This window comes from Carlito syrichta, unplaced genomic scaffold (assembly GCF_000164805.1).
Source record: "Carlito syrichta isolate Samal-C Ts95f unplaced genomic scaffold, Tarsius_syrichta-2.0.1 Scaffold314116, whole genome shotgun sequence".
NCBI lineage: Eukaryota > Metazoa > Chordata > Mammalia > Primates > Tarsiidae > Carlito > Carlito syrichta.
In genome coordinates, this window is record NW_007258212.1 from 170,082 (window position 1) to 240,583 (window position 70,502).

The 70,502-nt window shown below is 37.1% G+C and overlaps 2 protein-coding genes and 1 pseudogene across 2 annotated transcripts; all 3 read right to left on the reverse strand.

Moving 5' to 3' along the window:
• Positions 1-12,919: 12,919 nt before the first annotated feature.
• Positions 12,920-27,534, reverse strand: LOC103273662 (cell surface glycoprotein CD200 receptor 1-like). Its single transcript, XM_008071099.2, has 5 exons — positions 27,468-27,534; positions 21,651-21,968; positions 21,279-21,527; positions 15,122-15,244; positions 12,920-12,972 (listed from the first exon to the last, which is right to left on the reverse strand). Exons 1-5 carry the CDS (start codon positions 27,532-27,534, stop codon positions 12,920-12,922), a joined length of 810 nt encoding a protein of 269 aa, XP_008069290.2.
• Positions 27,535-32,952: 5,418 nt separating this feature from the next.
• On the reverse strand, positions 32,953-44,668 carry LOC103273663 (cell surface glycoprotein CD200 receptor 1-like). The gene is made up of 8 exons (XM_021719084.1): positions 44,603-44,668; positions 42,401-42,461; positions 40,907-40,972; positions 39,071-39,388; positions 38,706-38,954; positions 34,350-34,449; positions 33,753-33,798; positions 32,953-33,099 (listed from the first exon to the last, which is right to left on the reverse strand). The coding sequence occupies exons 1-8, from the start codon at positions 44,666-44,668 to the stop codon at positions 32,953-32,955; spliced, it is 1,053 nt and encodes a 350-aa protein (XP_021574759.1).
• Positions 44,669-64,009: 19,341 nt separating this feature from the next.
• The window catches only part of LOC103273664, an 11,004-nt pseudogene continuing 4,511 nt past the window's right edge, over positions 64,010-70,502 (reverse strand).

The window sequence follows — 70,502 nt, forward strand, 5'->3', positions numbered from 1 at the left end:
ACTAAAGAGGAAGTATAAATTCTTCAAATACTAAAAGAAAAGAAAATATATAAAATGAATTGGTAATTAAAAATCACCCAACCAAAAAAAAAAAAATCTGAAACAAATGTTTTATAAAGATATAACACCAATTCTTCTCAAATTTTTTCAGAAAATAGAATATGAAGGAATATTTCCCAATTCCTTCTGTTAGGTTAGTATTACTAAGACACCAAAGCCACACACAGATATCACAAAAAAAGAAAACTACAGATTAATGTATCTTGTGAACCTAGATATATACATCCTTACTCAGATATTGGCAGACCAAATTCAGCGTCACATGAAAAGTTTCATTTTCAGATGAAAAGCACAATGTGATATTTCCTTCACACCTACTAATTTGGCTAAAGTTTTTTACAGGCAGTCACTAACAAATATGGGTGAAGATATGGAGAATTGGAAACCTTCGTACGCTGTTGATAGAAATGTAAAATGGTGCAGCTGCTTTGGAAATTGGCAGTTCTTCAAAAGATTAAATATAGATTTTCCACATAAACCAGCAATCTCCCTTCGAAGTATAGGTTCAAGAAAAAAAGAACACAAAAATCTACATGAAAACGTGTACACAAATGTTAATAGAGCATTACTTGTAATAGCCAAAAAGTAGAAGCAACCATGTCTGTCAACTGATTAATTTCATACAATAAAATATGACTCAGCAAAAAAAGAGAAATGGAATACAAATATATGCTACCACATTGATGATGCTTTAAAACAAATTAAGTTAAAGATACTGATCGCAAAAGACCACATACTATATGATTCAATTTATATGACATGTCTTTCTGATCTATAGAGACACAAAGTAGATCAGTGGTCACGGGATTGGGGTCACGGGGAGGGAAAGGAATAGGGAGTGACCGTTGATGGGTATAACCTTTCTTTTTGGAATTATGTTAACATTCTAAAATTAGATTCTGGTGGTGGTTGCACAGCTCTGTGGATATACTAAAAATCACTGAATTGTACGCTTTAAATGGGTGAATTTTATGCTATGTGAATTATATCTTAATAAAATCATTTTTACAAAAGTATTATATACTATGACCCAGGGAAATTCATCCCAGGAATGCAAGATTAGTTAACATCTAGTAATATGGTCTTTCCTTGCCTTTTTTTTTCATTTAAAATAATACTGCAATGAATAGATATTGTGATCTTTTTAGAGAGTTTTCAAGAGACAATACATAACACCTCTTTTTTTTTTTTAAGTTTAAAAGTCAAGCTGAAAAATCACACAGGAAATAAACAAATGGAAAACAGAGTATGAGCCTTATTCCTCATAAATCCAACTGAAGAGCATGGCTTTAGCCAGGCAACTAAATTGGCTTTCTAATATCTTCCTCCCAAATTGAGCGCCCTCACAACTAGACTATCAGGTATTCCCATGGGGTCAGTTCTGAAATAAGTAGCAAAGAAGAGACCAAGCAGGTTGGTTCTCCCGTTACCACCTCCACATTGTTGTGCTCCCTCACCCCTAAAAAAGACAAACGCGCTGAGCTTTGGTGCTCCCAAATTTAGCAGTCAAATTTTAGTCCCCCCAAATGTATGCGTAAGGAGTGGAGATAGATACTTCCCTAACAAATAGTTTTGCAGAGCTACTTACACTAAATATATGAAACTCATAACTAAAAGTTTCTATTATAAGTAAATGTTTGTGGAATGAATAAATGATTAAAAATAATATCTTTTAACACTATGATAATGAACTTTTGTATCCCACCTGGGTTAATATATTTTTAAGTGCCTTCCATTTTTATACACTGGGGGAGAATGAGCTCATGGGTGATCAGGACTTGGCATTAGAACCCTGACCCATCCGAGTACTCCTAAGCGATTGCTACTTGCTTCACAGAGTGGCCAAGTTCTGCTTCACTACTCATCTACTCATATAAAAGGATACATTTGAATTACTTAGCAAAGGAAAAAAAAAAGCAACAATAAAACTCCTAGAGGGCCCCCATGGGTGATCCAGGGAGCAGTAGCAGAAGGGCACAAAAAAATAGAATTGGTCTTGTAATTGCATTCTGTCGAACAGCTAGATAAGCAGGCAGCAGTTTTACATTAGAACGTATTTGGTTATCCCATTTACAATGGGCTAGTAATCCCATAAATATTTATTGCTAAACCAAAAAAAAGCAGCATAAGCTTTTGCCCTTTGAGAAAGGTCTGTGACATGCAGGGTGTCAGTGAAGTAGGAAACCCTGATGATTTGGTTACTTCTTAATATGTTATCGTCTGGACTATGCTTGGTACATGTAAACAGTCTGAAAGTTTGCAGGCTGCCGTCAGATGCACATTCCTGGGGGGCGATTGCAAGCTTATGCTTCAGTGGGTGAGCTATCAAACCCACAGCTGCTCTCTACCCCGACCTGAAGCGGGACAATGTGGAACCCACAGATTAGCAGATTTAACCCTGAACGGTTGGGAATAGGGATCGTTCTCTTGCAAATAGAATGAATGCAAGAACAGTAGGGGAAAAAAGAAAAAGACACGCTTTCCTTGAGATGATTCTGTGTCTGTGTACATTATATAATGTTAATTCTTCACTGTGGCTTGTAGGAAATAACTGATGCTGTCTTTGAAAGGCATGGTATCACTCAAATAATAAATATATTCCTTTTCCAATTCTATATGCTGTATATGTCAGATAAACAAACATTAAAAACATATCACTTATGGCTCTGCAGATATTTTCATATTCTGTCCACCCTCCAAACAATTTAAGCAACTAATAATAAAAGCACAAAGATCAAAAGATCAAAACAGCTATTAATAAAACAAAAAAGCAGTCAGAAATAAAGGAAAGGAAGAGAAAGAGATCACAAACTACTGGCCAAAAAATCCATAATAGTTGACCATGATATTTAATTATGAACTTCCTTTGCAACCAGAGCAAAGAGAAAAACTCAGTTAATAAATACTACCGTTCTCCTAGTTTAGACTAATTCTCTATGGGTGTGTGTGAGTGGGTGTGCTTGTGCATGTGTGTATAAGTAGCGCATAAACATTTCGATTAACACTTGAAGGGAAAGTTCAAAGGCTACTTATGATTTTGAACATTGGTATTTTTAAAGCAGGAATCCTAAAAAGGAAATCCTACTTCTCAAATATCTGCTGTATGTCTAGTACTTTTTCAGGCACTTGGAGAACAAGATGGACATGGTCCTGCCCTCATTTCACTTAGACTACTGAGAAAGCCATGCTTTTGATCAAGTAATTATAACAATAAATGTTACCCAGAGTGATGGCTGCATATTCTTCCTGTTACAAATAGCAAAGAAATTCAACTTGGCCCTGGTTAATAGAGCATTTATCTCTGTCCACATGTGGTGGTTAAAAGTATAGGTTCCGAAGTCAGAATGCCTGGGTTTGAATCCTATCTCCGCCAATGACTAGCTCAGTAACTTCAGCCACATTGCTTAGCCTGTCTGTGTTCCATATCCCCCTTCTCTAAAGTAGGTTAATAGTAGTACCTACCTTCTGAGTAATTGTGTTATTGTGAAGATTAAATGGGTCTTTTTCTCATGGCATTCTCGTGACTAAGAGTATATTAGTAGAAGCTTCAAGCCCTCAGAGTCCGCATCTTAGAACTCCTCATCTCACTTTTGCTGCATTTCCTTGGTCAAAGCAAGTCACAAAGCCAACCCAGATTCAAAAGATGGGAAAATAGGTCTTTGCCTCTTAACAGGAGGAGCTGCAAAGTGCTGTAGCCATTTTTGCAATCTTCCCCATGGCAGTAGAAAGAAAAGACTACCGGACACAAAATGAACACATCTGAGTACATGACTGGGTGTGTGGAAGAGGAAGAAAAAGAAAAGAGAGGAGCCATTGCCAACACCACACTTTCTATCCAGAGCAAACTAAGTGGATGTTTTTGAAAATCTCTTGGTGCCAAACTGAGAATAAGCTGACAATTTTACCTAAAATTTTATAATACCATGAGAATCACAATTCTTGATGTCATCTAAATATTATTCAATTTGATTTGGTTTTGTACCTCAAAACTAAAACATTCTTTCATATGCAGACCAAGGCATGAGTACTAGTTCCATTAGAACAAATTCCACATATACTCTGATTTATACCAATTATGTTGTTTACTAGCAAAGCATGATTGTCTGACTTTCTGAGAAATAGATACAACAAAGTTATATCCAATAATGATTCCTGGTATTCCTTATATATCCCCAGTTCCCTAGCAATTGCAGTAGAAAGTGTGTTGACATCTTTCTTAATGGAGTACTCCTAACAACATAAATGCCTATTCCTCACATGTGAAAATTAGTTTATTCTAAGAAAGTGTTTTGACTTTCACTCATAGAACACTTGAAAGCATCTTTGTGACAAAACCATTACCTATATTCATAACACAGATTCCAAAAAAAGTAAAAGCATTACCTTACAAAAAGATCCAAAAGTAAATATTAAATATACTTTTTGCTTTGTCAGTGCTGATTGTTATATTTTTCAGTTCTATTGAGGTATAACTGACAAATAAATATTGCATATATTCAAGATGTACACATGTTGTTTTGCTATATGTATGCATTGTGAGATGATTTCCATAATCAAGTTAATGAATATGTTCATCAGCACACATAGTTCCAGATATCACCACCTACTGAGTTGAATTCATGACCATAGGTATTAATGTAAAAATTGCAATAGTTTGGGAACTCCTAGCCTCAATACTAACCATGTGTGAAAATTTGGTGGCTTCAGCTGTGAATACTAAATATCTCTCCCTGTTCTCCTTGCTCCATCTCCACAGCCACTGCTTAAATGTAGATCCTGAACATTTCCAGAACAGGTCTTCCAGCCTGTATTTCCTCCTTTTTGAATTATTCTAAAATAATGTTTCTAAAATGTAAGTCTAATAATTAACTTCCCTACTTTAAAAAAGTTAATATCTCTACCACAGAGTCTACTCCAAACCAATGATTCCAGAATAAATTAACAGATTCACTTGTTATTTTCAATTTTTTCAATAAAAGAAAGGATGCAGTTAACAAGGAAAATGGATTGTTATTTCAAAGATGGGACATTCATTTTTTGGCTATAATTCAAGTAGTATGCTCAGCAATTATTTTAGTGAAGACATTGGATATACGTTGTGTCTGATGTTTTTAATTTTAAAGTACTGGGATTTATTTTTTTATCCCGGGCTTATTTTACTTCATATGTCAGTGAAATAAACTAATTTAGGCAACTAATAATAAAAGCACAAATATCAAAAGATCAAAACAGCGGTGGAGAATGATAGATGTGATGTTATCACATAATGACTGCTTTTGGAATTTTGACTTTTAAGGATGTTTGGGATCTTCTGAAACTCTGAAGTAGTCTTAGATCAATTAGAAACACATATATAATGAGTACTTATTCATGCCAGAGATGCAGAGAATATAACATGGTCCATATTCTCAAGGACCTCATGGCCCTTTAGGTTACACAGACCTTTAACAGGTAAGATTGCTTCAGTGTGGTACACACTAACATAAAGTTAGAGGACCAGGAACCAGAGAACAGTGGATTGAAGAAGGGATCTATTAAATCTGGTGAAATCAGGGAACATTTCCCAAATAGGCTGGCATGTAAACAAGTCTTGAAAGATGAATAGGAATTTACAGGTTAAAAAAAAAAACAGTTAGGTAATAAAGAAAAGTTATAGGAAATAATTCAGTTAGGTAATGTTCCAGTGAGGAAGAACAGTATAAGCAATTTTATAAAGATGTAAAACAGCATAGTACATTCAAGTACACAAAATAATTTAGCTCAGCTTAATATTCAACAAGAAAAGTGATGGAAGATGAGGGACAAAAAAATAGGCAGTTGCTATATCATGGAGGTCTTCCTCTTCTATGCTTGCCAAAGATGGTACACATAAGGCACAATATTTGGTTGAGCCATATGAAACTGGCATTTATATAGGAGAAAAGAGTCAAATATTGGAATTTCAGAGATTCAAAATACTAAGACTCATCTGTGGATTCTTAAGCTACCTTCAATTTTGGTATTTTGAAGCAAATTTGCCTAACCTGATATATCTGCTTGTGAGAAAAGTAGCCCCACTTAATGTTTCTCAGGTAAGGAGGAGTTTAATGAGGGGAAATAATAATAGCTCTCCCAAAAGTCCAAAAATAAGAGTTGGACTCAATTGACAGTATGACCCCTGCCCGACCTTCCCCATGAAATCTCTGTCGTTCTATTGATCTATTTCACTTTTCTGTCTCTGTCAACTGACTTCCTGGACTTACTAGTAGTGTCTGCTCCCTCATTCCTTCATCTAACTGTAGATGTGGCACCCTTAACCTTTCTCCAAATCCTAATCCTTTGACTTCAACTCTCTCATCAACTGAGAACTTGCAAACGTGTTTTGAAATCTTGAAAGGATGAATCCTGTTGGTCCAGTTCAACTTTTGGTACTGGGCTATAGGTTACTAGTCAGCTTATGAACTTGGTAGTTTAAGTCCACTACCAACCAGTAGGTCCATAGTCCATTATCTGTGACTGTGGGAATTACATGACTGCTCAGTGATAGGTGGGGCCACTTCCTTCAGAAGAGGATGTGGCAAACAGACTTATCAAGCCTGAGCAGCTCTGCTCATTTCCCCCATCAAGGTTGGCATGAAAGTCTCTGAGTTAGTTCTGGAAGCCTAAGAAAACCTAATCTCCAACATTTTGGTTTCAGTTGAAAAAAATCTAAGAGTGTGTCCATAATGCCATTACCCAGAATGTCTCTAATCTTCATCAAACCTGACATTTCTACATTAAGTAACTCCTATTGTTGCTGAAATGAAGCCTAAAGGTGGGGGGAAAATGACTAATTAAGTTGCTACAGCAAGATGCTCTGTTTTATTAGCTAAATCCATCTGAGAATATAAGCAACAGTTTATGTTTAAATATCTGCTTTTTTACCCTTTAAAATAAAAAGCCTCTCTTACAATGCCAGCAACTCCTAGAACAAGTGAGATGTAGTGCTGGCAATAGCTTTGCTCCTTCATATCATCACCAATGCCTTTAGTTTGCCACCATTAGTAGCTTTTGCACATGTAGCATACTAATTTCTCTACAGTAAGTGAAGTGACTTGACTAGTAATGAATGACTTCATAATGAGGTGATTACTTTTAACATGTACAGATTCTAGTCTGGCTTCAATAAATATCAAATAGAGCATGAGACAAATGTCATAGATTACTCCTTTGTCAGTTTCTATGTGGTGTACAAGTACAAAAAATCCACTCAGCTGTCACTAAGCGCTATTAATAAATAAAATGTCATCAGGCAAAAGCAGAGTTCAGTAACAGTACTTACTAAATATTCCTCAACTCTAAAACTTCTTTCAAGAAAATCTATAGTCCCCTCCCCACCAAATCTACCTAAAAATACTGTTCTTTCACCTACTAATGTGCTTCTTGAAGTGAGGAGCTGAGAAGAGAAATGAAAGTGTGGTAAGCAGAAGAAATTGAGGTCTCTTCTAGCTCAATCCTCTTTCTAGTCCCATTTTCTGTCCTCTATCTTCTACATTTTGTATTTATTTGGGAGAGGGTTGCCAATACCATGAGACTTCCCGATAGTTGCCTCCAGCCCTTTGATATGTAAATTACCCTTCAAGCATTAAAGAAGGGGTTAACTTGGTGGAAATGCAGAGTAGCTCCCGGAAATAGGGACTACAAGGGTAAAGAAAATGAAAGGCAGAAGAACACAGCACTTATCTGTCTCTTGGCTACTGCTGCTTCTTTTACTATCTTTTCACCTTCTTGACTTGTTCATTCAAGTATTCAGCCACCTATCCATCCATTCATTTATCCATCACTTTCGGAGCACTCATTGTATATCTTTTATCAGTGTATCATGGTGTCAAAAACCAAGATTTACCTCAAGACCAGCCATATCAAAGTTTCTGGAGAGCAAAGTTCAGGAATTTATATATTTAACCAACTCTAAAGATGTTTTGATTCTCAGACATGTTTGAGTACCACTTATTTAGGGGCTACAAATGTGTATGATCTGAATTACTATCACCAGAAAGGTTGCCTTTGAACTTTTTCTTGTCCACTATTCTTATTCTTAAATATCTTATTTTTGTTCTTCCTCCCTTATGAATGTAAAACGAAACAAAAGCAAGGGCTAAAATGTCTGAGGCTTTTGCTAATGTTTATAATTTAAATAAATGCTAAACTTCAATTAAAGTTTGGGGAAAAGAAAGATGTACTTTTTTCCCATCATGTTTCTAGGTTTCCTAAATTTCATTCACAAATCACTTGAGTATCCATAGACCCCAGGTTGGAAAGTCCTGTAAACAGAGATTTTACTGTAGTGCTCTATGGTGGAAAATGCTTTCACTAACCTTAGAATCAGGCAGTCTTAAGTTTGGATTCCAACTCCGAAATCCACTGGCTATAGAATCTTCAGTTAGAAGTTACTTTACTTCTCTTAGTTTTTTCCAGCACTAAAATAGAATTAAGAGAGAATTAATATATTAATAATGCTTCATGTGTTTTTAAATTTAATTAGACTGCAGAGCTGGTAGCCTGAAACATTATAAATGATCAAAACTATGTTCGGTATATATTCTTCACTCTAACCTATGTTACCCATAGTCTCCTAAAATATCCTCAAGTCCAGAAAATCAGTATTATATGAACTCACTTTAACCACATCAGTAAGTCTTGTTTGGGTTGAAATTGCTATATATTTAGTCACATCTTCAAGTAATGTATATGCAAGTGTGCCCATGTATCAAATGGCCCTTACTCTAAAACTTATGAACCCTTAAAAATCCCCCAAATAAACTGGCAACCAATTCCTGATCAAAACCCTAAGTGCCCAAACCATAAGAAATAAGATAGACAAGTGGGACCTCATCAAACTGATGAGCTTCTGCAAAGCAAAAGAAACGATCAAGAGAGCAGGAAGACAGCCCACAGTGGGAAAAAATATTTGCCAATTGTATAGCTGACAAATGCCTAACATCTAGGATCTACAAGGAACACAAATGCACCAAAAAGAAAAAAAACAAACGGCCCATTAAAAAGTAGGCAAAAGCCATGAACAGACACTTCTCAAAAGAAGATATACAGGCAGCCAACAGACATATGAAAAAGTGTGCAGCCTCACTCATCATCAGAGAAATGCAAATCAAAACCACATTGAGATACCACCTAATCCTAGTAAGAATGGCCATCATTAATGAAACAAACAACAACAGATGCTGGCAAGGATGCAGAGAAAAAGGAACGCTTCTGCACTTCTGGTGGGAAAGCAAACTAGTGCAACCTCTTTGGAAGACAGTGTGGTGATTTCTAAGACAACTAGAAATTGACCACATGACCCAGCAATTCCCCTATTGAGAATATACCAGGAGGAACTCAAATCATTCTACAAAAAAGATACCTGCACACACATGTTTGTTGCAGCTCTATTCACAATAGGAAAAACATGGAACCAACCATGCTGCCCATCAAAGCTGAACTGGATTTTTAAAAATGCAGTTCGTATACCCAATAGAATATTATGCAGCCATAAAGAGGACAAACATATAAACTTCGCAGCAACTTGGATGGATTTAGAGTTGATCATACTCAGTGATCAATCACAGAAACAAAGAACAGAGTACCATATGTTCTCACTTATAAGCAGGCCTTGAACAATTATCATAATACTATAAGAAAGGAATTGACAGTAGTGGGAAACTGCTAGGGAAGGGGGGGTGGGATTGGCAGTTGAGAAAAACTGCCAGGGGAGGGAAGGGCACACCTAATCACAAGGGTACCTGCATAATTAACATTTGTATATCTAACCCTGAATCGTACTCCACATCTTTAAAAAATATTCCACCAACTATCTAGATCCCAGTCAAGATTCTAGCCCTTTCAAAGACCATTTCAAAAAGTGTGTTGATTTTGCCGGCAAAATGACTGTCTTTAATTCTCCACCTTTAGTTTGAAGCTCACCAATTAGATATTACTAATCTATAATGTGATTTTATCTTTATTTTTTCATAATGTGATTTTTAAAGTCAGCAATGGATGACAGACACTGCCTGCTATCTCTGCAAGTGGACAAAGCTGTTCCGTTTGACTAGATGATTATACTATAAGATTGCTCACATGATGCTCAGTGCTTATCTAAGTGCAGACAAAAAATCTGAATTCTTCACATGTAGGCCACTGATAACTAAATGTATCCAGCCAGAATTCTGGATCTGCATAGCATATTTTAACACTTAAAGAATCATTTGATGAAATACCTTGGCATCTTCCTAACCAGAGACGTGAAAGACCTTTACAATGAAAATTACAAAACACTGCTCAAAGAAATCAAAGATGACACAAACAAGTGGAAAAATATCCCATGCTCATGGATTGGAAGAATCAACATTGTGAAGATGTCCATCTTACCTAAGGCAATCTACAAATTCAATGCAATACCCATCAAATTACCAGCAACATTTTTCTCAGACCTAGAAAAGACAACACAGAAATTCATATGGAAACACAAACATCCAAGAATAGCCAGAACAATCCTCAGAAAAAAAGAAAACAAAGCAGGTGGTATCACATTACCAGACTTTAAACTTTACTATAAAGCTACAATCATCAAAACAGCTTGAAATTGGTATAGGAACAGGCATATAGATCAATGGAATAGAATTGAGATTCCAGAGGCAAAACCTCAATTGCTCACCCAACTCATCTTCGACAAGGCCTCCACCACCTACCACTGGGGAGAGGAGAACCTATTCAGTAAATGGTGCTGGGAAAACTGGCTGAACATATGCAGAAGATTGAAACAGGACCCCCATCTATCCCCATGCACAGAGGTTAACTCCGAATGGATCAGAGATCTAAATGTAAAACCTCAAACCATAAGAAACATAAAAAATGAAGGAAATACCCTCATGGAAATCAGAACTGGCATCCAATTCCTGAAAAAAACCCAAAACCCACAGGTCATAAGAGAGAAGATAGACAAGTGGGACCTTATTCAACTGACAAGCTGCTGCAAGGCCAAAGAAACCATCAGGGAGCAGGAGCAGGGAGACAGCCTACAGACTGGGGAAAAGTATTTGCCAGCACCCGGTCTGACAAAGGCTTAACATCCTGGATCTACAAGGAACTCAAATGTGCTGAAAAGAAAAAAACAAACAACCCCATTATAAAGTGGGCCAAAGATATGAACAGACACTTCACAAAAGAAGACATCCGAGCAGCCAACAAACACATGAAGAAATGTTCAACCTCATTAATCATCAGGAAGATGCAATTCAAAACCACACTGAGATACCATCTAACTCCAGTCAGAATGGCAATTATCAACAACTCAAAAAATAACAGCTGCTGGAGAGGGAGTGGCAAAAAGGGAACACTTATACATTGTTGGTGGGAGTGTAAACTAGTGCAACCTCTGTGGAAAGCAGTGTGGTGATTCCTAAAAGCTCTAAATACCAACCTCCCATATGACCCCGCAATCCCCCTACTGGGAATATATCCTGAAGAACTTAAATCACTCTATAAATAAAATACCCGCACACGTATGTTTATCACAGCATTGTTCACAATAGCAAGAACCTGGAAGCAACCATGCTGCCCATCAAAAGAGGACTGGATTAAAAAATGTGGTACATATACACGATGGAATACTATGCAGCCATAAAAAAGAACAAAATCATGAATTTCGCAGCAACCTGGATGGAACTAGAGTCTATAATACTGAGTGACCTCTCACAGAAACAAAGATCCAAGTATCACATATTCTCACTCATATAATGGACCTTGAACATTCAATGTAATACTATAAGAAAATGACTGACAGTAGTGGGAAACTATGGGGAGGTAGAGAGATGGGATTAACAGTAGCAAATATCTGTCTGGGATGGGGAAGCACCTCTTATCAATAGGGTGCCTGAATGAAATGTATTTGTATACCTAACCCTTAACTGTACTCCATAACATCATAATAAAAAATATTGATTATTAAAAAAAAAGAGTTTTTCCTGAAAATATCACACAAGATTTATATTTATATTTCATGTGGGTGGTCATACTCAGTAAGGGAAACTGAGAAATGTTTTTTAGCTAAGTATATCCCCACAGTAAATTAAAATGGAGTTATGTTATTAAGCAAGGTATCCATTATCTAAGGCCACAGTAATGCTTTGTAACACACAACCACAAAACCTCTGTGGCAACAATTGCTCATATGGCAGGGGTCAACTGAAGGTTAGATCTGCTGATCTTGACTGAGCTTCCTCATGTGTTTAGAGGGTGACTGACTATTGGGTCATCTAGACTAGCCTCAACAGAGATGTGGAGGTGGGACTGAGGTGACTCAGTTCCACTCTATGTGATTCTTTTTTTTTTTTTTTTTTTTTTTTTCTTTTTTTGAGTTGGAGTCTGACTCCTTTGCCCAGGCTGAAGTGCAGTGGCATGCACACTCACAGCCACCCCAGTGTCAACCTTCTGGGCTCCAGCAATCCTTATACCTCAGCCCTCCAAGTAGCTGGAACTACAGAGTGCGCTACCATGCCCGGGTGTGTTTAATTTTATTGTAGAGACGCGGTCTCGCCAGGTTGCCTGGGTGGTTCTTGAACCCACGGGCTCAGGCAATCCACTGGCCTCAGTCTCCCAGAGTGCTGGGATTACAGGCTGAGCCACTGAGCCTGGCCTCTATGTGATTCTCATCCTCCATCTGGCTGGTCTAGGCATGTTCTCATGGAGTAGCAAGTAGAGACATGTAGAAGTTCTTGAGATCTGTGCTCAAAACCATTATACTACCACGTCTGTTTTATTTTATTGGCCAAAGCAAATTACAATGGCTGGAGAAGTGTGTATCGTCTGCCTGGAAAGAACTCTACAAGCAACTGAGAAGTTACATGGATAGAGGAGAGGGTAAAGATTCAGAGTCATGAATATAATCATCTTCTACAAGAAGAAAGAGCAAGATAAGCATTGGACCAGGTAACTAGCAATCTCTGTCATAATATTTTTCTAGTTACAGAATCATAATACTAGACTTCTTCCCATCCTATGTCCTATATTAAACATAAGGTAATTAAAATAAAAAAGAAAGACACACAAGGGCTTGTATTATATATACCTGACATTGTTAATTAAATTATTTATTGATTCATGTTCAATTACTAAAAGAGTAAGTGTTAATCTCTCTGTCCTCTTCTTTACTGTGGGCAGAGACTGGTTAGATGTGCACCAAGCCTGAATTCTTTTCTTCCAAGGGAGCTAGATTTTATCTTCCAACCTCCATAGAAGCCATATGACTGAGAATTAGCCAATGGAACAGAAGTGATTGCTACTCCAGGGCTAGCCCCTCTCTCTCTCTCTCTCTCTCTCTCTCTCTCTCTGTTTCCTATTCACCAGCAGAATAGAGAATACTAAGAGAAGGGAAGAGTCATAAGATAAAATGATAGCGTAAAGCAGTGCCCCTCCAGCCCCTTGCCCCAGCCCCAATAACTGCACTGGAGCGTGATACAAGGAAGAATTAAAGTTTTGAGTACAAATACATTGAAATATCAGGACTGTTTATTTCAATAACTAAATTTCCACACACATATAATATCCCCCAATATTATGCACTTGTTTTTTCCTTAGGACTTTGCTAAAAATAAAAGTTATAGTCCAAATCACCTACTACTTTATGTAAGAAATATTTTCCCTTAAATAAAAGAAAATTTTTTACTTGATTATCATCTGTATCAAGTGAAGGTGATCGGAAAACACTTTCCACACAGTGAGGTGATTTTGTCACTGAGTTGATGTAACACTTTTAGCAAGGTATTTTATGTCTTCCTAATTTCCTTTTATTTATCTGTGAAGTGGCCCCAAGAATTGTCAAAAAAGATAAGTGAAACTAAATAGGAACATCATTCTGAAGTCTTTTCTCCTATGAAAATGGCAGTTTGCAATGGCCCTAGAAAATATTCGAGTTTCACTAATATCTTACTCCTTCAATCCATCTCAACTTCTGCAGCTTAGAGTGCAGACAAGCAAGGAAGTTGAGGCATTGGAACTCTAAAACATAAAGAGAAATTCAGCATTATCTCCAATGACCCTTATTGTTCCTTAGTCAGGATCAACTTATAATTTCTGCTAAAATGCAAGCACTGCTAAAAATGACTCCTAGCCATCTACTCAGTGATAGTTCAAGCATGCAATACAACTGTCCAACGAATCACTAGCAAGCAAGAAAGAGATGGAAGGTTGGCCACTAGCTGACTTGTAGGCATGTGTATAGTGGTTCCTGCCATTGCAATGTTGCTTTGCATCTAAAGTGGGCAGAGGAACCAAGAAGTTAGGAGGAAAGCACCAACGAAAGAACACAAAGTGTGTAGAAAACCTGCCCAGTACTGTTATTTGCCTTTTGTTGAGCCATCTTCCTCTCTAGTTTGAGAAGCAGGGTTGTTTTACTTTTGTAAGTAAAAGTTTACTGAGGGAAAGGAAGAAGTTGATAAATCCTTCTAGGCATTTATGATGGCCTGCACTAACCTTCTGCATGTGTATTTATACTGCATGCTAAGAGTTTGAAACAGTCTTGGTAACTATCCATCGATTCTCATAAACACTAAGGTATCAAAAAAGTCACAGGAGCAGTTAAGCTGGACTTTGAACATGAAGGCTGATTGCAAATGGCTGCTTTTTTTGTGATGTCTCATCAAGTCTAAATTGACTTCCAGCTCTTTTTGTTTTCATTCTCTAGAAAAAAAAAACCGTAAAATATATAATTAAGCAGGAATGAACATAAGCCCTTACCAAAGAAATTTGGAAGTAAACACTTCAATAACTCCAGCAACTTCATTTTCCCCACTGAATTCTCAAGGTGTAGGCTAGACCAGGTCCCTCTCAGGTCAAAACCATGACAGAGCAGAAGTGCCGGCCCCACTGCTGCAGGCAGTTTGGGTTCTTGGTTGTTACAAAGTCTTTATGTTACACAAGAGGCTGGAGGGAAAATACAACATACCCAAAAAAGTGTGAAGCTCTTCCCAGTACATTGTAAATTCAAAGTCTTGCAATGATTTTTTTTTTTCTAACTTGTCTTATACTTTACTTTCGTTCCTACCTGCAATCATTATCCTCTGGAAGAAAACAAATCCTGCGATGACCAGAATGACCACAAAAAGAGAGAGTTTCACATACAGAATGATCAGTAAGGGTGACACTGGAGATACTGAAGTTCTGAGACCTTTACATTCAAACAGGGGTAAAAAAAATAATAAAAATTTCAAGGATTCTGCTAATTAATGAATAAGAGTCAATAGTTTAAAAGAACATTTTCAAATATTCCTAAAGTTTCAGAATATCATAATCAAAAACCTTCTAAATTACAATTCAAATGTTACTAATGTGTTATTCTTTTATGGCAGAATTTAGGGACCACTTTTGTATATGGCATGTTTTTAACAAATATTTTCTAAACAAATAAATGCATGCTAAGCATTGCTAATGCTTCCCAATTTGATAAAAGTGTACTTTCTGACTTCCCAAGCAAATATTAGTCTTTTGGAGGGCATTATTCTTACTATTTTGTGCATGATCTGATAACACTTTCCACACAGTGAGGTGATTTTCTCACTGAGTTGATGTATCCCCTTTAGCAGGGTATTTTATGTTTTCCTACTTTTATTTTATTTCTCTGTGAAATGGCCACAAGAGTTGTTGAAAAGATAAAGGAAGCTAGTTAGAAACATCATTCTGAAGCCTTTTCTCCTATGAAAATGGTAACCTAAAAAGGGTGTGAATGCTATACAATTTGACTTTTGGCTCTAAGAGGTAATTTCATCCCATTAAATAACCTACTCAAAGACTAAACTAGAAGAATGTCAGGTAATCTGTTAGGCACTGTGAGGAAACACAGACAATGTGGTTATAGTTCCCAAAAAGCTCACTATCCAAATGGAGAAGTCTAACCCATAAAAAAGAAAAGATAACTTATAAGACAGCAAATAGAGCTAAGTGAGCATTACAGATTGTAAATCATCTAAGACAGGGGTCTCCGGCTTCTCAGTCAAGGACTGGTAGTGGTCCATGGCCTGTTAGAAACTGGGCTGCACAGCAAGAAGGTGAGCGCAGGGTGAGCAAGTGAAGTTTCATCAACAGTATTAACAACTGTTCCCCAATGCTTGCATTACCACCTGAGTCCCACCTCCTGTTAGATCAGCAGTGGTATTAGATTCTCATAGGAGTGTAAGTCCTATTGTGAACTGAACATGAGAGGGATGTAAAAATAAAATGCACAATAAATATAAATCTCTTGAATCATCCTGAAACGATCTCCTTGCCCACTCTGGTCCATGGAAGAATTATTTTCCACAAAACTGGTCCCTGATGCCAAAAGGGTTGGGAACCTCTGATCTAAGAAATAAGAAAGATAGTCAACTGTAACTGGGAGGTCAGGGAGATAGCACCTGAACTGAGCCTTTCTGGTCTACAGGATTAAATAGTTTGAAAGGAGAAGAGATAAATTTTCAAGGTAAAGAAATAACTTGAGAAAAGATTTGAAGATGAGTTAACCTAAGTCATAATTGGAGCACAGAGAGTGGAATATGTAGAGATGAATCTGCAGTTATCTAAACCGAATTCTGCAGTTATTTTTATGTTCCAGGTACTGTGCCAGATCTTAGGGATATAGAAATAAAGAAATGATTCCTACTCTCAAGAAGTTTATTGGGAGTCAGAGAAGTAGGTGATTGCAAGACAATAAGAAATATATATTTAGTCTTTTTTTCCTGTTCCTGGCAGTTCCGAGCACAGTTCTGGGGGTTTCTCCAAAAATGTTTGGGAGTTCCACAGTGATAAGAGTAATTTTCATATGCTAAGGAGATAAATTGTGGCTGGGACCTCCTAGAAAGCCTCAGGATGGAACTGATCACTAGAAAGATCAAGGCATAATTAGAGAGTTGGAACTTTCAGCCCCACACCACCATTCACTCCTTCCACTGACCTCCTGGGAGATCAGAGGGACTTGAGATTCAACTAATCACCAATGGCCAATAAATAAATCAATCATGCTCATGTGATAGAACCTTCATAAAACCCAAGCAACAGGGTCTGGAGAGCTTCTGAGTTGGGAGATCTTCCGAATTGGTGAACACAATGAAGGACTGGGAGAGTAGTTATCTGGGAGGCATCACAGAAGCTGCTTCCTCCATATCTTACCCTATGAGTCTCTTCCATCTGGCTGTTCCTGAGTTGTATCCTTTATAATAAACTGGAAATAGCCGGGCTCGGTGGCTCAACCTGTAATCCCGAGCCTTTGGGAGGCTGAGGTGAGTGGATTGCCTGAGCCCGCGGGTTCGAGACCCCCCTGGGCAACGAGACCTCATCTCTACAATAAGTAAAAAAATCAGCCGGGCGTGGTAGCACACGCCTGTAGTCCCAGAAACTTGGAAGGCTGAAGCGGAAGGATCGCCGGAGTCCAGCAGGTCGAGGCTGCGGTGGCCGGGAGCGGCCACTGCACTCCAGTCTGGGCAACAGAGTGAGACTCCAACTCAAAAAAAAAAAAAAAAAAAACTGTAAATAGTAAATAAAATTCCTTATTCCTCCTTTTGGAGGGCATGTGGAATGTGAAAATAAGTTTAAAATCTAAGCTGTTGAAACTTTAAAATTTTTGAGGGAGCGTGATTGTGGGACCTGAATCGTATAAACAAGCAGCTGTAACCTAGGCACATGTAACCCTGATTATAGATTAGCCTTTTGTCCTCATCTACATTGTTTTGTAAAATGTAAATAACTAAAGGATGCCAGGGAAGACTGCTTCCCTCTTAACTGCTGATCTTCATTATTGATTAACTTTCCTCTCTCTTCTCTCACACAAAGACTTCATGACTATCACATTGTTTAAGATGAAATTTTAAATACACTCCTTTAAAATTAGAAAGAAATTGAAAACTAGCTGTACAGAAAAGAAAACAAACTTTAATTAAATTGTTGTAATTCATAAACCAAACTTTATATTTAAAATGTTATAATTCTCCTAAATTTCTTTGTTTTTTGCCTATATAAGCAAGTCCTTAAATTTTAACTTTGGAGCACTGACCCAATTTCTTTGGAATTTCTTTGGAATTTGTGTTACTCAAATGGCCATTCTCAGCTTTTTGCTTAAATAAGCTCTTTTAAACTGGATTCTGATTCTTTTGATTATTTCAGATTAACATGAGTTCTGTGAGCCTGCTAGCAAATCATTAAACCTGACAAGGGGATTGTGGAAGCTCTCTGAATTTATAGCCAATTGATTAGAAGTACAGGTGGCAGCCTGAGACTTGTGACGGTTTCTGAAGTGGGGAGGTATTGTGGGACTAAGCCTTAACCAGTGGGATCTGTACTAACTCCAGGTAGTTAGTGTCAGAATTGGATTAAATTGTAGAATGCCTGGTTGGTGTCTGGGGAGTTGGATAATTAGTTGGTGTGAGGGGAAAAAAAACTCACACACATTTGGTGCCAGAAGTGTAGTGAAAACAATGTAGAGCAATAAATTACAGAACTACTCTGACAGAGGCAAGCATGAAGCATTCTGTGAGCAAAGTAGAGGAATAGCTAACCAAACTTAAAGGCAAGAGAAAATCATTTCAGAGGATCAATGCCAAACTAAGTCTTAAAACATCAGTAAGAATTGACCAAATGCAATGGAAGAAGAGAGTACAGGAAAAGAAGTGCCTTGAGAAGAGGTAGAAATTGTACTTAAAAAGAAACAGAGGAATACAAAAGCATAACACTTTTGAAAAGCCCACGGAGGCCCACATACATGAGGTGCCCACATGTATGTGAGAGAACAGAGACACAAGGCTGAGGGAGCAGCAGGTCAATGTTGTCAAAGTGTTTAGCATGACACGAAAAGAAGCCATGGGAGTAATGTAAGTAGAAGAGTGACATGCTTCTCATTTTAGAAAGGTCCTTCTGAAACCAGTATAAGGGTTACATTGAAGAAGGTAAGCCAGGGGCCAGAAGACTTGTCACAAGAACATTGCAATAATTCTGGGTGAAAGACATTATGTAATCAATTAAGGCTGTGGGGAGAAAGAGAAACACCCAGATGTAAGAAAGATTTTTAAGGTCAAATCAACAAAATGTAATAACTGGTGTTTAATATAGGGAATAGGAAAGGGAAATATTTAGGATACTTTAAGGTTTCTGGTTTGAATTACTTATCAAGGTATAAGATACAGAACTCGAAGGGATGCAGAAGAAGACCTCTGTTTCAGAAACGTGTAAGTTAAGGTGCCCTTGATATATCCAGTGAAGCTGTTCAGTTGGAAGTTGGTTGTGTAGTCAAGGACAGAAATCTGGGCAAAAATATAGACTTGAGAGTCAAGAATTAAGCAGTGGTTGAAGCCATAGATACGGATGATATTACTCAGGGGTAAAATGAGAAGATGGAAAACATAGAAACAACTTTATTCATGGAATGAATGGAAGAAAAGAATCTATTTAAGAAAGCTAAGAAACTTAAAGTTAAGAAAAGAACCAAGTGAGAGTGGGAGGAAAACACATGAGAGGGGAGGAAAAAACCATATCAAATATTACAAAGAAACAAGTTAATTAAATACTAAAATTTAGCAAGAATTATATAAAATTAAGTATTTAAAAGTAACTAATAATAATGAAAAATATTACAAATAAGTGAATTAAACTAACAAAGAACAAAAATTTATATTTCATTTGGCATCTGGGAGATCTTAAGTGCTTTTTTGTCAGAGCATTTTCTGTGCAAGAGAACAATGAGTTAAAAGACAGATGTGAGGTGACATAGAAGAGACAATGAGTGTAAACTCCTCTTTTTTAAAAATCTTGGATATGAGTAGAAGGCAAAAACTAAAAGTCTGAGGAAATCATAAAATCAAGCTTTTAAACATGGAAGGAAAATAGACACGTTTATATGAGAAGCTTTCGGGAAATGATTCCAGGAACAGAAAAGACTGAACAAAAGAGGATAATTAATAAAACAAAGCTTTCAAGGAGATATAAGTTGAAAAAGACTTAGAGTATAGGTTAAATGTTTGGTTTCCAGAAGGGAAAGCCAGGCAATACTGAAAATAACTGCACAGGTCTAGAGATAAGTATTAAAGTTAGAGCTTAGACTTGACGGGAGATTGATCATGGAAAATATAGCTAAACGGTGCAGGGTTTCTTTGGGGAGTGATAAATATATTCTAGAATTAATTGTAGCAATGGTCACATAAACACTGAATCGTACACTTTAAATGGGTGAATTATATGGTATATAAATTAGATCGCAATAAAATCTGTTGCAAAAAATAAACATAGCATTATGAGGAATAATTAATGTGTAAGATGAGTTTTAATAATAATTATAAAAGTATTATTATAATAGTCAATTTGTATTAATAGCTAACATGCATTCATATAAGGAAATATAGTGGCTAACATTTATTGAGTACCAGTTGTATAGTACCACTTGTGTAGTAGATACTTACAATTGCATACACAGTGGTGTGTGTGTGTGTGTGTGTGTGTGTGTGTGTGTGTGTGTGTGTGTAATACAATAATCCTACGAGGTGGGTACCATCATCTTTATTTAAACAGATAAGGAAACCATGGGACAGAAAAATTAAATACTGCTCCAGTTCACACAACTGGTGAACAAAAAGCCATATTATGCCAAAGTCTTTATTTCTAATTACCAGATTACATATCCTAAAGCAATATAAAGATGTGATGTGGACCTTGTCTTTTCATCTTTTCATCATCATTTTCAAATTTATAAAGAACAATCAGTAAATGTTTAGTAAATTAACTAATTGATTGCTTTCAGATGAGAGGACAGGGTGGGAAGAAAAATTTGTCCTAGAGTAACAAATAAAAGGGTGACTACTACAAGAAAACGAAAAATCGTAAGAGATTAAATGTCATTCTTGGCTATCTACTAAATAAGTATTGTTAAAATTTTATAAAACTACTGATATTTTATTCCAAGAATTAATCTCAAAGTAAAAGCCTATAGTTCATTAAGTTAGTAAATATACTTTTACTGGTGTCCCACTAAAAAATAGTAAAGTACTGGTTAGAAATTATTAAATGAATTTCTTCTATTTGGTAAAGGAGTATACAATTTTTCCAGACTAGTAATGCATTTCTCCATCTTAGAATATTTTCAAATTATGAACACAATTCTTTTAACCTTGTGTTAGGTTATTTATTATCTTCTGTGGAAGGAAAGGATGAGCATAAAGTTCACTCTTCTAAAATAAGTAGATGTTTACCTGAATTCAGCTCTATGGACAGACTCTTGTTGCCAGTCAAATGGGAGACAGAGCAGGTCACAGTAGACACACTGTGGCCTTCCCAGTGGCATGTACTCTCAACAGTCACTGTGCCATTGCCCCAACCTTCTTGCTGAGTGACACAGTCTCCCTCTGGGGTCCAGGAGATCTGTGCAGCTGGCTTTCCAGCAACTGCCTTGCACACCACACTTCTGTTCTCACTTAGAAACAGGGTCGCTTCGGGGGTAACTGCAGAGATGTGAGGGAAAAATGCTTCAGTCATAACATAAAAGATATGGAATTTAGAGACATTTGCTTCAGTCACAAATCTGGTGACGTGAAATACCACAGTCAGTGTATGATGCCCCTTACCTAACACTTGGAGGTGATATCCATGTTGGAAATTCCCATGCATTGTTGCCATCTCACACTTGTAATACCCATCATGAGTAATGGCCACTGGCTCAATCTGGAGGTCAGGATTCTGATCAGGTCTGGAGGCCCAGGTTATTTGCTCATCAGTACAGCCGGTGTCCTTGATCTCATTTGTTTCTCTTTTGTAAGCTTTTGCACAGGAAGGCTTGTCTCTGAGGTTTATTTCCCATCTTATTAGTACCAATGTTGCCAATTGTACAGGAGGACAACTGAGCACAGCCTTTTTATTGATTGATACAAGACATGAAGTGTTAACTGGACACAATAAGAAAAGGAAAATGATAAAAATTTCTGTATGTCAATTTCTTCTTTTGGGTCTCTTTTCAATTCACACAATGAATTTCTTTTAATGAATATTTTACCCAACCTGGATATAAACATATAGTTGAAGATGGTTCAGCTTGCAACTCAAACAATTTATATAATTGATACAAGTGTTTTTCCTTAAGATAACGATCATACTTTCTTGCACAAGATACATTATATGTATTTCTAATTTCTTTTTTATTGTGTTAAGACACAGATACTGAATGTATTTCTAATTTAATTTCACAGACTATTAAAAATATCCTCTATTCAGTGGTTGAAATTTAATAAAATAAGTTATTTTTACTGATTCATCAAGGACATTCCTAAGTGAAACAGACAGTGTGTGTTTATATGTGTATGTGTAGTGAAGAGAACAATGACTATTGGTATAGCTTAATGTCTGTTATGGATTGAAATGTGTATCCCCAAAATATATATATTAAAATCCTAACCCCCAGACCCTCAGATATGTGACCTCATTTAAAAATAGGGTCATTGGCCAGACTTGGTGGCTCCCAGCACTTTGAGAGGCTGAGGCGAGTGGATTGCCTGAGCCCGCGGGTCCGAGACCAGCCCGGGAAACTTGGCAAGACCTTATCTCTACAATAAATCAAAAATTAGCTGGGCATGGTAGCACGCGCCTGTAGTTCCGGCTACTTGGTGGCCGGAAGCGTGCCACTGCCCTCCAACCTGGACAACAGAGTGAGATGCCAACTCAGAAACAAATAAATAAATAGATAAGAAAAAAAATTGTCATTATAAATGTTAATTTGAGGTATAGTTAATTTGAGGTATACTGTAGTAGAGTGAGTCCCTAATAAATGTGACTGGTATCCTCATAAAGGGCAAAAATGTGTACACAGACATGTACACAGGAAAAGCATCATATAAAAACTAAAGATACACTACCACAGACCAAGGAAATACTGAAAGTAGGAGAAAAGCCTGGCACAGATTCTTTCCTAGTGCCTTCAGAGGGAGCATGGCCCTGCTGACACCATCATCTCAGATTTTTAGCCCCTAGAACTGTGACAGTTCATTTCTGTTACCTCAGTCACTCAGTTTGTGGTTCTTTGTTACAGCCATCCTAGCAAACTAATACAGTGCCCTACACTTTATTCATGCTAAGGCATGAATTTTAAACAACCATCCAATTGTACTATCTGTAAAAATACGAGCACAGTTTTTTTAAAAAGACAAATAGCATACATTTTAAATTATTATTATAAAACTCATTTTTACTTTGAGGACTCACTGAAAGGGTCTTGGTGACCCCCAGGCATCTGAAAACCTTATTTGGAGAACTACTGCAATAGTCTTTCTCCTACTTCTTCCCCAAAAGATCTATGACTCTGTATTTGGGTAACCATAACTGGGGGAAGGAGTAATACCAAGATCTTTTGAGAGTTGTTTGAATTCTGATCTGAATGGATCCTGATACTCAAAGATACAAAGCACCTCCTAGACCCCCTGTTAGAATAGGGACATATCAGAGTCAGGTGATAAGATAAATCCTAGGTCTGGTTCCCCTCACAGTGGGCCCTTGAAGTCCACAGACCCATCCAGTAGAGGTTTTTCTAAGTTGAAGATTTAAATGGAATGAACACACTTAGCAGTTGGCAGACCCTCTCGTTGGTTCCTTGATCTGTAAAGTAACAGCTATTGTATAGGAAATACCAAGGGAAACCCCCTGAAACTGCCTATTTTGGCCAAGGCAGAAAATAAATATAAATATTGCAGACTTAAAGATGGGTCTTCACTCAAAGGCTCAAAGGATACTAAAATAGTTGTCCCCATAACATCCCCGTTACATTCACATGCTTGACTAGAAAACACTGAAAGGTGAATTTCAGTGGTCTAATGCAAAATTATCCAAGTCTTATCCCCAACAGCAGCTGCTCTGTAAGATAAGCTACCTTGACTAGAGCACTTTAACCAGCCTCCAGCTGCAGAATGTAGCTATTGACCTGACAAATGAATTATTTTCAACATTCATCAGGAAGGAATATCAAAGCAAGTTTTTATTCACACAGAACAGAAAACAGTACATAATATGGTCTTGCCACGGGTCTACTTTAATTTCAACTCTCATATGCAACATAATCTAAAGAGATCTGGACTGGACTGACTGGGCATTCTGCAGAGCATCACATTGGCCTACTATATTGATTTCAATATACTAATCAGACCCGGTGAGCAAGAAGCAGCAAGTATTATGGATACCTTGGTCAATCACATGCATTTCAGAAGTGGAAGATAAACTCGACGAAGATTCAAGGCCTGACACATCAGTGAAGTTTTTAGCAGCCCAGTGATCTGGGTCCTACCATACATCTCCTTTAAAGAAAAGCACCTGGTATTTAACCTTACTTCCTACCACTAACTAGAAAAGCACTTGGTTTAGGAGGCAGCAGGCTGTACATTTGAGATTACTGTAACCCACTAATATGCTGCTAGTTCCAGTGTGCTCCAGACTAAGAAAGGAATCTCTAACATGTCCACACTCCAGTACACCAACCCTGAAAATAAGTTCATAAAATCAGGCATATCTGTGGTAATAAAGGATTCTGTGATAAATCTGCAACGTGGAGCCTCAGACGAACCCAGTAGGAGAGTCACCATGCAGAATCCTTGGGTTCTGGGGTAAAGCCACGCCATCTGAAATTGGTTAATGTCACATTATGAAGCAGAGAATTAGTCACCTTTTGAAAAACAGTTCATGGCATGCTGTGGGGTCCTGGCGAAGACTGGGTATCTATTCATGGGATATGAAGTGATCCTGCAAATAGAACAACCCATCACACAAGCTGAGGACTGTTAGGCCCACCAAATTGTAAAGAAATCCCTTGTGAAACGGAAGTAGTGCATCTAGAATCAGCCTTCAGACAGTCAAGAGAACACCAGTCAGTCACCTGCCTGAACAAATGATCCAGATCTCCACCTTATATGCCACTGTTGTACTGACATCTCTCTCTCAGCTTACATCCAAGTCCTCATTAGAGTTCCCTTGGACCAAAAGCCCAAGATTACCTTCTAGACGGGTCGACTCAGTCTGTGAACATAAGACAAAAATGGACTGTCGCTGCACTGCAGCCTCACTCAGGTTTGGCCCTGAAAGACAATGGTGAGGAAAAATATTACCAGTAGGCATGGTTTTGTATCTGGTACGCATAGTGTGGAAAAAAGTGGTCAAGTAAGAAAATAGATAAATTCATAAGCAATGACAAATGGCTTTGCAAATTGTGACCATGATTATTACATGAATTATATGAATTAGTGATATTTATTATTCCTATTATTTTAAAAAGTAACGGGTGTGGATTTGATTCTTAGGGCTATTAGCGCCACACAGTCCTAAGTTATTTCATAACTACACATCTACTCCCTAGTCCCAGTCAGGAGTTATCAATGTATGTTAGGCATAGCAAGGGAGAAGAGGCAAAAATATATTGGTGGTTACTACATTTTAATTGCTGTATGGACTAATCCTTCAGATATAACAATATGCCAAATAACAATTGGGTTATTTAATAAACCAGCACCATAAATCGAAATACTCAAGACCTTATGGGGAAGCAATTTATCTTCCCTGAACTCTCTTATGTGTTCCCATCTCCTTAGTGCCACCCCCAACCTATCATCATACTGATATCTAACTTCTCATCTTACTCCTCAATTTCAGAAGAGTGTCCCTCCTCCAATTTAAGGCTAAATATGCAAGTGACAGCCCACATTGTCCCCATTCCCACATCTTCTGCAGTCTTGCTCTCTCTTACAGAGAGAAAACAGATCATTTTAACTCCTGGGACCCAAATCCCAAAACCTTTAGTGCTTATCCTATTATTTTTACCTCTGTGTTTGTTCTCTTTGTGGGATCATCCACTCCATGAATGATTTACAAATCCAGAATTTTTGCTATACTTCCAAGTACCTGCAGAAATTATCCTCCTACATGTCCTTTCTTCCTAAACTGAATCTTCCTCTACAAAGAAAATTTTTCCTCAGCTACCAATGTCTCTCAAAGGCATCATGAAACTTTCTAAAATGGGAATCTCAGGGTAGTAGGGATTTTCTTTTTCCATTTCCAAAAGTAATAATGCAATTTTGAGATAAGCACCTCCTTGCCTATCTTGCTTCTCCCTGCCAGATTGGGTCCTGTACTGGTTTCTAGAAGAACTTTCTACAAGATCTCAACTATTGAAAGATTCAGATTACTTGATAGTTTTAAAAGTAATTGTCTATTAAATTTTAAAATAAGTATTAGCTTAACTTTTATACTAGTGTTGTGCATGCTAGTGCTCTTTAGTGAGAAGCAAAATGATGAAAAAAAACTAAGGAAAATTGGCCACTCAGATTTTTAGTGATGCTTACTGACATACATTATTACTGACTGTGATTCTACCACATATTAGAATCTAACCTTGGCAGGGAGGGACACAACATCAATAAGGGTCCCTGATCTCAAACCAGGAAAAGTGGGGACCAAAGGGAGGCCCAAACTTTACTTGCATGATGACCACTTGTATACCTAATCCTGAACTGTACCCCACATCTTTAAAATAAAATTTTTTAAAAAGAAAAAAAAAAAAGAATCTAACCTTGGACAAATCCTTTTACCTACCTAGGCCTCAATTTCTACCACATGTGGTCGCCAGTAAGATTAACACGTGGAAAACAGATTTTTTTTACTGAAAGGTAAACAACATTTTTAAATGATTCAGAAATGGGAAAAAAGACTTTTCTTTCTATTAATTTTTAAATTATAAAATGTAAAGCTAACTACACTTTTCCTTCATAGCTACTCCATTTACTAAAGTGAAACTTGGGAACTTCCTCCCACACCAACTCCTACCGATCCCACTGTAGTGAAACCAGGACGTTCCCACAAGAGCCCAAGTTCTCTACAGTTCTACAGGAACCTAGATGTTGAGGAGTGTGTTCTCTAACCCATACTGTCTCTTTCAGCTCACACATCTTAAAGATAAATACAGACATAAATCCTAGATGCACCACACAACAGTAAGCATATTATATTACCTAGTAACAGGGAGTGATCAGAAACAATAGTTTCCTAATTTATACTATTAGTAAGGTGGACCTACGTGACTTAGGATTGTTTTCTAAATATTGTTTTAAAGAAAGAAAACAAAGAGAACCCAGGTGACTTTGATTTCTACTAGTACGTATTTAATTTGTCATGCTTTGTTCAAGCAGAGGGGAGAATAAGGAAGTGGGCAGAGAAGCAAATTATAGAGATGCATATTGTAGTCAGATACAAAAATAAATAAGACAGAGGAAAATAGGATGATAAAGTAAGCTAAGCCTAGGAGTCATCCCCTATATCAGCAATTGCAGTTGACTTGCATTGCCACAGAAAGAAGGCAAAGAAAGCTCAGAAGAGTTGAGCCAGGTTTCTCACCATTCTCAAAGGGGACTCCAACTTACCACCCACTAGGAAGACAGTCAAGATCAGTAGTAGCCCTAGGTCAGCAGTTCTCCAAGAGCAGAGCATTTCTGTTTTCTGTTTTTCTGCCCTTCACGCCGTACTTTTCCTCCACACAGATGTAGAAGGAGGTGTCAGCGTGGTGAGGATCTCTCTGTTTGAATTCTCTATGCTGCATCCTTTTAGCCCTTCAACTGTGGGGCACTCCCTTCCTCCTCACCTTTCCTTCAGCTCTGTGGTTTAGCCTGATGAGTAACTTGGATGAGAAGAAACTCTTATCTTAAATTCAACACAGCAATAAGTTTCCTGTATGAGTCGCTGAAGCAAAGATGGAGGAAGCAGAGTGTTTGAGTTATCTCTTAGATCATTGGTTCTCTCACTTCTACTGTACACAGATAAAGTTTATAGTGAGGCATTGAACATGCCCAAGATAAATACATTTGTCTAAACTTGCATGACAAAGTAAAACAGAAAATTTACCTAATTCTGGCCCATCCCTGTAAATTTCTCAATCACAATAACTTTTAGAAGCTTTCTCCAAGTTAAAGAGATACAATCTTAGTATTCAAGTCTGGAATAAAATATTTTCCCTTGAAAATTCTTATGTGAAGTTATTGCCTATAATGGGAGCTAACACACAACTCTGAGCATATCATACATGTGCTAGTATTTCAAAAGTGCTATATATATATATATTTTTTTTTAAAAGTTCTTGCCAGAAAAGTAAGTTACCGAAGTGACGGATATGTTAATTAACTTGGCTCCATCTTTCTGCAATACATGCATAAATCAAAACATCACATTGTATCTCATAAATAGACACAATTATTATCTGGCAAATTTGGGGGTTGTTAAATAGTTTTATTTTATTTTTTATTTTATAGTTGTAGGGCACACGTGAGGATTTACAACATAAGTAGGTTGCATGAAGGGGAAGTTTGGGTTTCTTGCTGGTCGTCTCTCCCCCAATCGTGGACCAGGTACCCATTGTGTTGCCATGTGATGCCCTCCCTCCTTCCCCAGTTGTCCCTAGAGACTGCTGATCCCGCCCTCCTTGTGCTAGTGTAACTGCTGTTCAGGGCCCACTTATGACTGAGAACACATGATATTCAGTTCAGAAGAGGAATTGTTGGATTGTATGAAAGCTCAATTTTTTTTTTAATTATGATGTTGTGGGGTACAGTTAAGGGTTAGGTATACAATTACGTTTCATTCAGGCACCCTGTTGATATGAGGTGTTTCCCCGTTCCCAGACAGACACTTGCTACTGCTAATCCCATCTCCCTCCCCACCCCCATAGTTTCCCAGTACCATCAGTCATTTTCTTATAGTATTGCATTGGATGTTCAAGGTCCATTATATGAGTGAGAACATGTGATACTCAGATCTTTGTTTCTGTGAGAGGTCACTCAGTATTATAGACTCTAGTTCCAACCAGGTTACTGCAAAATTCATGATTTTGTTCTTTTTTATGACTGCATAGTATTCCATCGTGTATATGTACCACATTTTTTTAATCCAGTCCTCTTTTGATGGGCAGCATGGTTGTTTCCGTGTTCTTGCTATTGTGAACAATGCAGCGATAAACATACGTGTGCGGGTATCTTTTTTATAGAGTGATTTGAGTTCTTCATGATGTTCAACCTCACTAATCATCAGGGGGATGCAAATCAAAATCACACTGAGATACCACCTAACTCCAGTCAGAATGGCAATTATCAACAACTCAAAAAATAACAGCTGCTGGAGAGGGTGTGGCGAAAAGGGAACACTTCTACACTGTTGGTGGGAGTGTAAACTAGTACAACCTCTGTGGAAAGCAGTGTGGCGATTCCTAAAAGTTCTAAATACCAACCTCCCATATGACCCCGCAATCCCCCTACTGGAAGCTCAATTTTTAGTTCCTTGAGAAATTGCTACACTGCTTTCCACAAGGATGAACTAGCTTGCATTTCCATCAACAGTATAGAAGCATTTCCTTTTCTTGGCAGTCACACAAGCACCTGCTGTTTTTGCTTTTTTGACTTATTAATGATAGCCTTCCTTACCAGTGTTAGATGGTATCTCATTGCAGTTTTGATTTGCATTTATCTGATGATTACTGAGGCTGAGCATTTTTTCATGTGTTTGTTGGCTGCTTGTATGTCTTTCTTTGAGAAGTGTCAGTTCATTTTCTTTGCCTGCTTGTTAATGGGCTGGACAAAGCCATCAATAACAAACACTGGGAAAGGGAAACCATATTTAGTGAATAGTTCTGGGAAATCTGGCTAGCCAAATACAGAATAATGAAACTGGACCCCTACCTATCACCATATACAAAAATAAACTCAAAATGGAACAAGGACTTAAATGTAAAACCTCAAACTAAAGAATCTTAGAAGAAAACTCAAGAAATACCCTTCTGGACATTAAAGTAGGCAACGAATTCATGGTCAAGTCCTCAAAACCAAATGTAACAAAGACTAATATTGACGGGTGGAAACTCATCAAACTACAAAGTTTTTGCACAGCAAAAGAAACCATCAGGAGAGTAAAGAGACAAGCCACAGAATGGAAAAAAAATATTTGCAAGGTATGCATCTGACAAAGGACTAACATCCAGAATCTACAAGGAACCCAAACGAATTGTCAGGGAAAAAACCAACAACCCCACTAAAAAGTGGGCAAAGGACATGAACAGACACTTCTTAAAGGCAGACATACAAGCCGCCAACAAAAACATGAAAAAATGTTCAGTCCCATTCATCATCAGAGAAATGCAAATCAAAACTACACCTAACCCTAATAAGGATGGCTATCATTTCTAAGTCAAAAAACAACAGGTGTTGGTGCAGCTGCGGAGAAAAGGGGATGATTCTACACTCTTGGTGGAGAGGTAAGCTAGTTCAACCTCTACAGAAAGCAGTGTGGCAATTTCTCAAAGAACTAAAAATTGAGCTTCCATACAATCCAGCAATCCTTCAGCTGGGAATATACCCAAAGGAACATAAGTCGCTCTACCAAAAAGATACCTGCACACACGTGTTTATTGCAGCACTGTTCGCAATAGTAAAGAAATAGAACCAAACCAGATGTCCATCAAAAGTGGACTGGATAAGGAAAATGTGGTACATATACACAATGGAATATCACGCAGCCATAAATAAGAACAAAATCATGATCTTTGTGACAACTTGGATGCAGCTGGAGACCATCAGACTAAGTGAACTATCACAGAAACAAAGAACTGAATATCACATGTTCTCACTCTAAGCAGGCCCTGAACACTAATCACACTAGCACAAAGGTGGGATCAGCAGTCATTAGGGACTGCTAGGGGAGGGAGAGGAGAAAAAGGGAGGCAGGTCATAGTGCTGCAATAAACGTGCGTGCTGGTATCTTTTTGGTAGACCTGCCACTATCAGGGGACAGAGAGCCAGCAGAAAAACTAAACTTCACCTGTATGCAGCTAAGTTATGTAGCAAAATCTCACTTATATTTCACAACTCTAAAATTTAAAAAATAATAATAATTTTTAAAATATTTTTGACTGGGCATGGTGGCTCACACCTGTAATCCCAGCACTTTGGGAGACCCAGGTGGAAGGATCACCTGAACCCAGAAAGTTGAGGCTGCAGTGAGCCCTGATCGTGCCATTGCACTCCAGCCTCAGAAATAGAGACCCTGACCCAAAAAATATATGTTTTCATGATATTAAAAAATAAAGAATCTTCATGATAATAAAAAAATGACATTCTAAATATTTTACTCCACAGAAAAATGGAGAAAATGATCCTGTTATCCCATTGCCATTCTCTTATCATGTAGATCATATTTCATAAATATCTCCAAACCTCCATGTATATATTTCCTGCTTATATATAATCTGTAGACATTTGTTATAAGTACATCACAATAGAATGTACACTATAAAAACATACAATTCCAATTTAACACATCTGCAAAACTGTTAGGCATTCAGCATCAACACTTCTATAGAGACATAATGAGTTCAGAAGAACTTTATGTCTTCACACATGCATTCACTCTCATGTACAAGGGAGGAACCAAAAAACTCCAGAATTTATCTATAAAAAATTATGTATTTATTCTTACATATTTAAATTTAAGTCATCTTCAGAGTACTCTGTGTTTGACACAATGCACCTGTCAAGATTTTTTCTACTGCTTAACTTGATTTTGAGCTTGTCAATTTTGATGCCTTTTAGTGCTTCTGCCATTTTTTTGTTTCACCTGTTCCACATCAGCAAAATGCTTTTGAGGACTTTTTTCATCCAAGGAAACCAAAAGAGTCACTCAAGGTAAGATCAGGTGAATAGGTAGAGTGGGGCATAAGGAATCATGCTGTTTTGGTTGTTCAAATCACCCATCATGAAATGAGCAAATGAGTTGAAAGAATATCCCCCAAAATTCACTGAAGCCAAATGCAGCCTCTCACAAAAACACTAGCTGGTACACCAATACCAATAGGTTCCCAGAACACTAACCTAGTGGGGGAAACTTGTACTACAAGGGGCCTGTCCTCCAAAAAATAATTCTTTATTTTTTATCATAGACGCGACAAAAATATAAATCCATTCTTTTTAAATAGTATAATTTTTATTATAAACTAAAATCATGTTAGAAAACTAGTTGATTAAATAGAAAAAGTAGAAACCATGAAAGTGGAACTCTTGCAGATGTTAAATAAGAGTACACCCCAACAATGTTGGAGTGAACATAAACTGATGCAATTTGACATATCTATGAATAATAAAAATGCACAAATCCTTTGACCTGACTATACCACTCAAGAAAATTATCCTAAAGATACACTCAAATACAAAGATATATATCCACAAGAAACATTTTATGTGGTATTTTTTATACCACAAACAAACTTAAACAAAACTCTAAAAAAATCTAAATGTCCATCACTGGGATTGTTGCTAATTAAATTATGATATAGCCATATAATTTTTATGTAGATGCTATAAAGAAAAAGATATCTCTATCTGTGTTGCTATGAAAATATCTCCAACACATACTATTAGGTTTTTACAAGTACAGAACAGCCTTACAGTATAATCCCATTGGTGTCTTGACAAAGATAAGTGGATGTATATGTAAACAGACATATAAATGCACAGACATCTATACCATAGGAATGTAAACATGTCACATGTACATACAAATTCTCTAGAAGGATACATAAACTTTTGGTTGTTCCTGTGAGTTATTTCTTGAAGAAACTTGATTTTCTTTATATAATGTAATGCACAATTTGGATCGCATGTTCTTTCTTGAATAATAACATCAGTTCTTTGGAGAACTAGCTAGTCGCAGCTAAGAATCTAAAGTTCAGTTATACCAGGATATGAATCAGAACCTATTTGAATGTCTTTGCCTTCTAAGCACCTTTGAAAAATTAACTTTAGAACAAATCTTCTACTCTGTAACTGTAAGAAAATTAAAGCAGTGATTGTAATGTATCTTGATTCATTTTTCTTAGTGTTGGACTTCAGCAACATATACAATTTGAAGACCTGTGCCACAAAATTCACTTTGCAATGCCTGAGACGTCTTCACCTCGTTTGCAGTATCATACAGTGAATTGTTCTTCTCTGTGTAGCTGGCATAGGGCTGCATTTCATCCTAAGAAATAACTCAAAGTCAGTTTAAGAGGTCATTATAGAAACTACCTGTGTTTTTCTAACACGTGCCCGTGGCTTTGGTATCTACAAGAGTACTTTATATTGTGTCTCTGCACTTATATTAACATAAGAGCAAGCTTTGTTGTAATATTTTTTCAAAAAAGTATGTGTTGATTACTTAAGTTTCTGTGTGAGAACATTTGTGTGAAAGAATGGAGATGAATGAAGTGATGTGAGGATTTCAAATGAGAGAATTGAAGACGTAGAAAGCTACTACTTGCAAGATATTGAAGGAGCAAGAAATACTTTAGGCTTTGGTAAGAGGGAAATAATGATCATATTGAAAAGTAAATCAATAATTAGAGATATTTTCATTTGGGAGGAAACATCAATTCAATTTCTCCGAAGATTTCAGTCCAAAGGAGGCAAACATCTTGTGTATTAGGATGCCGTTCATAACATGAAAAGGTGCATCTGGGTGGTGTATAAATAGAACTTGGTAGATAGTTAACAAAATAATATATTAGCACATATTTGCATTGTAAAAATCAGAATTGTTTTAGCTTTTCAACTGAAACATTAAAATTCAAACAACTTACGCTGCTTAATTTTCAAACTATGTGGTTTAAAAGTTTGCAGGTTGTTTAATCTTACCTCCTCAACTATTGATGTAGCCTCTGTTTTTTGCACTTTACATTTTCTATAAAAATAAAATAAGCTGGAGTGAATGAAGGAAATATAATTCTTTAAATTCAAAATGAGAAAGAAAAAAGCAGTATACTATTGACAATTGTGTTTCATTTAGATAGAAGCCACATTAAATCAGAAACTACCAGAAATGAGTAAATAATATTGCTTGTGGTTAATACACTCAAATAAGAAAATGCGGTATCTTGGGAAAATAAGTGAAATTATGCAGGAGGAACTTGATGCAATTGAATATATGTGACACCATTCTCTTTAGTATATAAAGGGAACTTTAATTATTTTCCCAAATAAAAACATTAGCATGTACTGTCTCTTCCAAGATCCTGCCCTAAATGGCCTAATTACAATGCTTGCATGGCAAAGCAACCTAGCAAAAACCCTCTCATCATTCAAAGTAGGCCAGGTCTAACATCTTCAGGGTACTCTTCTTGATTATGGGAGATTACATGTTAACAGCCTCATATAACCAAACAGTCAATTCCATATTTGACTCTTCTCTAGCCCAACAAAGCTGAGGAAGAAAAAGCACTCATCAGTCAATACCTGCAGCCACTGATTTTCAAAAACCAAATCGATCCCACGATGATCAAAAAAATAATAGGAAGGATGATATAAATATATAATGTTGCTGGTGTTTGGGTACCTGAAACCATAGACATAAAAGTATTTGTATGATTCAAATATGGGGCATTCAAAGAGTGATCTATATTTAGGGTTAAAAAGAAATGAGCTATCAAGCCCTGAAAAGACATGGAGGAATCACAAATGCATATAGCTAAGTGAAAGGAGCCAATCTGAAAAGGGAACAGACTGTATGCTTCCAACTACATGATATCCAGGAAATGTAAAACTAGGGAGAAGTTAAAAGATCACCGGTTGTCATGGGTTTGTGGAGAGGGAGAGATGACCAGGTGGATCACAGAGGACTATTAGGGAAGTGAACCTATTCTGACACTATATGGTGAATATATGCCATTCTACATTTGTCCAAACCCATAGAATGTACAAATTAATAGTGGAACCTAATGGAAACTATGGTTTGGGTTGATAACAGTGTGTCAATATAGGTTTGTCAATAGTAATAAATGTAACACTGTATTGCAGGATGCCCACAGTTGAAGCGGTTATGCCTGAGCAGAGGCAGGGGTTATGTGGGAACTTTCTGTACTTTCCACTCAATTTTGCTGTGAGCCTAAAACTGTTCTAAAATCATAAAACTTTATATATGTGTGTGTGTGTGTGTGTGTGTGTGTGTGTGTGTGTGTGTGTGTGTGTACATACACGCACATATATCTTATATAAAAATGTATATATATGCTTCATTGATGTCTCACGGTATATGAAATTCATTTCAGTAATTTTATTTTAGATAATTCTGACCACTTAATAGTTCAAAGAATTGATATAATTAAATTGTTTTATCAATGCAGACTCCAGAGTTCCTAGCAAAGACATCACCTTATGTTAGGATTTCATTGCTTTAAGTTTTCACCAATAATGAATTCCTCGAAAAGAGATGTGAAATTGAGATCTCTGTTTATAGTGGGAATAGAGTGTTTTTCACCACTGACATTGAGAATAAATGGGTAATTGTTAAGAAGGTAGTTGGAAAAATAAGCCCAGCCGGGCTGGGTGGCTCAGCCTGTAATGCCAGTGGATTGCCTGAGACCACAGGTTCGAGACCTGCCCGGGCAACTTGGTGAGACCTCATCTCTACAATAAATCAAAAATTAGCCGGGCATGGTAGCGTGCACCTGTATTTCCAAGCTGAGGCAGAAGGATCGCCGGAGCCCAGCAGGTCGAGGCTGCAGTGGCCAGGAGTGGCCACTGCACTCCAGTCTGGGCGACGGAGTGAGACCCCAACTCAAAAAAAAAAAAAAAAAAAAGCCCAATTCTAAAGGCACCTTTCTGCCTGGGCACTGAAGCCAAATTGAGTGCACAGCAGCAACTTTATCTTCTGCTGGAAGCAGTATCACCCTCAACCTATAAGTCAACAAAAGAATTGGTAGCTTGAGAGGAAGAAGTTTAAACATATTCCTGGTGTTACATGAATGTGATTTCAGGACCACAGGAGGAGGTAAAATGGAGACCAAGCAGGTTGACATTCAGTCATTTCAACTTCTTTCCACAGCTCTTATTTTTGTGTTGGATCTCTTGATATTTTATTTGAAAAACAAGTTTGGTTTTCATGCTAAAACATTTTTTTAAACTGCCTATTTTGTCTCTCTCTCTCTCTCCCCCCCCCCCCCCCCCCCCCCCACTCATTGGACTTGTACTAGCAGAGGTTGAAGATCCACCTTGCAGAGGAGACCCCTGCACCAGGAGCAAGTTTGGACAAAAAGGTCACTTCAGTTCTGAGCTTCTTTAAATATGACATCATGTGGTAATATTGGATGGAGGAATTTCATTCATAAACAAAACACAATTACTCTTCTGATGAGTAGAAGACTGGCTAATGATCTACAGAGTAGAATAAGTACAACAATAAAACTTCAGAAAAATATCTAAGTAGGACACAGCAAATACAGAAAAGGGGGTTTGTAGAGAGGTGAAGTGTGGGGCTAAAAGCTGAGAGCACCTTTGAAAGTCTCTATTGAGAACAGGGAGGTCTCCAACTCCTGCCTCACCCTGTGCAGCACACCTTAGTCAACCAACAGATAAAAAAGGAGACTGGTATAGAGAAGATGAATGGGAGAGACGACAGAGTCAAGGATCCAGACATCATGGAGGGTGGGATGAAGTGCTGGACTGAAGAGAGGCATTAAAGGAAAGTCTGAGTTCTCAAGAGAGGGACGCTCACATGCCCACTCACACACATTCACAAGCTCTCCCCTCTCCCTTCCAGAACACTGGTAGTCAGGTTTATCTCTCCAGGAAAAGAGACTAGTGAGTTGTTTCTGGAAAGCCTGAATAGCCCCAGAGAAAAGACCTTCAGATACATAACAAATCCACAGTTAATAAACATATATATTTAACTTTTTTCACTGTATTGAAGCTAGCCAGTAGAACTTCCAGTCAGCTCTTTAGTACTCACTTTAAAATGAATCCATAGCCGGGCCAGGCACAGTGACTTATGCCTATAATCCTAGCACTTGGGAGGCTGAGGCAAGAGGATTGTTTGAGCTCAGGAATTTAAGACCAGCCTGGGCAACAGAGCGAGACCCTGTCCCTACAAAAATCAAAACGTTAGCCAGGCATGGTGGCATGTACCTGTATCCCAGCTACTTGGAACACTGAGACAGAAGGATTGCCTGAGCCAGGAGTTTGGTGCTATGGTCAATAGGATTTGTGCCACTGCACTCCAGTCTGGGCAACAAAGTGAGACATTAACTCAAAAACAATTTTTTTTAATTAAATGAATGAATCCATAGCTAAGGATTACCAAAGAGTTATAAAATGTCTTATATGTAAAATAGATTAAAACCAACAGATATCTGAGGGCAGAAAAACTCAGATTAAACAAGCACAGAATTAAGCAATAATTGGCGAAGAGAATGTTCAGGACTACAGCTGTGCTGCTGGGTAGAGACAACCAAGACAGGTTAGACCAAGAGCATGGAAGAGCTCAAGAAGGAATGTCTTCAAGGAAAATATATAGAACGGGCAGTTTACCTCACAAATCTGTACATGTGGAAAAATATTACTAAGCGCTCTCTAGTTTTATCAGCGAGCTTAGTGATAATTCACAATAGATACATACATTCTTAAGGAAACAAAAAAGTAAACCAATTATGAAGTCCGAGAAAAACAAAGTTATTCAAAAGAGACAGCATGAGTGTATTACTTGATTCATCAGTGACTGATACTTACATATTCAAATTAATGTGAACACAGACTATTAAATTTAATGAAAAATTGTTTTATTACTATATATGAAGGCTAAGGGAAGGAAAGAAGGTAATGTTAAATCCTCATCTACCTTAGGAAGAAATGAGTACATAGTGTCAGAATTTAAAACTAGTATGAGCATATTGTTTAGAAAATTATTTACTAGGGCAACCTCTTTCAGGTCCCTCCCACTGTGGGAGCTTTTCTGTCTTCCTAATAAATCCAACTTTCTCATCTTCTAAAAAGAAAAAAGAAAAAAAGAAAATTAATTACTAGAAGAAATACTAGAAAATGTGAAAGTACATGCCTCAGTGGAGTTGACTGAGGATGGAGCAGCAGGGTTGGAAAGGTAAGGGTAGGGCTGAAGTTTTTCATAGACTCCTACGGAACAGTTATACTTTAATCTATATGTGGGAGGGATAATTTTAATATTTAATTTTTTAAAAAGAAATGAAAGTATAAAGGAGTAGAGAATGAAGAAAATAAACAGTGATAAACTGAGTCAAAAATGTTACTATAAACCGGGCTCAGTGGTTCAGCCTGTAATCCTGCGCCTTTGGGAGGCTGAGGTGAGTGGATTGCCTCAGCCCGCAGGTTCGAGACCCGCCTGGGCAGCGAGACCTCATCTCTACAATAAATCAAAAAATCAGCCAGGCACGGTAGCGCATGCCTGTAATTCCTGCTACTCGGGAAGGCTGAGGCGGAAGGATCGCCAGAGCCCAGTGGGTCGAGGCTGCAGTGGTCAGGAGCGACCACTGCACTTCAGTCTGGGTGACAGAGTGAGACTCCAACTCAAAAAATAATAATAATAATAATTTTTTTTTAAAGTATACTACTCATGAGTAACTACTAGTATAGAAGTGGGCACTAAAAGTAGAATAAACCTCATTTTTTAACAGCATATGTCTATTATTCCCCTAAACATATGTCTTTATTTTAGGGAGGGAGGAATAAAGTGAACACTGGAGAGAGCATCCTTCAATATAACTTTTCTGTACACTCTTTGTTTCTCCTTAACATGACCCCTTAGAAAGAATGGGAAAATCAAACAAAACAAAAAGAATTACTGACCAGGAAGAAGCTCTGTATACAGACTCTTGTTTCCAGTCAAATGGGAGACAGAGCATGTCACGGTAGACACATTGTAACCTTCCCAATGACACGTACTCTCAACAGTCACTGTGCCATTGCCCCAATATTCTGGCTGAGTGACGCAGTCTCCCTCTGGGGTCCAGGAGATCTCCGCAGCTGGCTTCCCTGTAACTGCCTGGCACACCACCATTCTATTCTCTGTTAGAAACAGGGTCACTTCAGGGGGAACTGCAGAGATGTGAGGAAAAAGCCCTTCAGTCTTCACATAAGGCATATGGAATTTAGAGAAACATTAGCTTCAATCTTCAAATGGAGTAAAGTGAAATGTATATGATGTTCCTTACCTAACACTTGGAGGTGATATCCATGTTGGAAATTCCCATCAGGTGTTACCATCTCACACTTGTAATACCCATCATGAATGATGGCCACTGGCTCAATCTGGAGGTCAGGATTCTGATCAGGTCTGGAGGCCCAGGTTATTTGCTCATCAGTACAGCCGGTGTCCTTGATCTCATTTGTTTCTCTTTTGTAAGCTTTTTCACAGGAAGGCTTGTCTCTGAGGTTTATCTCCCACCTTATTAGTACCAACGTTGTCAAATGTACAGGAGGACAACTGAGCACAGCCTTCTTATTGATTAGTATAGAACATGAAGAGTTAACTGGATATGCACAACACAGGAGAATGGTAAAAGAAGACCTTGACAGAACTTCATGTGTTAAATTAACCCACAGCATATTACATGTATACCAGAAGATCACTTTGCTAGTGATCTTCTTCCAGAAATGTTAGACTTTCATAAAAAATTGACATTCAATATAAATAATATATTGAACCCAAACCAGTGATTAACAATTTTTCTCATATTATGTATTCTTAGAAAAATTATATATTTTACAAAGCATTTTGAAATTAACTCAGGAGCTTTAATATCTGGCAACAGAAAGAAAATAACAACAGAGACAATGTTCTAGATCAAAACTTTGGGTAGTGAAGAGCATTCTATTTATCATACAATTCATGCACCTCAGGAAAGAAAATAGAATAATTAAATGTGGTTTCTCCTCCTAAGTTTTGGTGAACACACACACACACACACACACACACACACACACACACACACACACACAAATCTGTAACATCAAAAACTAAACGTCTTCTCTAAAGTTGGGAAGTAGCATATGGTTCAAGTCAGTAAAGTCCACAGATGTAAAATAAAAAATAAAAAGCAAACTATAATTTCACCATTTGAGCCATCCCATGAAAGTGAAAAATGTTGATGCCTAATGATAAGAGGTGCTTACAAATATTTCTTTATAGGGAAAAAGCAGTATGATATATAAATTTTTGAAAGACAAAATTTGTTTTCCTCTGGATGTTTTCTACAAAAAAAACTTGTATTGCACAGTCATAACATTACCAAGTGTAGCCTTTGGCTGTGTTTCTCTTTCTTCCTACTTAGTCACACATACACCCTCAGATGGTTCAACTATAAACTTTGCTCACAGATTTTATTACTGTAAATTCAATCTAATTATCATGATTAAATATAGAGGTTGGCCATCTTATAAGTAAAAATTCAGCCCTGAATCCTACAAGCATCTTCCAAAAGAGAGCCTTACACCTTCCACAAAGCTGCAGAATGTGACCATAACCAATAGGGATTTCCTGAGAGGTGATTAATCAACCAAAGTCTCTGTCACAACTCATCCTAAGAAAGCTGCATGTCCTGACGACATTACTAGAGCATGGTCAGTACCAGTTACGGAGGGACAAGCATTTATGTGGATGAAAGCTGTTTTTGCCAAACTCTGCATCCAATAGCTCTCACCTCCTGTTTTGGAGTCACCAGTCTCTTTTGTGGCATTCAAGCCCTTGAACTTCATGGTCAAATAACGATCATACAACTAGATGAGGAAAGGGCTTTAACACAGACCTGAGAGGTAGTTCAATCCTTGCTCCTTCCACCACTCCAAGTTGGCAAATGCTCAGACGCAAGCAAGAACATGGCTTGAACAACTAGAGGTTGGGTCATTCAGGGTAACACAGCACTCAGATTATCATGTTTCTCAAGTAGTCACAAGGTGGGCCTCCACCCTGGCAATCAGTTAATGTTTCTAACAAAGTTTACCTCTCCTCCCCTCAGTGCTGACCGCTACATAAGGAAGCAGGAATTTACCTTCTGCAGGAATTGTTGCATTGTTCCGTGTCATCTGCTTTCCAGCCTTCCGTGAACTACCTGAAGCTAGAAAATATATTGAAAAGAATAAATGAAATCAACAATATGTACTTGAATAGAGTGGGAGCCACTGTTTCTCCCTAAAGTCTTAATCAACATGATAGACAATTCGGTTAACTGGCTAAAATTGCATGAAAATCATTGTAGAAATTAGAAGTTTTATGCCATCATTGGGATAAAAAACACGTTTGCATCTTGAAAATCACAGTTATAAGTAGTTAATGAAGGATGTCTCCTTCATGAGACACTTTGTTTGACATTTTATCCCAGTAGACAGAAGAAATAGGGAGCTATTGAAGAGTTTGGAAGAAAAAGGTGTCCCGGAGGAACTCAAGTCATTTTATCAAAAAGACACCTGCACACACATGTTTGCAGCAGCTCTGATCACAATAGCAAAAACACGGAACCAACCATGCTGCCCATTGAAGCTAGACTGATTTTTTTTTAAATGTGATACATATACACAATGGAATATTATGCAGTAATAAAGAAGGACAAACATATGGACTTCGCAGCATTTGGAGTCTATCATACTCAGTGATCTATCACAGAAACAAAGAACAGAGAACTATGTGTTCTCACTCATAATCAGACCTTGAACAATTATCATAATACTATAAGAAAGGAATTGACAGTAGTGGGTAACTGCTGGGGGCAGGGTGGGATTGGCAGTTGAGTGAAACTGCCAGGGGAGGAAGGGGCACACCTTATCGACAAGGGTAACTGCTTAATGAACATTTGTATACCTTATCCTGAATTGTACCCCAGATCTTTAAAATAAAGAAAAAAAAGAAGAAGAAGCTGATTTTTAAATAGAGATATTTTACCAGGTGAATTGGTTGCACCGCTAAAGATGTTTCTGAAAAAGAGAGCTGGCCTAGGGTGATTGTGGGTACCTCTGGGGAAAGGTAATAAGCTACGACAGGGCATGGAAAGATGAGAGACATGAACACCTTCCAGAGAACCGCCACCTTTCCTGTCCTGTACTGCCCGCTGCTGCCAGTGCCAAAGGCTTTACCTGAAGGCACATTATAGAGTGCAGAAGGTTTAGGAACAGATTAATACAAAACTCCAGGAGTTTCACACAGGGATGAATCGCTGTGTACGTGAGGTTCCAATCCAAAGATGCTGCCCACAGGCAAGGAGTGAAAAAAGACTGTTATGACACAGACAATTGAAAAGGACAATGCAGTTTCCTGTAGGGAAGTCTCTCACACAGGAGACAAATGTCTGTGTAATAAAGTGAAGGAATACCAGAAGGGTAAGGTCCCAAAGAGATGAGAGATGAACAAGAAGTAGTTTAAATGAATTAGGAGTGCTATGTGATCGATGTTGGTTTCCCTCTTTACTATTTGCATTCCCTTTGCTTTTTTTCCCTTAGTTTTAAATTCCTTGAGTTCTGTAATCAGGGTAATTGGAAACTGGGACTCATACCTGCCACTTCAAAATCATTGCAATGTATCTTCATTTTATTAAATATCTGAGAAACTCTAAACTAGAAGCAAAAGAAAAAACAACTAAAATAAAAATAGGCAGATAAATCTCTAAATAAAATTTTCCCAAGCTATTCAAATTATCTAGCAAAACTCAAGTGTTGGAGACTATTTGATGGGGTGTTCTTCTAGGATTAATGGTTCTTACATGTTGGGATGTTATGGTTTAATAAAAAAATTAAATGGTAAGATTTCTATGTAGAAATATTTTTAAATGACTTGAATCAGCAGTTCATTTTTTAAAATACATTCCATATCGAAGCTAGACTAGATTTTTAAAATGTGGTACATATACACAATGGGATATTATGCAGCCATAAAGAATGACAAATATATGGACTTTGCAGCAACCTGGATGGATTTGCAGTCGATCATACTCAATGATTTATCACAAAAATAAAGAACAGGGTTCCATATGTTCTCACTCATAAGATGACCTTGAACAATTACAATGCTATAAGAGAGCGATTGGCAGTAATGGGAATCAGCTGGGGAGGGGGGATTGGCAGTACAGGGAAACTGCTAGGGGAGGGACGGGCATACCTCATTAACAGGGGTACCTGCATGATCACTGTGTGTATACCTGACCCTGAATTGTACCCCACATCTTTACAATAAAAATTTTTTTAAAATACATTCCAATATCAAAGATTCCAACTTTAAGAATTTGGTAAGATTAAAATCGAGATTTTTAACTTAACTCAGTTGTTTTATGCTAAATCTTCACTATATAATTTTCGTTTTTCTCATTTCTCCGTGTTAAGCTAACATTCAAAAAAATATCATACTCATTATATAGTTCAAGTGAAATGCTAATTAATCTCAATATCATTCAGTTTCCTTATTGGTTAAAATGGATAAATTAAATGTTTTCTATTAAATGAAAATAAACATAAATGTGTTCACTTGGAGAGAAAATGAATTTGTTCAAACTCATGTCAAATTGGTCAAGTACATTTATGATGAATGAGGCAACCCAACCAAGAGTGAATAAACAAGCTAAGCAAAGAATCTTTGGTAACCAACAGTGGTAATTCATTAGTCTCTAGCATATCACATGTTTACGTGTATTAGCTCACTTACCATAACACCAGCCCAGAGAAATAGGTAACTAGTCCTCACTGTATAATGGGGAAACTGATGCAAAATCATTTGCCCAATATCATTAGTGACATCTCTGAGTCTCAAAATCAGATGTTTTTCTTCAAGACCCGTATTATTCTCACTATCAAAGCTTCCTTGAGAGTTCAGAGTAATCGAAAAGAAGATCACACGAGGGTAGTGCAAAAGCACGTATAAAATGCATTTTTAAATAAGTCAAGTTTTATTAATTTTTATGATGTCCAGTAACACAATCTAATTATTAAAATGTATTGTCAGCATATATCAGGAAGTGATAAACAAAACAGTTAAAGCTAGTTGAAATGTAAAAATGATAATTATGTATAAAAATATAAATATATTATTTAATAGATAATGTAGAAAATAACCTTTATTGTCTACTATGTGAGAGATGCTTCTAGATTAGTGCTAAAAAAACTCTCTTGGGAGTCAAATGGCTACTCCTATTTTACAGATGAAGAATCTGTCTCCAAAGGCACAGAACAGAGATGTCAAACCAAAGGTCTCACAGTCAATAAGACAGAGCACTGAGATAGTCCATGCTTGTGTTTAAAAAAAAGTCTCATTTATATGGAAATTTTCTCGCTTTTTTTTTTTTTGCAGAAAGTGCAAAGATGCGTCTCGCTAAGAACTGTCACAAAGTCCCAAGACTTCCTTTTCAAATAAGATTTCCTTAAAGCTTTGCTATTCCAAATGTGATCTGCAGATCAGCAGCCTCACCATTACCTGGAAGCTCGTGAGAAATGCAGACAACTAGGTTCCTTCCCAAATTCTTAGCCAAGGAGATGAGAAAGAGAAGAATAAAACTGAACATTTTAAAGGACATGAAAAACTCTGGTGGAAAATATTCTAATGTATCTTTCTCGTCACGGTCTCCTCTCTTTCCACCCAACACCCCTCATTCTGCCCAACAGACTTACCAGCTACGGAAAAAAGAAGGATTGTAAACAGCATCCCAAACGCTGAAGCCATCTTCCAAGGAGAGCCTCTTCTATTTTTTTTTTTTTTTTTCTATTCTTACCTCTGAGTTTTCTTCTGCATACCACAGGTCCACCTGTGGTCTTTTACTTCTCTTGTTGCGCACCATTAGAGAAATCCCCTACTCTCTTAGTTTGCTGCATTTCTGGCCCACGAGCAATTTAAAAAGAAGCATTTCCTGTTTGGACAGTTGAGCTATAATAGCTGCATTTCCTGGTTTGTGCTTTTGAACAGTGGTCCTCAACCTTTTTGGCATCAGGGACCAGTTTCATGGAAGATAATTTTTCATGGACGTGGTTGCAAGGCCTCATGAGGCATTAGATTCTCATAAGGAGCTTGCAACCTAGATCCCTCAGAGGCACAGTTCACAATAGGGTCAGCATTCCTCTGAGAATCTAATGTACCCACTGATCTGACAGGAAGCAGAGGTTCACTCTCATGCAGCTCACCTCTTGCTGTGGGACCTTGTTTCTAATAGGCCGCAAACCGGTACCAGTTCAAGGTCGAAGCATTGAGGGACTCTGCTTTTATACATTTATTTATTTCAAGAGAAACATATCTATTTGACTCATAATTGAGATTCAATAGTAATTAACTGAACTATGTCTCAATTGTAATTGATTGATCCAATTGTAATCCTTAGGAGTCATGGGTAAACATTATATTTATTGTTTATAAATAAAGAAGTAGAAAATCAGAGAGCTTAAGTATCCTATTCTAATTTAATTAATTAAAAAGTAGTAGAAGCAGTGTAGAAACCAAGATGTTTTCATGGGTAATTTTATTTTATATTGTATTGTGTGTGTGTGTGTGTGTGTGTGTGTGTGTGTGTGTGTGTGTGTGTGTGTATTTGAGCATTTGGAGTATGGTTTATGAGAAAAAGCTAAACATGGTCTCTCCCTCCAGAGGTATGCACTTTAATACAGAAAAACACTGAGGCAGGAAGCATTTAAAATGAAATACTCTAGGGTTCCACCTCAGGGTTCCATATCAGCCATTACAAAAAAACAAGATTAGGCGTTGAGTAGAAAAGCAAGTTTCTAATCTTGGTTTCTCCAGTCAAGGGAACCAACCTTGAGGACGGTGGTGCTGTAAAGTTAAGATCAAGGTCTCATATTCTCTGATCTCAGTTTTTCAATGTAATGGAAATAATAACATCTACCTTCAGTATATTTGGCCTAAATAACAGGATGCATATAAATATGTTTTTAACAACATGTCCGCTCTCATTATGAATGGTTATCAATAGAAATAATTATGCAGAGAAATTCTGCCTTGGAAGTATTAAGACCAAGCAGGTTACCTTTCCTTCTCAAAAGATACACGAAGAAGGGGAAAAAAAATGTTTCAGGGACATCATTCAGTGACATGCACATAATTTTTTTCTTCTAAAAATATTTATTTGGGTACATTTCCAGGAATGGTACTATGGGTAACACATTCAGTTTCATTACTTTTGCTATCTATTGCCAGGTTGCTGTCCATAAAACACAGGCTACATAACCTAATATTAAGATCCATCTCAGAATCCTGATGCTTCTACTTGTTTTTATTAAAAAAGAAAAACATTGAAATAAAGTAAAATACTCAAAGAGACCACGATACAAATAATTCCCCACCCAAATGATAGTGCTAGTCTCTTCTAATTCATAATTCCTACTTTGTCTCTTCTTTCCTCTCTTTGCTCAGTTTTTTTCTGGCTAAAACAAGTTAGGATGTACTGTCTCCTGCGGCAAACTCAGGATTGCTACATAGGGTGCCAAGGTGAAGGCTGAGGGAACTGACTGGTAAGCTGAGATTGCTGTCCATAAACATTCCTTACATCTTCCTGAGCAGACAATAATTCTGACTTTTAATTTTTCCTATTTCCCCATGCCTCCCCTTCCAATGGTTCATATTAGCTACATTTGCTTAAAGGGAATATTTAATGATAAATTTCTATGAAAAAGGTGGATATTATGCACATTTGCTATTATTATTATTATTATTATTTTACTTTAAACTTATCACCAGGATCAGATTCTTGCCACAAGGTAGTCAATTCCTCAACACACTTGAAGGTGAAATTGGGATTTTTAGTGAAAGAACAAAACAGCTCTACCCTCCATTTTTCTCCCACCTTCTATTTTGAATTGACTTTTAGGCATACTGTAAGATAAGGGTCCAATTTTATTATTTTGCATAGGGATATTCAGTTTCCCAACATCCTTTGATGAAGAGACTACTCTTCCCCCAGAGTATAATCTTTGAACCCTTGTTGAAGCTCAGTTAATAATATATGTGCAAGTTTATCTCTGGGATCTCTATTCTGTTACACTGGTTACTATATCTGTCTTAGGCAAATACATTTTATTTTAATTACTATAGCTTTGGAATATGCTTTGATATTAGGAACTGTGATGCCTCCAAGTTTATTCTTCTTTCTAAGATTGCTTGACTGTTCAAGATCTTTTGTGGTTCCCTATGAATTCTAGGATTTTTATCGATTTCTGTAAAAATGTCACCAGGAGTTTGATAAGGATTGAGTTGAATCCCTATTCTGTATTAAATCTGAAGATCTCTTTGGGTAATATAGTAGTCTGTTTGTGTTTCTATAAGAGAATACCACAGACTAGGTTATTTACAGCAAAAATAGAAATTTATTTCTCACAGTTCGGAGGGCAGAAAAAGCATCAAAGTATCGGTGGATTCGATGTCTAGTGAGGGCGGCTCTCTACTTCCAAGATCTTGCTGCATCTTGCTGCATCCTCTACAGCAGTGGTTCCCAACAATTTTGGCATCGGGAACCAGTTTCCTGAAAGACAGCTTTTCCATGGATGGGAGTGGAGTGGAGAATGGGTTCAGGATGATTAAAGCATGTAACATTTATTGTACACTTTATTTTTGGTATTATTGCATTGTAATTATAATGAAATAATTATACAACTCACCATAAAAAAAGGAGGCAGAAATGAAAATAATGAAGGAGCCACATGCAGACAAAATAAGTGTTGGATTCTGACATAAAGCCTGCCACCAGATGCAGCTGTGCAGTTGAAGTACATCAACTGCCACTCACTTTAGTCTGAAAGCAATTGATTTATTGTGGTCTCTGTGCAGTCAAGCCTCAATATTTCCTATTTTTATTTATTTATTTATTATTTATATTTTGAGTTGAAGTCTCACTCTGTCGCCCAGGCTGGACTACAGTGGCACACTCACAGCCACCCCAGCATCGACCTGTTAGGCTTCTGCGATCCTTCCACCTCAGCCTTTGAATAGTGGAACTACAGGCACGCACTACCATGTCTGGTTAATTTTTTTTTTTTAATTGTAGAAACGAGTCCTTGTCAACTTTCCCAGGCAGGTCTCGAACCCATGGGCTGAGGCAATCCACTCATCTCGGCCTCCCAAAGGGCTGGGATTGCAGGCTGAGCCACCAAGCCTGGCCTTAAGCCTTATTACTAATGTTAATCTATATTTGTAGCCACTCCCCAGTGCTAGCATCACCATCTCAGTTCCACCTCAGATTATCAGGCATTAGATTCTCATAAGGAGCATGTAATCTAGATCCCTTGTGTGCACAATTTTATGCCTCCATAGAGCTCATACTCCTATGAGACTCCAATACCTTAGTTGATCTGACAGAAGACGTAGCTCAGGTGGTAATGATAGCAATGGGGAATGGCTATAAATACAGATGAAGTTTCACTCACTCATCTGCCCCTCACCTCTTGCTGAGAGCACCATTCCTAACAGGCACGGACAACTACTAGTTCATGGTCCAGGGGCACAGGACCCCTGCTCTAGAGAATAGGTACATTGTGTCATCACATGGCAGAAGGGGCAAAATTACCCCTTCAACTTAATTTAGAAGGCACTAATTTATTTATGAAGGTGGAGCTCTCATGGCCTATTTACCTCTTAAAGGTCCCTCATACTGTTGCACTGAAGATAAGTTTCAGCATGAATCTTGGAGGAGACACAAACATTAAAATCAAAGCAGGTAGCATAGACATTATAACAATATTAAGTCTTCCAATCCATGAACACAGGACATCTTGCAATTTGTTTGTTTGTGTCTTTACTAATTATGTCATCAATATTTTAATTTCTTTCATCAGTGTTTTATAATTTTCAGTGAAAAAGTATTTTCCTTGTTTAGTTTAACTTATTCATGAGAATTTTATTCTATTTGATGCCATTTTAAATGATATTGTTTTCCTAATTTCCCTGTTCGAGAGTTTATTATTAGAGTATAGAAATCCAATTAATTATTGTATGTTGTTGAAAACGCACATATATATGGAAATTAAGCAACCCATTTTTGAATAAACAGTGAGTCAAAAAAATAAATCATGAGGAGATATTTTTAAAAACATGAACACAAACAAAAATGAAATCACAACAAACCAAAACTCAGACATAGCGAAAACAGCACTAAAAGAGAAGTTTAGAGCAATGAATGCCTACATTACAAAATGAAAAGTATCATTAAAAACTATAACTCTACACCTCAAGGAATTAGAAAAGCAATAACAAATTAAACCCAAAGTCGGCAAAATAAATAATAAAATTTAGAGCAGAAATAAACAAAATAAAGACTAGAATAGCCATTTTTAAAAATCGATGAAACTAATATTTTGTGCTATGAAAAGATAAACAAAGTTGACAAACGTTCAACTAAACTAAGAAAAAAACAGGTTAAAATAAATACATAAAATCTGAAGTGAAAGAGGAAACATTCCAACAAAATGTAGTGCTACAAAAGAAAAAGATCACAGAAGACTACTTTGAAAAATTTTATGCCATAAGTCAGATAACCTAAAGGGAAAAAAAAGATAAATTCCTAGAAACAGCCCAAGACTAAATCATGAATAAATATAAAGTTGGAAAAGAAATCTATGACTAATAATAAGATTGATTCAGTAATCAAAAAAAGAAACACCCAGAATCTAATGGCTTCAGTGGGAAATTCTACTTAACATTTAAAGGTTAATGTCAATCCTTCTCAAACTCTTCCACAATATCAAATAGGAAAGAACACTTCAAACTCATTTTATGAAGCCAGCATTACTGTGATATCCAAGTCAGACAAAGGCACCACAAGGAAAGAAAACTACAGGCCAATATCCTTGATGAAGATAGATGCAAAAATCCTCAACAAAATATTGCAAACTAAATTTAGCAACACATTAAAAGGATCATATATTATGACTATTTGTGATTAATCCTTGGGATGCAAAGATGGTTCAACACACAAAAAAAAGATCAAATAATGCAATATGTGAAACTAACAGTACAAAGGCTAAGAATCACATGATCTTCTCAATAAAGGCACACAAAAAAAACCATTTGATAAAATTGAACATACTTTCATGATAAAAACTCTTAAAAAATTAAATATAGAAGGAATATACCTCCATAAAATAAATATCATGTGTGAACCATCCAGAGCTAAGGTCATACTTAACAGTGATTAACTGGAAGCTTTTCCACTAGGATCATAAACAAGATAAGATTGCTCACTCTCACCACTTCTATTCAACATAGCACTAGAAGTTCTAGCCCAAGTAATTAGGTAGGAAAAGAAATAAAAGAAATCCAGGATGGAGCAGGCCGGACTGTGAGAGTCTTTGCAAAAGCAAGTGTCCATAAAGACTCTCTGAGTGAGTGGGTGTGTGCTGGTGGGTGAGTGAAAGTCCACCTGAAGACAGACTACAGTTCGAGCACCCTGGGCTTTCCTCCAGAGGTGACTGCAACCCCCCACTGCCCTGAGATTGTAATTGCTGGTACACAGGATCATCTGCTGTTCTCAGGGCTCTCCTGAGAAGAGGCAGTAGAAAGCAGCTGGTCTTCATCACCTGGCACCTAGCCAACAATATCACCTGTGTCAGCAGAGCACTGCAAGCCGGTATCCAAGGAGAGAGAAGATCAAGGAAAGCTGGAGAGGAGCTCCACCATCAGTGAGGAAATGCTGACCACCCAGAGCCATTTTCTCAGTCCCTGGACCAGCAGATACCTGCATTGCCCTGCCCAGCTCCACCCAGCCTCCAACCTGGGACCTAGAGGTAATTTCATCAAACAGAGACAGATGCCCCTCCCACACACTGGATCAGATACAGACACATCAGATATGACTGGGAGATTTGACAGGCAGCAAGCCAGGTGAGTCCAGATCTGATCCATCCTCCTCCCACAGTAGTCCATGGGGCATCTGACCCATGCTGAGAGGAACTCTATCAGCCTGTGATGAGGGCAGAGAGGAGGGGCTGGAGATTAGAGCTGAAAGGAAGTTGGACTTACAGGAACAACCTCAGAGCAAGTTTTGGTTTTGTTGTTGTTATTTGTTTGTTTGTTTTGTTCAGATTTTGTTTTGTTTTGTTTTTTGTTTGCTTGCTTTTTATTTTAGTTTTTTTTTTCTCTTCTCTCTATTTTTGATTACGTTTTCATTCTTGCTTTGTTTCTGTTACTTTATTGCTGTTTTTTTAGATTTACTGTCTGTGTATGGGTATTTTTGAGGGAAAGCACATCAATAGGGGGTTTTTTGTTGGTTTGTGTGTTTATATGACTGTCTGTATTTTTTAAAATCTTTTCTACTTTGTTTGTGTCCCTTTTCATTTGTTAGTTGGTATGCCTGTCCGTTTTTCCCTCTTCTTTTCTCTCTCTACTCCTTCCTCTTGTCCCTCCCTCCCCCATTTCTTTTTCTATTCTGTTCTTTTTTCTCACTTCATTTTGCTGTCAGGAGGCAAACCCATACCCCCACTGCATGAACAGATTGTAAGGCAGTGGGAAGTGGGTTCTAGGGGGGCCTCACACCAGTCAATGGATATGGGGATCTGCAGATGGTTTCTGAGTCACACTTCTCCCTTCAATTAAATTTCAAAACTGCAAAAAGTATAGCCCCCACCCACAATCCAGCTCCAGAATTGAATAAAGCCAGAGGAACCACATAAGGAAGAATAGAAGATTGAGCAAGCAGAAGTAAAGACTGCCCTCCCATCCCTGAACAACAGAATTAAAGAAGAGGTAAAAAAATAAAATAAAAAAATAAAAAGGGGGGGTAGGGAAGAAAATCTACACAAATGAAGAAAAACCAAATGGAGAATATGGGACTCACACAGACCCCTGGGAGGTCAGTCACTGAGAATACAAACATCGGAACACAAGCAATGAAGAATGCCCAGAATGACTTGCCTCAAACCACAAACACAGATATCAAGGCATCAATAGAAAGAATAAATAGAATTGAGGAGAGACAAGAGGAAAGAATGAAGGAGTTGATAACTGAGTAACAGTAATAAAGAGCACAGTGAATGAAATAAACAACAAACTGATAAGCATGGAAAGCAGAATTAACTAAGCAGAAGAAAGAATCTCAGAACTCTAGGATGAAATATGGAACTAACCCAAACTGTAAAAACATAGAATAAAAGCTTTAAAAGACAGAAAAACCCTCTGGAAGATGGACAATTATTTCAAGAGGCCAAACCTAAGATAAATTGGAATTCCTGAGGCAGATAGAGACAAAGACCACCCTGGAACAAACATTCCATGAAATTACCTGAGAAAACTTCCCTCAACTCATCAGTGATGTGACCATTCAAACACAAGAGATTCAGAGAACCCCTGCAAGACAACAAATGAGAGGACAAACTCCTAGACACAGTAATTCGCCTACACAAAGTAGATATAAAAGAAAAAATCCTAAAGACACCAAGAGAAAAAGGTCAGACTACCTACTAGGGAAGACCAATTAGAATAAGCAGACTTATCTACAGAAACACTTCAGGCTAGGAGAGTTTGGAGCCCAATCTTCAAAGTTCTCAAGATAAACAATTTCAACCAAGAATTATCTTCCCAGCTAAGTTAAGCTTCATCAGTGATGGAGAACTAAAATACTTCCCAGACATTCAATCCCTAACAAATTATGCTGCCTCCAGACCAGCTCTACAATAAACACTTAAGAAAGTATTAAACACAGAAGTAAGGGGGAAAAAAGAATGACAATTCCCTTCTCAAGACTGCAAGAAAAAGATTGAAAATACACATGAATCAACCCAAAAATCACAAGAAAAACAAAAAACAAACAAACAAACAAAAATCTATAAGAACCTTATGACAGGGATAAACTCTCACATCTCTATAATTAACCTAAATGTGAATGGACTAATGTACCACTGAAAAGGCACAGAATGACAAAATGTATAAAATATCATGAAGCAACAATATATTGTCTTCAAGAGACTCATCTCACCAGAAAGGACACTCACAGACTCAAAGTCAGAGGATGGGAAGAAAAATTTCAAATGAATGGAACACAAAAGAAAGCAGGAGTCATGATCTTAATAGTAGGCAAAATACCCTTTAAGCCATAAAAAAATTAAAAAATATATGGAAAGTCACTGCATAATGATAAAAGGTTCAATCCATCAACAAGAACTATCTATCCTAAACATATATGCATCCAACGTAGGAGCAACATCTTTCATAAAAGCAGCTTCTAGGTAAACATAAAAAAGATATTGACTCTAACACTATAATGACTGGGGACTTAAATACCCCATCCACAACTCTAAACAGATCATCAAGACAAAAAATCAACAAGGAGATCCAGAATCTCAACATGACGCTTGACCAAATGTACTTAATTGATACTACAGAACACTCCATCCAACAACCACAGAATATACATTTTGCTCATCACCACATGAAATATACTCTAAGATCAACCACATCCTCAGTCATAAATCAAGCATAAACAAATTCCATAAGATTGAAATACTGCAATGCACATTCTCAGACTACAGTAGAATAAAAATAAATATCAATACCAGCAAAGTTCCCCCAGAACCCACAAAGACATGGACACTAAACAGCATGGTACTAGACAACTCTTTGGTCAACATGGAAATCAAAACAGAGATTAAAAGGAAACAAAGGAAAACAGAAAAACATCTTACCAAAACCTCTGGGATACCATGAAGTAATACTAAGAGGGGAATTCATATCTCTAAAAATACACATGAATAAAATGAAAAGATCACAAATTAACAGCCTAATAAGTCACCTAAGGGAACTGTAAAAACAAGATCACCAAAACCCTAACTTCAGCAGAAGAATCCAAAATAAAAACCAAAATTCAGGAAATAGAAGACAAAAAGATAATACCAAAAATCAACGAAAACAAAAGCTGGTTCTTTGAAAGGATAAACAAGATAAAAGGACTCCTGGCTATACTGACCAAGAAAAAGCCCAAATAAACTATCAGAAATGCAAAAGATCAAGTCACAGCTGACCACAAGAAATTCAAAAGATTATCAGAGACTACTATGTACTCTTACATGGAAACAAAGTTGAAAACCTAAAGGAAATGCAAGACTTTCTGACTCACACAACCTTCCCAGGGTGAAACAAGAAGAAATCGAGACCCTAAATAGATCAATAACAACCCAGGAAATTGACTATGTCATAAAAAAATGCCTACCAAAAAAAAAAAAAAAAACCCTGGACCAGATGACTTTCCAGCAAAATTCTGCAAAACATACAAGGAGGAACAGATACCAATCCTATTGAAAGTATTCCAGGCAATAGAGAAAGATAGAACTCTCCCCAAGTCATTTTATGAAGCTAACATCACATTGATACCCAAACCAGGTAAAGATCCAACAAAAAAAGAGAACTACAGGTCAATATCCTTGATGAACGTAGATGCTAAAACTCTCAACAAGATTCTAGCAAACAGGATCAAACAGAACATCTCAACAATTATTTACCATGATCAAGTAGGCATCATCCCTGGGAGGCAGGGCTGGTTTAACATTTGCAAGACCATAAACGTAATTAAATACATCAACAGATGTAAAAACAAAAAACGACATGGTTATATCATTAGACGTGTTAAAAGCTTATGATAAATCCAGCACCACTTCTTGATAAAAAAAACTCTCAAACATCTAGGCATAGATGGAACATACCTCAAAAAGTAAGACGATCTATGAGAAACCCACAGCCAGCTTACCACTAACAGACAGAAAATGGAACCATTTCCCCTGGAAACCAGAACAAGACAAGGATGCCCACTCTCACCCCTCTTTTTCAACATAGTTTTGGAAGTCCTACCTAGAGCAATCAGACAAGAGAAGGAGATCAGGATTATCCAAATAGAAAAAGAGGAAGTCAAGTTATCCCTCTATGTAAACGACATGATTATATACTTTGAAAACCAAAGAGAATCTGTCAAAAACCTCCTTGTACTGCTAAAGGACTTTGGCAAAGTTTCAGAGTATAAAATAAATGTGCACAAGACAGTCTCATTTCTATATGCCAACAATAAACAAACAGAAACCCAAATAAAAAGCACAATCCCTTTCACAATAACCACACACAAAGATGAAATACCTTGGCGTTTTCAAAATTAGAAACGTGAATGAACTTTACAACGAAAACCATAAAACAGTGCTCAAAGAAATCAAAGATGACACAAACAAATGGAAAAATATTCCATGCTCACGGATTGGAAAACTCAACGTTGTTAAGATGTCCATCCTACTCAAGGCAATCTACAGATTTAACACAATACCCATTAGTTTACCAGCAGCATTCTTCTCAGACCTGGAAACGAAATACAAGAATACATATGGAAACATAAGCGACCACGAACAGCCAAAACAATCCTCAACAACAACAACAAAAAAAGCAGAAGGTATCATATTCCAGATTTTAAACTTTATTATAAAGTTACAGTAATCAATACAGACTGGCATTGGTACAAGAACAGGCATATAAACCAATGGTTCAGGATAGAGATTCCAGAAGGAAACCTTACTTTCTTGAACAACTCATCTCTGACAAAGCCTCCACCACCAACCACTGAGGAGAGGAGAACCTATTCAGTAAATGGTGCAAGGAAAACTGACTGACCACAAGCAGAAGATTAAAACAAGAGCCCTACCTATCACCATGCACAAAAACCAACTCTAAATGGATCACAGACCTAAACGTAAAACCTCAAACTATAAGATTCTTAGAAAATTCAGGAGACCCCCTTATGGAAATTGGGACTGGCAACCAATTCCTGTTCAGATCCCCAAGTGCCCAAGCCATAAGAGAGAAGCTAGACAAGTGGGACCTCATCAAACAAGCAAGCTTCAGCAAAGCCAAAGAAACCATCAGGAGAGCAGGGAGGCAGTCCACAGACTGGGAAAAAAATATTTGCCGACTCTATGTCTGACAAAGACCTAACATCTATGCTTTACAAGGAACTCAAGCATACCAAAAAGAAAAAACAACCCCATTGCAAAGTGGGCAAAAGATATAAATAGACCCTTCTCAAAAGAAGACATTGAAAAAATGCTGTCTCACTAGTCATCAAAGAAATGCAAATTAAAACCACACTGAGATACCACCTAACTCTAGTAGGATGGCCATCATCAATATCTTAAACAACAGGTGCTGGAAAGGATGCAGCAAAAAGGGAATACTTCTGCACTGTTGGTGGGAAGTAAACTAATACAACTTCTGTGGAAAACAGTTTAGTGATTCCTAAAAGATCTAAAAATCAACCTTCCCTAAGACCCTACAATTCCCCTATTGGGAATATACCCAGAGGAACTCAAACCACTCTACGAAAAAGACACTTGCACACTTATGTTTATTGCAGCATTGTTCACAATAGCAAGAACATGGAACCAACCAAGCTGCCCATTGAAAGAGGACTGGATAAAAAAAAATGTACACATACACAATGGAATATTACACAGCCATAAAGAAGGACAAAATTTTGAACTTCACAGCAACCTGAATGGACTTAGAATCCACGATACTGAGTGATCTACCACAGAAACAAAGAACCGAGTATCACATGTTCTCACTTATAAGCAGACTTTGAACAATTATGTAATACTACAAGTAAAGGATTGGCAGTCGTGAGAAACTGCCAGGGGAGGGCGGGGCAGGATTGGCAGTGGGAGACACACCTCATCAACAAGAGCACATGCATAATGAACATTTGTATACCTAACCTTGAATTATACCCCACATCTTTAAAATAAAAAATTAAAATTAAAAATTTTAAAAATCCAAATCTGCAAGAAAAAAGTAACATTTTCCCTGTTTGCAGATGGTGTAATTATGCATACAAAAAATTCTAGAGACTACACAAACACACACACACACACACACACACACACCCACACACACACACACGTTGGTAAAACTATTAATAATACAAAAATTCAATAAAGTTGCTGACCACAGAATCAACATATCACCTCCACCTTCTGTCACATGTGTTGTGATTTAGTCATATTTGCTCCTAACCAATATTCATAGAAATCATCTCTTTAAATAAAACAAAAGCTATGTAGTAGTAAATTTGTAGCTGGAAGAAGTGTCCACAGCTACAATGGATGAGAAGGAATGAAATGGCAGTGTCATCTGCTATGGATTGAATTGTTTTCCCCTAAAATTCACATGTTGAAGTCCTAACCTTCAATACCTCAGACAGGATTATCACAAGAGTAATCAATTTAAAATGAAGTGTTTAGGGTGTGTCATAGTCTAATATGATTGGAATCTTTATAGAAAGGGGAATTTGGAGACAGACAGACATACAAGGAGAATGTCATGCTAATATAAAGAAGGCCATTCACAAGCCAAGGAGAGAAGTATGGGATAGATTCTTCCTTGCCAATGCTCAGAAGAAACCAAACTAGCTAAAACCTTGATTTTTCAATTCTAGCCTCAGGAACTATAAGACAATAGATGTTGGTTGTTTAAGCTATCCAGTTTGTGATACTTTCTTACGCTCCCCCAAGCAAGATGATATTCCATCTCACATAGGAAATTCCCTAAGTTGCTCTGTATTTAGAGCACCCACGGCACCATGACAGGAATGGGTCCACAGTCCCTACTTTTGTCCCTTTGGGAAAGTCTACTTGTTGGCATAACTTCAACCACACATGCACAAAATCCTGTGATCAGTGTAGCATTCAGGTAATAGTCATGTCAGCAAAACCCTCACTATCTACTTATAGTAATTAATAATTTTTCTCTTTTTTTGAGTTGGAGTCTCACTCTGTCATCCAGACTGAAGTGCAGAGGCACAATCCCAGCTCCTAGCAGCCTCAAATTCCTGGGCTAAAGGGATCCACCTTCCTCAGCCTCCCAGGTAGCTGGGACTACTATAGGTGTACACCACCACGCCCTGCTAATTTTATAATTATTTGTATGAAATGAGATTTTGCTATGTTATTCAGTCTGGTCTTGAACTCCTGGGTTCCCACTTCAGCCTCCCAAATTGCTGGGATTACGGGCATGAGCCACCGTGCAAGGCCTAATCTTTCATCTTTAAAGTAAATAGACACCTAAGCATAATAATACTGTTAAAATGTGCTGAGCACTAGAATTTTGCATAGTAACTCATTAATTCTTAAATATGCCACGTAACTACCTTAGAATATCTATGATTATCATCTATTCAGTGTCAAAAACTAGAAAATGACGGAGGCAAGGATCAATATCACAGTCTGGCTTCAGATCCTGAACTCTTAACAGATCGGTTCTCTCTCTCACCAGATGTAAGGAAAACCCACGCCATGAAATAAGAACACTTGCTGTGAGAAGTAGAACAATTAACCCATGAGATAAGAGAACCAATGGAGGAAAATTAACAAAAAATTAATTGGCATCTATTTAGGCCTTTTATTCCTAAAAATATTGTTTGTTATATAAAAAATCCAGCTAAAAACATCAAAAATGAGGAGGAAAATTCCAAAAAAGCAAAATAAAATGCAAAAGCTTAACTGTGCTCACAAGAATTTAAAAAGGAATTTCTGGAATCCAAACTGAAATACGGCAAGATTATGGGGCTAGAAATATGGAGGTAACCCAAGACAATCTTGAGAATGATATTAGGAACCTAGACACCTTAATTTTAATAGTCATTTAGGGGACAGGAGAAGAGTCTTGAGCCTATATAATGTAGGGAGTTGAAACGGAGGTATGCACACCTTTCCCCAGTAGAGCCAGGGTAAACTTTAAATAAATCGAAACACTGAAGGAAAAAAAGTTACCTGTTCCAGTGGGGAAAAAAGTGCTGAAACAGGTCTCCACAATGAATTTGGTACCACTGCATTGCCTTCACATAGGTTTGGGAGTTAAATTTATATTATTTATATTGGATAGAAACTCTAAGCAGAAAAATCAAAGCATAGTGACCTAAGCTCAGTAGCACTCACAGAAAGAACAAATACTCTTTGGAGAAATTTTCCTTCATCCTGGATTCCAGATGATTGTCACAGATATGGATAGCAAATAGATGCTCTCATTTAAGAAATTTTTTAAAAAACAAATCTCCATAGTGAGAGATGACATAGAAATCAATATAAGCAGTCCTACCAAAATGGTTTTGTATTATAACTTTCAAATAAATTTGTGAAAATATATTTCACAATGTTGCAGAATAATTGTTTAACATGTTTGCAGAAATTTAAAATGATATCAAAACATTAAAAAACTAAAGAAACTAAATAAACTTATAGAATCAAATTTAATATTTATTTAGTTAAAACTCAAATCAAAAAACATACAGTAGATTAGACATGGGTGAAGAAATATTGCTCATATCTAAGGAGATCTGAAGAAATCACAGAAAATGTTACACAGAGAGACCAAGTATAGAAAACATAAAATAGATGCTGAGTTGTGGAAAATGGAATGAGATTTCAATGGGTTTCCAGAAGAAAAGAGCAGATGAAAAATGGTGAAGCCTAATATTAAGATAGGAAATAACTGACATTTTTTCCAGTATCGATTAAAAAATAAATAAATCCTCTGATCCAAGATGTCAAACAAATCCCAAACAAGAAAAGTAAAATGAATCCATAATTAGATGAACCACAGTAAAACTGCAAAACACTAATGACAAAGAGAAACTCTAAGAAGCAATTAGGAAGAAAATATTTCCCTATATTTAGTATAAATATTTCTATACCAAAATCACAGAACATAAAAGAAAAAAGGGCCGGGCTCGGTGGCTCTGCCTGTAATCCCGCGCTTTGGGAGGCCGAGGTGAGTGGATTGCCTGAGCCTGGGGGTTCGAGACCCGCCTGGGCAACTTGGCGAGATCTCATCTCTACAATAAATCAAAAAATTAGCCGGGCGTGGTAGTGCGTGCCTGTAGTTCCAGCTACTAGGAAGGCTGAGGCGATCGCCAAAGCCCAGCAGGTCGAGGCTGCGGTGGCCGGGAGCGGTCACTGCACTCCATTCTGGGCGACAGAGTAAGACTCCAACTCAACAAAAAAAAGAAAAGAAAAGAAAAAAGAATCGATAGATTATCCTTCAGCAAAATCAAAAACTTCTCTTCAAAAGACCTTGTATCTTTTAGGAAAAGAAATTGTATTCAGAATATACAAAGAAGTTGCAAGCCAATTAAGAAACAAATGACTCAATATATTATGCAAAAATATGTGGGCATTTACCAAAGAAAATATGTAGGTGGTAATTAAGTACATGACAAGACGGTCAGCACCATTATCTTTAGGGACATACACATTAAAATTACAATGAGATGGCAATCCATGTCTATGAGAATGTCTAAAATGATAAAGAATGACTATACCAAGTGTTGAGAAGGATGTGGAAGAACTAGAGGATTCATACACTGGTGTTGCAGGGCAAAAGTAAAATAGTACAATGACAATGAAAAACAATTTGGAAATTTCTTTAAAAGTTTGACATTCACTTACCATATAATCCAGCCAATGCACTTGTTAGTATTTTCCCTGGTAAAATAAAAACGCAGGTCAAAAAATACTCACACAAGAATGCTTACAACAGCTATATTCTTAGTAACCCCAAACTGGAAACAACCCAAATATATATTAACAGGTCAATGGATAAATTTGTTTATCTATACAATTAAAAACTATTTGCAATAGAAAGAATGAAGTATTGATGTGTGGATGTATCTCAAAATAATTATGATGAGGAGGAAAACCAGGACTCCCCCTAAAAGAGAGAGAGAGTGCCTATTGCATGATGCTATGTATGCAAAATTCTAAGAAATGCAAACTAATGCATAGTTACAGAAAACAAATGAGTGGTTGTTTGGAGAGGGGAGGAGGGTGAACAAGAAGAGTTTGGGGAGCGTCACAAAGAAGCATAAGAAAACTTTTGAGGGTAATGGTCATGATCATTGTCTTGATATGCAGATGGTTTCACAGGCATAAAATTATATCAAAACTTAACAAAGTGTACCTTTTAAAATGTGCACAATCTACCACTTGTTCTCACAAATAAGCGGACCCTGAACATTTATCATAATACTAAAAGAAAGGAATTGGCAGTAGTGGGATACTGCCAGGGGAGGTGGAGGAATGGAAACAACATCAATGAGGGTATCTGATCTCAAACCAGGTCAAGTGGGGATGAAAGGGAGACCCAAACTTTACCTGTATCATGACCACTTGTACATCTAATCCTGAATTGTACCCCACATCTTTAAAAATAAATAAATAAATAAACAAACAAACAAACGAGCCAAGAATACTACTACAGGAATACTATTTTCAATGATCATAAACAAAGCATAATCACTAACAGATGCATATTACAATGGGCAATTTTTAAATTACAAGAGATGTTGAAAGAGGGAGAGACAAGAGAGAGAGAGAGAGAGAGAGAGAGAGAGAGAGAGAGAGAGAGACTGAATTAACTCTTTGCACGCAGAAGCATCTAACAGATCAGTTACTGGTAACTCAATTGCATTTTTTTTATGAAATGGTGAAACACCAATCACTTCAAATTAAATAGTATAGTGCTGAAACTAATTATTTTTTGTAGTAATATTTGGCTTATAATGGAATTTGGAGATTGAGGAACTTATTTATAGCAAAAATATAAATTTTATAGCTTGTATTTTTCTAACACATGGTAACATGTGAAATAGTCACTGACATGCATCGCAGGTTCACTGATACATGTTGTACAATAGTAATTTGTTTGATGTCTTCCATCTGGTGTTTTTCTATTCCAGCAGGCAATGCAGTATTGTTTTATTCCTCCCACATTAATAACATATAATTTATTAAGACGATGTGGAAGGACATTCTCTTTCTACGTAGTGTTACTGATTTTTTTAACATATATCTTGGTATAATATTCCATCTCTTTATTTGCTTGTTCTTGCAATTTGAATGGAAAACTTCAAAGAAACATACATTTTTTTTAAAATTGTGCTGGCATAAGTTTGTCCTATATAATCACCACCAGCAATCTCTTTATGTCCCCTGAGAGGGGACGTCCGAATGCAAAAGGGCTAGCAAAGCAAAGTGGAATATTGAAAAAAAAATTTAAAATTTTTAAAAATACAATCAAATATGTGAATTATTACTTCTAACTGCATCTCAGCCTCTGCTTCCTGGATGACCTAACTGACAAGCCCAGTCCAATCTCTAGGTTTTCTGATTCAAAAGTCTACAGCATATTTGGAGATTATGTTTTCATTTTCTCATATGATTACACTGTTCAACTTGGTTTCACCCCTTCAGTGAACATTTTCATATAATTATTTCCTGTACAATACAATTTAACATTTATAAGCCATGTTGAAGTTTTTACCATAGTGTCATTCGAGATGCCTTTTTTGACATTATAAAGTTAAAATGTAAACACAGTTTTGTCTTATTTTGTTCTACAGAAATATCTCAGAGTCTCGTACCTAACTATGAGCCTCCTCTCAAATAGAGATAGATAAAAAAATAATAAAAATCAAGGACAGAATTATGATGTCTATTATGAGTACTGCTTGATAATATTTATATGCAGAAACTTAATGGATTGGGATTTTTGGCCAAGTCAAAATGGTTTATTCAAAATATCATGTGCAAAGTATTATTATATTAGCTTTGCATCTAAAATAAATTAAATATACCTGTAAGTCTAAAACCAAAGTAACTAAGATACCTGGAGGAGGAAGACTATATTAATAAGACAAAATAGCTATCTTAAATATCTCAGATGGTCACATTGAAGAGTGAGTGAATTTTGTTTTCGTTTTTATCATGACAATGTTTAATGTTTTTTTCTGGCTATGGAGCAAACTAAATTATCTTTTCATAATTTTCATAACTAAAACATATTTTAATGATACTTTAAAATTATTAATATTTACACAAGCTCAAAATTTTACTCCACAGAAAGGGGAGGCCCATGTCTTCCCAGGATCATTCTCTTATCACATTGATCATATTATACAAATACACCCAAGGTCTCCATAGTGCTTATTTTGTGGCTTATATAGTCCAAAGACATTTGTTATTTGATAAATACTTCACAGCAGATCGTACATCATTAACATACACAATTTCTAGGGACCACATCTGCAAAACCATCGGGTGTTAACTGTCAATAGCTCTGCCAGGATATAGTGAAATCCAAAGAAGCAAACGTTTTCACATATTCATATTCTTTCTCACAAACATGACAAAAATATTAATATTCATTTTTATTATACAGTATAATTCCTATTAGAATCTCACAACGTATTAGTTAACCAGTTTAAAAACAGATATTGAAGAGGAAGTGAGAACTGGGAACTGGAAGCCTTGCAGATATTAAATACAAATTTGGAAAAGGCACATTCAAACACTGTTGGAAGGAATATAAATTGGTATAATCTGACATATCCAAAAAACCCCACACAAACCCTTTGACCTGGCAGTGTCACGCCACAAAAAAATTATCCTACATATATACTCAAACAAATACAAAGACATATATCCACAAGAAACATTCTTTGTGGTTTGGTTTATTCACAAACAAAGCTTAAATCAATCTAATGTCCATCACTGGAACTATATTTAATTAAACTAGGCTATAACCACACAATTTCTATGTAGACATAAAAAACAATGAGGTAGCTCTGCTTGAGATGATATTAGAATATCTCCAGTCCGATGTTATTCGATTTTTGCAAGTATAGAACAGCATTACAGTATGTTCCCATTGGTGTCTTGACAGAGATAAGTGAAAACATATGCAAATAGACAAATATATACACTAACATCTATATATACCATAGGCATATAGATATGTCACATCTATATACAAATATTCTAGAAGGATACATAAACTATTGGTTGCTCCTTCTGCAGAGTTATTTCTTGAGTAAACTTGGTTTTCTTTTTCACTGCACGGCACAGTTTGGATATTTGATCTTGAGTATAGGCTTTCTATGTAATGATAATAACATCAGTTCTTCAGAGAACTAGCTAGTAGCAGCTAAGAATCTAAAAGTCCAGTTATACAAAGATATAAATGAAAATCTATTAGAATGTCTTTGCCTTCTAAGAACCTTTGAAACCATTAACTTCAAAATAAATCTTCCATTCTATAACTGTAAGAAAATCAAAAGAGTAATTATAATGCATCTTGAATCATTTTTTCCTGGTCCTGGATTCCAAATAACTTATAAAGTTTGGAGGGCTGTGCCATCAACTTCACTTTTTAACGCCTGAGATGTCTTCACCTTGTTTGTAGTATCATATAGTGGATTGCTCTTTTCAATGTAGCTGGCATAGGGCTGCATTTCATCCTAAAAAGGAACTCAAAGTCAAAATCAGTTCAAGAAACCATTATAGAAACTACCTGTGCCCACAACTTTAGTATCTAACAAGAATGCTAGTAGTCGTGTCTCTGGGCTTATATAAACATAAGAATGTGACTTTGGCAATAACCGTTAAATTACAAACATCATTCTTCTCAGACCTGGAAATGACAATACAGAAATTCATATGGAAACATAAACGACCACAAAGAGCCAAAATAATCTTTAGTAAAAGAAACAATGCAGAAGGCATCACACTTCCAGACTTCAAATTTTACTATAAGGCTACAATAATCAAAACAGCCTGGTATTGGTACAAGAATAAGCATATGAGCCAATGGAACAGGACAGAGATTCCAGAAGCAAAGCCCCAATTTCTCAACCAACTCATCTTTGACAAAGCCTACGACAACAACCATTGGGGAGAGGAGAACCTATTCAGTAAATGGTGCTGGAAAAACTGTTTGATCACATGCAAAAGATTGAAACAGGACCCCTGCCTATCACCATACACAAAAAATTAACTCTAAATGGATCAAAGACTTAAATACAAAACCTCAAGCTCTAAGAATCTTATAAAATGCAAGAGACACCCTTATGGAAATTGGAACTAGCAATCAATTCCTGATCAAAACTCCAAATGACCATACCATAAGAGATAAGATAGACAAGTGGGACCTCACCAAACTGACAAGTTTCTGCAAAGCGAAAGAACCCATCAAGAGAGCAGGGAGATAGCCTACAGAATGGGAAAAAAATATTTGCCAACTGTATATCTGACAAAGACTTAACATCTAGGATCTACAAGGAATGCAAACATGCCAAAAGGAAAAAAACAAACAGCCCCATTAAAAAGTGGGTAAAAGACATGAATAGACCCTCCTCAAAAAAAGATATATGGGCAGCCAACAGACACATGAAAAAGTGCTCAGCCTCACTAATCATCAGAGAAATGCCAATCAAAACCACATTGAGATACCACCTAATCCCAGTAAGAACGACCACCATTAATAAAACAAGCAACAATAAGAAAAGGATTGACAGTGGTGGGAATTATTGGGGGGGGGAAACAGGGAAGACAAAGGTGGTGGGATTAATGGTAGTCAATATCTGTCTGGGGATGGGGAGACACTCCTTATCAACAAGGGTGCCTGAACGATGCATATTTGTATATCTAACCCTTAACTGTACCACACAATCTTAAAATAAAAAATATGTTTAAAATAAATAAATAAATAAAATAAAACAAGCAACAACAGATGCCAGGAGGATGTGGAGAAAAAGGAACACTTCTACACTGCTAGTGGAAATGCAAACTATTGCAACCTCTTTGGAAGACAGTGTGGCGATTTCTGAAAGAACTAGAAATTGGCCTTCCATATGACCCAGCAATCCCCCTATTGGGAATATACCTGGAGGAACTCAAGTCATTCTATCAAAAAGATACCTACACATGCATTTTTGTTGTAGCTCTATCCACAATAGCAAAAACATGGAACTAATCGTGCTGCCCATTGAAGCTGGACTGAATTAAAAAATATGTGGTACATATACACAATGGAGTATTATATTGCCTTAAAAAAGGACAAGCATATGGACTTAACAGCAACTTGAATGGATTTAGAGTTTATCATACTCAGTGATCAATCATAGAAACAAAGAACAGAGTACCATATGTTCTCACTCATAAGCAGACCTTGAACAATTACCATAACACTATAAGAAAGGGATTGGCAGTAGTGGGAAACTGCCGAGAGGGTGGGGCGGGGATTGGCAATTGGGGGAAACTTCCAGGGGAGAGAGTTGCACACATATCAACAAGGATGCCTGCATAATGAATATTTGCCTAACCCTGAATTGTACCTCACATCTTTAAAATAAAGAAGAAAAAAGCTTAAAAAAGAGAATATGGCTTTGTTCCAATATTTTATCAGAAATATTTGTTGATTACTTAACTCTCCATGTGAAGTGATGGTTGTGTGAAAATAGGAATGGAGATGAATGAAGTGATGTGAGGATTTCAAAGGAGTAAGCCAAAGACTTAGAAAGTTACTTGTTATAAGAGATTAAGGAGCAGGATATATTTTAAATTGGGGTAAGAAGGAAACATTGGTGGCATTGAAAAAGGGAAATCAACAATCAGAGCTGATTTCATGTAGGACAAAAATAGATTCAGTTTCTCCAAAGAAGGCAAACATCATGTGTATTAGGATGCAATTCATGACATGAAAATGTGCATTTGGGTGATGTATAAATAGTACTTGGTAGATCATTAATAAAATAATTATACATATCAGCATTATAAAATCAGGATTTAGTGTTTCAACTAAAGCACTAATATTGACACAAATGACATATGATGTTGCTGGATTTTCAAACTACATAGCTTAAAACTTTACAGATATTCTTTTTGATCTTATCTTTCATCTTACCCCCTCAACAACTGGAGTAGCTTCTGCTTTTTGCAATTTACATTTTCTGTGAAAATTAAAAAAAAAGCTGGAGTAAATGAAGAAAATATTGTTGTTTAGATTAAAAAATTTTTAAGGCAATCTACTATTAACAACTATGGTTTGTTTTTAAAGAAGCCATAATAAATCAGAAAGAAGCTATCATAAATGAATGAAGAATACTGCTTGTGATTAATACCCTCAAATGGAAAAGTCTGGATTTTGGAAAAGTGAAATTATGCAATAGGAACTTGATGCAACTGAATATATATAACACATCTTCTTTGGTACAAATTCAAATTTTAACAATTTCCCAAATAAAAACATTAGCGTGTGTTGTCTATCACAAGATCCTGCCCTAGATGAACTAATTCACCTTGCTTGCATTCCAAAGGACCCTAGCAAAGTCCCTCTCAACATTCAAAGTCCACCAAGTCAAACATCTTCAGGATATTCTTCATGATTGTGGGAGATTTGATGTTAACAGCCTCATATAACTGATCGATCAATTCCATATTTCTGAATCTTTTCTAGAATAACATAGCTGAAGAGAAAAAGCATTCATCAGTCAATACCTGCAGCCACTGATTTTCAAACTCCAAATGGATCCCACCATGATCAACAAAATAGTAGAACGGATGATATAAATATATAATTTTGCTGATATTTTGGTACCTGTAAGTATAGACAGAAAAGTATAGGATTCAAATGTGGTGCACTCAAACAATGAACCATTATTTAGCACAAAAAAGAAAGGAGCTATCAAGCTGTGAAAAGACATGGAGGAACCTCAAAGGAACATTGCTAGGTGAAAGTAGCCAGACTGAAAAGGCGACAGACTGTATGCTTCCAACTATATGACATCCAAGAAAAGCAAAAGTAGGGAGAAGTAAAAAGATCACTGGTTGTCATGGGATTGTGGGGAAGGAGAGATGACCAGGTGGATCACAGAGGACTGTTAGGGAAGTGAACCTATTCTGATACTATAATGGTGAATACATGTCATTTTGCATTTGTCCAAACCCATAGAATGTACAATAGCAATAGTGAACCCTAATGTAAACTATGGTTTGGGGTTGATAACAATGTATCAATATAGATTTCTCAATAGTAATAAATATAACACTGTATCGCAGGATGTCCACAGTTGAAGTGGTTGTACTTGAGCAGAGGCAGGGGTTTCATGAGAACTTTCTGTACTTTCCAATCAATTTTGCTTTGAGCCTAAAACTGCTCTAAAAAAAAACTTTATACACACACACACACACACACATATCTTATATATAGAACATATATATGCTTCAATGATGTCTCACAGTATATTAAATTCATTTTTTGTAATTTTATTTTAAATAAATCTGACCCCTTAGTAGTTCAAAGAATTGGTATAATTAAATCGCTTTATCAACACAGACTCCAGAGTTCCCAGCAAGATATCACCTTATGTGAGGTTTTTGTTGCTTTAAGATTTCACAAATAGTGAATTCCCTTAACAGAGATTGAAATTGAGATCTCTGTCACAGTAGGAATAGAGTGTTTCTCACCGCCAACATTCAGAAAAAATGGATAATTGTTAAGAAGGAAGATGGAAAAATAATCCTGATTCTAAAGTCACCTTTCTGCCAGGGCACTAAAACTAAAATGAGTGCATAGCAGCACCTTTATTTATCAGCTGCTAGAAGCAGTATCACCCTCAATCTACAAAGTCAACAAAAGAATTGCTAGCTTGAGAGGCAGAAATTTAAACATACTCCTGGTGTTACATGAATGTGGCTTCCGGACAACCAAAAGAGGCGAAATGGAGACCAAGCAGTTTGACATTCAGTCATTTCACCTTCCTTCCACAGTTGATATTTTTAAGTGTTGGATCTCTTGATATTTTATTTGAAAAACAAGTTTGGTTTTCATGCTAAAACATTTCTTAAAACTGTCTATCTATTTTGATCTCTCTCTCTCTCTCTCTCTCTCTCTCTCTCACTGGCCTTGTACCAGCAGAGGCTAAAGATCCACCTAGCAAGAAAGACACAGAAGAGACTCCTGCACTAGAAGCAACTTTAGAAAAGAAGGTCACTTCGATTTTGAAATTCTTGGAATATGGCATCATGTGGAGGAATTTCATACATAACCAAAGCATAATTCCTCTTCTGATGAGTAGAAGACTGGCTAATGATCTACAGAGTAGAATAAGTACAACAATAAAACTTCAGAAAAAAATCTAAGTAGAACACATCAAATACAGGGAAAGGGGATATGTAGAGGGATGAAGTGTGGGACTAAAAGCTGAGAGCTCCTTTGAAAGTCTTTATTGAGAACAAGGAGGTCTCCAAGTCCAGCCTCGCCCTGTGCAGCACACCTTACTCAACCAGCAGAGAAAAAAGGAGACTGGTATAGAGAAGATGAACGGGAGAGACAACAGAGTCAAGGATCCAGACATCATGGAGGGTGGGATGAAGTGCTGGACTGAAGAGAGGCATTAAAGGAAAGTCTGAGTTCTCAAGAGAGGGACGCTCACATGCCCACTCACACACATTCACAAGCTCGCCCCTCTCCCTTCCAGAACACTGGTAGTCAGGTTTATCTCTCCAAGACAAGAGACTAGTGAGTTGTTTCTGGAAAGCCTGAATAGCCCCAGAGAAAAGACCTTCAGATACATAACAAATCCACAGTTAATAAACATATATATTTAACTTTTTTCACTGAATTGAAGCTAGCTAGTAGAACTTCCAGTCAACTCTTTAGTACTTACTTTAAAATGAATCCATAGCCGGGGCAGGCACAGTAACTTATGCCTATAATCCTAGCACTTTGGGAGGCCAAGACAAAAGGATTGCTTGAGCTCAGGTATTTAAGACAAGCCTGGGCAACAGAGTGATACCCTGTCTCTACAAAAATCAAAAATTTAGTCAGGCATGGTAGCATGTACCTGTAGTCCTAGCTACTTGGGAAACGGAGACAGATAAGATAATTAAAATTATCTTTCAATTTACCATATCTATTCTTTTAAAAGTATACTACTCATGTGAATTAACTACTAGTGTAGAAGTGAACCCTAAAAGAAGAATAAACCACATTTCTTAACAACAAATGTCCATTATTCCCCTAAACATATCTGTTTATTTGGGGAGGGAGGGGATAAAATGAACACTGGAGAGAGCATCCTTAAGTACAATTTCTCCACACACTCTTTGTCCTTCTTAACATGACTTATTAGAAAGAATGGAAAATCAAATAAAACAAGAAGAATAATTACTGACCAGGAAGAAGCTCTGTGCACAGACTCTTGTTGCCAGTCAAATGGGAGACAGAGCATGTCACGGTAGACACATTGTAACCTTCCCAATGACACGTACTCTCAACAGTCACTGTGCCATTGCCCCAATATTCTGGCTGAGTGACGCAGTCTCCCTCTGGGGTCCAGGAGATCTCCGCAGCTGGCTTCCCTGCAACTGCCTGGCACACCACCATTCTATTCTCTGTTAGAAACAGGGTCACTTCAGGGGGAACTGCAGAGATGTGAGGAAAAAGCCCTTCAGTCTTCACATAAGGCATATGGAATTTAGAGAAACATTAGCTTCAATCTTCAAATGGAGTAAAGTGAAATGTATATGATGTTCCTTACCTAACACTTGGAGGTGATATCCATGTTGGAAATTCCCATCAGGTGTTACCATCTCACACTTGTAATACCCATCATGAATGATGGCCACTGGCTCAATCTGGAGGTCAGGATTCTGATCAGGTCTGGAGGCCCAGGTTATTTGCTCATCAGTACAGCCGGTGTCCTTGATCTCATTTGTTTCTCTTTTGTAAGCTTTTTCACAGGAAGGCTTGTCTCTGAGGTTTATCTCCCACCTTATTAGTACCACGTTGTCAATGTACAGGAGGACAACTGAGCACAGCCTTCT

Coding starts and splice junctions, on each gene's coding strand:
- LOC103273662 (XM_008071099.2), bottom strand. CDS start 27,534: ATGCTCTGCTCTTGGAGAACTGCTGACCTAGGGCTACTACTGATCTTG. Junction 15,245..21,278: donor GTCCATAGAGCTGAATTCAG/GTAAACATCTAC, acceptor TTGAATGTAAAG/GTCTCAGAACTTCAGTATCT. Junction 12,973..15,121: donor CCAGAGGATAATGATTGCAG/GTAGGAACGAAA, acceptor TTCTTCTTGTAG/AAGATGATTATATTCATGAC.
- LOC103273663 (XM_021719084.1), bottom strand. CDS start 44,668: ATGGTGCGCAACAAGAGAAGTAAAAGACCACAGGTGGACCTGTGGTAT. Junction 38,955..39,070: donor ATATCACCTCCAAGTGTTAG/GTAAGGAACATC, acceptor ACATCTCTGCAG/TTCCCCCTGAAGTGACCCTG. Junction 33,799..34,349: donor TTGAAAATCAGTGGCTGCAG/GTATTGACTGAT, acceptor TTATTTTTATAG/AAAATGTAAAGTGCAAAAAA.